Here is a 71782-nt window from a genome sequence, read left to right on the forward strand (position 1 = left end):
CTTAAGGTTTCCTTTTCCACTTATGGTTCTGTTTTCTGGGCCCATGACGTTTTGACCGTACAGTCATACCTCAGATTACAGATGCTTCAGGTTGCATTTTTTTCGGGTTACAGACCCACAGAAACAGGAAGTACCGGAATGGGTTACTTCCGGGTTTCGGTAGTTGCACTAAATCAAAGGCCTGGAAACGATGCCTTATGAGGAACGGCTAAGGGAGCTGGGCATGTTTAGCCTGGAGAAGAGGAGGTTAAGGGGTGATATGATAGCCATGTTCAAATATATAAAAGGATGTCACATAGAGGAGGGAGAAAGGTTGTTTTCTGCTGCTCCAGAGAAGCGGACACGGAGCAATGGATCCAAACTACAAGAAAGAAGATTCCACCTAAGCATTAGGAAGAACCTCCTGACAGTAAGAGCTGTTCGACAGTGGAATTTGCTGCCAAAGAGTGTGGTGGAGTCTCCTTCTTTGGAGGTCTTTAAGCAGAGGCTTGACAACCATATGTCAGGAGTGCTCTGATGGTGTTTCCTGCTTGGCAGGGGGTTGGACTCGATGGCCCTTGAGGTCTCTTCCAACTCTATGATTCTGTGATTCTAAATTGCACTTTGCGCATGAGCAGAAACGCTGAATCGCAAGCTGTGCGTGCGCAGACGCGCTGCTATGGGTTGCGAACATGCATCCCACTCGGAGCGTCCACTGTACAACGAAGAGCAGTTTCTAACTTAAAACAGAAAGCAATAGAATGATCTAGAACAGCCTTCCTGTGCACAGAATACATTTTATTTTATAATAAATTAAACTTTCACCCAGACTTTTTAAAAAACCAATCATGCCAATGTGGAAATATGGCAAACTGAATTTGATGATGAAGGGGGTGGGGAGAGAAGCCAAACTTTACAGCTTCATTCATTTCAAACTCCCACTCCAAGTATCTTTTGCCAGGGAAGCGTAAAGCAGCTGCCTTAGATACTGGGGGGGGGGGGATGGGGAGTGGGACCAAGATATTGGAGAACAGAGTTGTGCATACCCCTGTCCTTAGGTGTGGTGGAAGACAGTGACCCAATGCCAGTGATGAAGTAAGATTCAGCTGGGAGTCCAGTCAGCTTCTGGTTTGGGATGAGGACACCGCCTTGTTCTTTTCTTCAGGCACAAAAAAAGCTGGTCCTTTTCACTCACAGAGCCAGAGGCCGATGAGACTTGAAGTCCAACAACTTACAGAGGGCCACAGCGCCCCCCCCCCATTCCTGTATCTCTGCTCTATAGCACAGTTTCTGATTTCAGAACCATCATGGCTTTCTCCTGTGAACTACTGGAAATGGCAACCTTTTGTGAAAGTTGTGCATCTCTTTGGCTCTCAGAAGAGCTGCACTTGAGCATGTTCCAAATATCCATTCTTCCAGTTTCACTCACGAAGCAGTAGAGAATTGGGTCAGCTATACAGTTCAGACTCGTCAGTGCAGTTGTAATCCTGTAAGGTATAAACATCCTCTCGGCAGCGTCACAGCCACAGCCACAGTCACACTCACATGGCTCAACGATACTGCGAATGAACAGAACGACATGATATGGAGTGAAGCACAAAAAGAAAGTGACGACGATGCTCAGCAATAAGTGGTTGATTTTCCTCTTGTCCCTGTTTCGGGTTGCTTGATTGTTCTTCACGGCTCGGTATATTTTCTGGTAGCAGAAGACCATGATGGCCAGTGGGATTGCATACCCCACAACCACACGGTAAAAGTTCAGTTGGGCCTGCCAGTTTACTAGAGGGTATGTATCATAACAAAATGTATGGTTTGTGGATACAAAAGTTTCATTAAATATGTCTTCGTTCTTTAAAACCTGATAGTTTGACATGATTTCGAAGGCCCAGACAAAGATAGAGGCAAGCAAGGCAAATCTTCTTGTACGCAAATAATGGAACCTCAGTGGGTAGACTACAGCTAAGTATCTATCAATGGAAATGCAGGTGAGAAATGCTGAGCTGGTGTAATAATTCAAGTACTTAAGGAAAACAGAAAAAGTGCAAAGTTGCTGGGAAAGGTCCCAGTTATCCTCATTCTGAGCATAATAAATCCATAGAGGCAGGGTCAAAGTGTACAGCAGGTCAGCTAAAGCTAAACTTAAAAGATAGATGCCCAACTCATTTTTTTGCTTTATTTGGCTGTAGGATATATAAAGGGATGCAGAGTTGGCAGGAATACTGATAATAATCAAAATGCTGTAGAGAACAGGAAACAAATGTTGATCTAGTTCATAAGTTATAAGACAGGTTGTTGCATTGCATAATGATTTATTACAGGCCATTCTTTCCATTAAGACCAGTTCACTCCAGATGGAAGGGATATGATGCCAAAAATTACTAGTTGTCCCAATCCAATTTTGGGTCACAGAAGAGCAGATAATAGGTTCTTATTGTCAACCTTCACCAAAATGCAATTCACTGCGTTTTGTTTTTGTTTCTTTGCTGCAAAGGAGAGAAAGAAAAGATGCAATTAGATGGTTTGTTTAGTTACTCTGATCGAGGCAATTGTCAATAACGCTCAAAGCAAAAAACAGTAGTAAAAGGATGGAGATGATTAAGGGTACTGCTGTACATCTGTCATTTTGGGTGGCTTTAGGGTCTCTTTCCCTCTTTTAAAATTCTGAAAGGAAGGAAAACTGAGCAATGAAGGACCATCTAGAAGGAATGGCTCATGTCCAGAACAGTCTCTGAGGGAGAAAAGAACACAGCACAGATTAGAATAGCTACAAAGAAATATAAAAAGGTAACCAATGTAGTTAAATTGCAGGATCACTTGCTGAAAGAAGAAAAATAAAAAGACCACAAACTGTAGTGAACTCTGATAAGGTAAGCAAAGGAAGAATGTGTGAAGCAAATTCCGAAAAGCAGAAAAGCAAACATTTATTTAAATGCACCATTAGCAAGAATCCACCCAATGAGATGGAACAAGGTCTAGGCCACGGGTGTCAAACACAAGGCCCGCAGGCTGAATCCGGCCCGCCAGACCTCGTCATGTGGCCCGTGTAGCCACTGGCGGCCACCAGCCTTCACCTTTTATTCTCGCTTTTTTTCTCTCACTACTGCCTCTCTTTTAAGCGCTGCCCATGTGATTTTTAATACCGGCTCGCCAGTCTCCGCCCACGGGGGCCTCCTTGGACCGGGGGGCGACGGGGGCGGGGCTGGGAGCGCCTGGGGCTCCGGGGCCGCGGCTCCGCTCCGGCAGTAGGAGAGAGGGGAGCGGAGGCGACGGAGCTGCTCCCCGGGACTTCCATCCGCTTGCGCCGAGCTCCTCGTCCAGCAGCTCCGGAGTTCTGCTGCGGCTCGGAGGGAATTGAAACACGGGTGGGTGGGAAAGGGGTTGCAGGAGGACCGACCCCAGGGGCAGTGCGCGACCCAACCCCAGTTTGCTTACTACGGGGCGGGTGGGAAAAGGGTAGGAGAGGGATGGCTGCGCCCTCGGAGCATTTCTGGCCCTGCGGGAGGAGCTGTGGAGCGGCCGGTGGATGGACGCGTGGTGGGACGTGGGAGAGGCCGAGAGGGGACTTCTACCATGGATGCTTCCGTGGAGATTGCTGCATCGCAGGGGGGTTGGACTAAAGGACCTTTGGGGGGTCCCGTCTGACTACAATTCTGTGGTTCTCCTCACTGAGGAAGTGCGGCAGGGTCGGGAGGAGGGCGCGGTGCCTGAGAGAGAGGGGAGGGAAAGAAAGAGAGAGAGAGAGAAAGAGAGAAGAAAGAAAGAAAGAAAGAAAGAAAGAAAGAAAGAAAGAAAGAAAGAAAGAAAGAAAGAAACTTCAATCACTTTAAGGGGGGGGGGACGTCTGGAGGAGCCAGGAAGTGAGAGACTTGCTCACCCTGAAGAGCAGCGCACAGGCGATGGTGGTGATGGGTCTTGCTTGGCTTTCTACCAGCTTGGACGTGAGGGGTTTTTGCAGGTGGGTTGACACCAAAATATGAGGCAGAGCAGGTTGGCGTGGAGAGGAACAGAGACTTTAAAGAGGGTGATCTGGAGAAGAGAGCTGTGTGTCTAGTGAGGGGTTGGGGGGGTGAAGGATCCAAGGCAAGTTCAGGGTTGCCACTCCTTCTTTCCCTCCCCCTTGGCAAGAGGTGTAAGCAGAAATCCAGCAATCAAAGGAATAGGGAGAATGGCACCCTGCTGGATTTCGTGCTGTTAAAAGGGTGCAGAGCAGGCGCCAAGGAAAAGGTGGCAACCTTTGGGAAGTGGACTGGGGGGAGCGCAGGAAAAAAGGGATGGTTGGGGAGGAAGGGTGCCTGTGGGAGTAGAATCGAGGACTGCTCACTTGCTCTTTTAAAAACCGGGATTGGGGGGCAAAATCTATGGGACGAAGAGAAGTTATGAGGGGCTGGTAGAGAATTGCACCTGAGGTTGGATTCTGGGGGCAGGGGGTATGGAGAAACCGGAGCGAAAAACTGGGAGAAGATGGTGTGGGGGGGCCCGGCTGCACCGGGCGCAACATCTGGGGGTTAGGGTTAGGGTGCGCAAATCCATGGGTTAGGGTGCGCAAATCCACGGGTTAGGGGGTGCAAATTACTTGCCTTGCCCCAGGTGCTGACAACCCACGCTACGCCACTGGTGTGGGACAAGCTGTGTGGGTTGCAGAGAGATAATTGGGAGTGTTGGTGGGGGGAATTGAAGGGAGCTCAGGGGAGAAGCTGAATGGCAGCAAAGTGATGAGACATTAACAAAGCAAGGAGGGTCTTGTATTTGTGGAGGAGTAAAACAGCTGACGAACGTGTGTGAAAAGCCGAATGCCCTGGGAGGAATGGAGACAAAGAAAAGCTGAGCTTCTGTTAACGAAACGCAGCAAATTAGCAACAGTTAAAATCGTGGTTGTGTAACTATTGTCCCTAAAATATCACAAAACACGTTCAAACAATCAAGCTGTGCCATCAAGTTATTAAAGTGACTTCATCTCAAGCATCAACGTTTATTTTCTCTCCCACCCACCCACCCAAAATGGCCCTATCACCAGCTAATTTGTCCAGAAATAAATCAGTGGCCACAGTTATTCCAATCAGGTGGTGAGACACAGATCATGAAAGGCACAAATTCTGTTCCTTATAGCCTCCATCGTCCTATGTCCATCTTCAAACTAGAGGTGGAATCATCTTACGCAGGATATTTTAGAGTTCACCGCCTACTCATGTCCTCATATCACTAAATGTTTAATTGAATATGGAGTTTCTATCAGTATGTATTTCTGAAAATGGGGGAAATGTCTACTTATTAATCTCTTCTCCCCTCCTGAGAAATTTGCAGTTGGAAACATACAGAATTATTTTGTGTGCATAAGCCAATGAGTGCCTCTCATGTAATGTGTCTATAGCCAGTTTTTCTCATCTGTGCATTTTGTTGCTATAAACAGACATGGTGCTGTTTTAATTCTGTGCATTATTGTTTCTTTTAGGGTCCAGTGAGGACCTGGATAGCTGAGTTGTGAAAAAAGAAAAAAGCTCAACAACTTCAATCCTTAGAAAAGGTCAACAATTTTGGTCGGCCCTCACGCATGTTCACTTCATCAAATCTGGCCCTCTTTGAAAAAAGTTTGGGCACCCCTGGTCTAGACAAAGAAAAAAATGTGGGGGGATTAAAATACTTGAGGGAGGACAGAGAGGTCACAGTGAAGGTAGATAAATTCTTTGCATTGGTCTTTACTGTGGAATCATAGAATTGTAGAGTTGGGACCCAAGTCCAACCTCTGCAATGCAGGAATCTCAAGTGAAACATCCATGACAGATGGCCATTTAACCTCTGCTAAAAACCTCCAAGGAAGGAGAGTCCGTAACCTCCTGAGGGAGATTGTTTCCATGTCGAACAGCTCTTGCTGTCAGAAAGTTTTCCCTGATGTTTATTTGGAATCTCCTTTGTTGTAACTTGAAGCCGTTGGTTTAAGTCCTACCCTTCAGAGCAGGAGAAAACAAGCTTGTTTCCTCTACCATGTGGCGGCTCTTCAGATATTTGAAGATGAACATCATATCTCCTCTTTTCCAAGCTAAACATACCCAGCTCCTTCAACCATAAAGCTTGATTTCCAGACCCTTGATTATCTTGGTTGCCCTCCTCGGCACACATTCTAGCTTGTCAACATCCTTCCTAAATTGTGGTGCCCAGACTTGGACACAATATTCCAGGTGTGGTCTGACCAAGGCAGAATAGAGTGGGACTATTATTTCCCTTGATATGGACACTATAGTTCAGTATAAGGCAAGTTTGTGTCTTCCTATATAACACAACATTTGGTTCAGATGACATTCATTCAAGAGTTCACCAAAAATACACTAAAAAGAAGTCCGGAATATGAAACAACATGTCTTAGTATGAATGAGTGAGTGAGTGAGTGAGGGCACTCTACTCCTCTCTAGTCATTCTGCAGCTGTGTTGCACTGAGGTAAAGCCATAGTTTGGCCCAGCATATTGTCCAAACCCAAGTTCATATGTGGTTTGCCCAGATAAGCTCATACCTTAGATCTGGGCAAACCACGAGCCACTGATTGTTTGGAATTGGGCTGGGGGAGAAATTTGCACTTGCTGGTGAACCAAGCTAATTCACGCTTCCGAAATAGGCACATGGGCAAAACACAGCCATCCTTCAAAATTCACACTTCTCTGTATTTTACAATGTAGTTTTCCAGCCAAGTAATGTTTACTAAATGAAATGCATTTCAGTAAGGTGTGCATAAACATGCATATATGCCTGAAAACAGCATACAGAAATGAATTATAGAACAGGAAAACGCTTCGGAGAAATGTGTTTATTAGGCAAAATTGCAAGCAAAAATTTGTATTAGGAGAAATTCTTACTAAAATGCTGCTGAATTTTCATGAGGATAGAAATGCAGAGAACTAAATTTAAGAGGGGGTGGTGGAATGAGGAACTGAGAGACACTTAAGTTGACAGATTTGCCCATCTCTAGACTGGAGATTGCTAAACCACAATCTAAGGTTTGTACGACATGCTAAGCCAAAGAAGTCTGTGTGAGAGAGATGCAGGGCTGGAGCAATGGTGCACACTACACACTAGTAATGTGAGACATTAATGGGAGTGGATATATGTCATTTGATCAGCGTTGTAGACCCTAGCCAATAAGTGCTTTGACCTTCAAGAATCCACACTGCACAGTTGCTAAAATAAATGTAGTAGCAGGAGGGTGGGTGGGGGAGGAAGGTCACTTTCCAAGCTAATCTGTATGGATTTGTGTTTGGGAAAAAATAACTGTAGGAAGAGAATTATGACTATTATATTTATTTATATTCTGCCTTTTCTCCAGCCTGAGACTCAAGGTGACTTACACAGATGAAACAGAACAAGCTAAAAACACAGAAAAGACTATCATTAAAATGAAGTTAAACTTCCGGATTCCAGCAAAAGCCAGTAAGGGAAAACAATATTGGGAAGAAACTGAAGCTGCACCACAGGCCCTCACCTTCTTCCCGCATGTTCCCAGGGGCTTGTGTGGCCCAAATCCGATTCCAGGGATAAGGACAAAAGCATGGCAAGCCCCTGAATTCCTTTAACGGAATTCCCTTGCAGCAGCAGCATTGGAGGGGCAGGCCCAGCCAATCCTTACCCCTCCACCAACCAATTTTTTAACCAATGCCTAACCGCAACCTTACAAGTTGTGACGATTTGCTACGCAGTAGGCAAAAACCAAATGGTACCAGCCAATAAACCAATTGGACAAAATTCCTACCAGGGCCCTGCCCCAATGGCAGAAGACCCCATGACAGGCATAGCAAGAGAGACCTAAAATGAGACCTAAGATTAAGGAGGGTGGGCAGGTGATCCGGTGCACGCAGCGATAGAGAAAGTGCGAAGCTGCGTGCCCAGCTTAAAAAACATCTGTTCCCTTCCCCAAATTGGCAACATCAAAATTGCCCCAGCAACTCAAGAGACCAATCACTGCCAGAGACCATCTATCCTTACCCGCCCAGCAACACTTGTGAAGTTGTTTTCCAGGACACACACACACACACACACACACACACACACACACACTATTGCATGCTTCTGAAGCAGGGGGTATTAGTTAACTGGCCATTACAGAGAGCAGCTCTAACAGTGGTGTAACATGGGTTGTCAGTGCCCAGGACCACATGGAGGGGTGGGAGGGAAACAGATCAAGTACTCGTGCACTTTCAACTGCCTAATGGCATCCGCATCACCCAGGAGATCACAGCCACAGAAATAAGAAAAGAAGAGTCATTCTGTTGTCTGGAAAGGTCACTTCCTGGTTCGTATGGAGAAGCCATTTTCAAAGGAGCCCAGCAATGAAAACCCACAGCTTTATTGAGGTGGCACCAGCTGTTGAAATTTTTGTGCCCCTAACAATTTTGCACCTGGGGCAACCACCCCTGTGCTATGCCACTGAATTCTAAACAGGTGTACTTAAAAGAAAATCCCACTAAGTGTGTTTAAGACTTCAGTCATAAAATTGAGCTCAGAATAGGGGTACGTTTGCTGAAGAACACAAGGAGAGCCTCCTTGTTCATGCCAATGGCCCATCGAGTTCAACATCCTTTTCTCACAGTGGTAGATCCGATGCTTATGGGAGCCCTGAAAGCAGGGCCTGAGTGCAACAAGACTTTACTCACTTGTGATTCCCATCAACTGGTATTCGAAGGAGGATGGATATGCCCATCAATGATAGCCTTATCCTCCATGAATCTGTCAAATCCATAAACTCATATACTCAGAATTGTAGAGGTGGAAAGGACCATAAGGGTCATCTAGTCCAACCCCCTACAATGCAGGATTTTTTTGTCCAACACGGGGCTCAAACCCACGACCCTGAGATTAAGGGTCTCTTTTTATGCTCTGTGGGGCATACCTCTCCTGGTATGCCCCACAGAGGAACTTACGGTCTTCAAATAAAAACATCTTGAAGGTCCCAGGCCACAGAGAGGTTAGGCTGGCCAAAACTAGAGCCAAGGCTTTTTCAGCTGCGGCTCCAACCTGGTGGAACGCTCTGTCACAAGAGACAAGGGCCCGGCAGGACTTGACATCTTTCCGCAGGGCCTGCAAGACAGAGCTGTTCCACCAGGCCTTTGGTCAGGGCGCAGCCCGACTCCCTCCTTTGGCAATCTTTACAAAACTTTAGTTTATGGTTGCCATCAATTTTGATTTTAATTAATTTTTATAATGTTTTTATAATGTTGCACTGTTTTAGTGTTGTTAGCCGCCCTGAGCCTGGCTTTGGCTGGGGAGGGCGGGATATAAATAAAAATTATTATTATTTATTATTATTAATTTTCAAACAATTAACATATGTACTTCAATAAATAATAATTTTGTCTTTGCTTGACTTCCCACCCCATTTTCCTTGGTGTTTTAATTTATCCCTCTCTGCTGCACATTGCATGAGATTAAGAGTCTCGTGCTCTACTGACTGAGCTATCTTCTTTGAAAGCTGTCCGTGTTGATGGCTATCACTCTATTGCAGAATACCTGGAACTCAGAGAACATTCAGCAACATTTCCTGTCTATAGAAGCGGCCCCCCCCTCTGCCAATATGGTGGTATTTGCATGGACTCAGAGATAAGGGGGACGATCAAGACCTGACGAACTCTTGTTGCACTTTTGTGTGAATGCACGCTTGCATGCACACACTAAGGACAACGGTGTTTTCTGAAAGAGAGGACGGAGATTTACCAGGGACAGATTCCAGAAAGGGGAAAAAGAAGAAGAAGAAGAGTTTGGGTTTGATATCTCGCTTTATCACTACCTGAAGGAGTCTCAGCATTCTCCTTTCCCTTCCTCCCCCACAACTAACACTCTGTGAGGTGAGTGGAGCTGAAAGACTTCAGAGAAGTGTGACTGGTCCAAGGTCACCCAGCAGCTGCATGTGGAGGAGCGGGGACACGAACCCGGTTCGCCAGATTACAAGTCCACCGCTCTTAACCAATACACCACACTGGCAATTGGACAACTGAAGCACATGGCCGCAACCTTTTACAATGCTGTTCTTTATTAATCACCCCCTTAGATGCTAGCTGCCCTCCACTGGCATCCGAAACAGTTTAGTGGAGGGATCCAACAATTTATTTATTTTTTATTTCGTAAAATTTATATACTTCTTGATTGTAAAAAGGACTGTGGAGCAGGTGTTCACCCACCCACATCAACACAGGGCACAGGGAGGGGGGAAAAAGAAAAGAAAGCCAAAGGTGCGCCTTGTGTTACATTCACTGCCAGCCGCCGGCCAATCTATCCATACAATGCTCCAAAGCCTGGGCCAGAAAAACATTACCGATCTGTTTCTTTGTTTGTACATAGTTTTTAGAAGTTACAGGTCAATGTATTTTGAAACAGTTTATGTCATTGTCTGTCAAGAGGGAACCTCTTGTGTCACCCTTTGTTTGATGACATAGATGCCAAATCCCTGGGGTGCTGGGTGACCAAATACCCGCAAAATTCCCCATGAAAGTGCCGGGCACCCATAAATTTCAGTGCCAGGGCCATGCACGCTGTATGGCACCCACAGTCCCAGGCCCAAAGTGGCACTGCTGTTTGATGATCTCGAACAGATCTCATAGTTTCAGCCTTTATACCTAGCCTGAAACCTGTATTTCTAATTAAAACCACTCAGCAGACCATATTTCGTACCAATATAAGAGAGTCTGTTAGTATTTTATAAGAATTAGGACTTACCTTACTTCAATTGTGACCCTGCTCTGCTGCTTTGTTTTTGTTACTTTAGACACTTCACCTCAGAAGACAATGTGCTCTGATGAGAACCATTTCTCATGCAGAGACAGGAAATTGCTACAGTCTGCTTTGAGAGGTTAGGAAAAAGAGGAAACAACTTTGCAGTTGCTGGTGGTGATGGGAGGAAACCATGGTTTCTTTTCTGCCCACATGATCTGGAGCTTAAATCTTTTCACACTAATACTATTTGTACAGAGAAAGGGGCCATAAGATTCACCAAGTCTTTACCTTACCAAAGAGGGAACACTAAAAGGATTACTATAGGGTTGGAGAGTCAGTCTGGATGATATTTGTGGGTCTCTTCAAGGCCTGTGATGTTCTCTGTAAGAGGTAAAAACCTGCAAGAGAAAATCTGCTGAACCAGCCAGAGCAGTCTCTCTCTTAGGTGCTCTCACCAACAAGAGTGAGTTACGTTGCCATAGTGACAACTAAGTGATGGTCCTGTCCAGGAAGAGGACACATATTTCCTCACCTCCGTCATTTTAGGAAAACCATAACAGACCAAGGGGATATCTCTGTGTGAGAGAGTTTGGACTGATGCTGTAATCTGGAGAGACAGAGACATGTGTTTGTGCTTCCTTGGAAGCCTAATGGGGAAGTAAAGACACCATAGTTTCCACTGATCATCATTCCAAGGAAACCGAACCCTGGGAAAGCACAGGTACTCCTGGAGTCACTGTGGATGTGTAATATAGACTGGGATGTGTAATATAATTTATTATTTGTACTCCACCCATCTGGCTGAGTTTTCTCAGCCACTCTGGGTGGCTTCCAACAAAGATTAAAAATACATTAAAATGTCACACATTAAAAACTTCCCTGAACAGGGCTGCCTTCAGATGTCTTCTAAATGTCAGGTAGTTGTTTACCTCTTTGACATCTGATGGGAGGGCGTTCCACAGGGCGGGCACCACTACCGAGAAGGCCCTCTGCCTGGTTCCCTGTAGCTTTGCTTCTCGCAAACAGCCAGGGAACAGCCAGAAAGCCCTCGGCGCTGGATCTCAGTGTCCGGGCAGAACGATGGGGGTGGAGACGCTCCTTCGGGTATACTGGGCCGAGGCCATTTAGGGCTTTAAAGGTCAACACCAACATTTAGAATTGTGCTTGGAAACGTACTGGGAGCCAATGTAGGTCTTTCAAGACCGGTGTTATGTGGTCTTGGAAGCCGCCCCCAGTCACCAGTCTAGCTGCCACATTCTGGATTAGTTGTAGTTTCTGGGTCACCTTCAAGGTTATCCCCATGTAAAGCGCATTGCAGTAGTCCAAGTGGGAGATACGTAACTAGAACATGCACCACTCTGGCGAGACAGTCTGCGGGCAGGTACACTCTCAGCCTGTGTACCAGATGGAGCTGGTAGACAGCTGCCCTGGATACAGAATTGACCTGTGCCTCCATCGACAGCTGTGAGTCCAAAATGACACTGCAACAATATTCTAGGTTTCACTTACTTAGGGAGGAAACATTGCACAGCTTAGGCTCTGCAATGAGATTTATCATAGATTTATATACATATATGAAACCCCTTTATTGCCACTGATTTTCACTTGACAATAAGTTTACTCTCAATTTTTTAACAAATCTGTTTCTCAGAAGAGCTTTTTTCATAGCTGGCTGACAAATGAACATATCCTCCTTGACCACAATCCAAGACAGACCTGGGTGTGTTTAATACCATTAGAATCAATAGATGGCATTCACCTACATTTTTTTGTGCCAGTGCAAGGGAATTTCCCTCCTCTCCTCTGCCCCACACCATCTCCAAATGTGCTCTGGAGGGCAAATTTAGGGGGTGCATAGGAAGAAAGAGAGAGGGAGATAGTTTCCTTGCACAAGGAAAGAAACTTTGAGTTGACAATCTGATTAAGATAATTGCATCTTCTGCTTCTTTAACAGCGTCTTGGTTTGTGGATTTGGGCAGAAGTGTCTCATTTCTGCTTAACAAAATTCCTCCGAACATTTCATGTTGCATGAAAGCAGAAGCTGCTATTTAACATATTTTCCATTACATCTGGCTTTGGAAATGAGAAATGAAACTCTGAATCAAAAAGGTCTTTCAGTGGCACAGGATATTGCAGGGGAGGGTTTCTGTTCCATTTGCTGCACCCCTCCCAATTTTTCCTTTATTGGAGGTTTTAAAGCAGAGGTTGGATGGTCTTCTGATACTGTCAGAGTTGCCTCTAGGTCCCAGCTCACAGAGGACCAACGCTAGTCAGTAATAACGTATAAAAGTCTTTATTGAAGATTAGTTTCCATTTCCAAACCGCAGCGTGCAACTCTACGTCTTAGAACCTAGACCGGCGAAGCTCCATCTGAGTCTCCGCCTCCTAGACACCAGTTTAAGACTCTAGCCTTACTCCACCTCTTCCGTTGTTCTTTCCTCCTCTGGGTCCTTCTGCCCCCTGGGGTTTCCTCCTTTCTGGACTCTTCTGACGCTGACCCCCCTGAGTCTTGCCCCTCCTTCCGGCGGGCTTTAGGACCTGGCTGCCTATCCGGGCTACCTGCTATGCCGCTCGCCTGTACATTTGAACTTGGCGCGCGCGCCCAGCCGGTAACTTTCCTCTTGACCGTTTCCCCGCTCTCCGATGGAGGCGTGGTCAATCCTGACTCATCTCCTCTCGCTGGTGGTGAGAACACTGGTCCCGATGCCTGGGACTCCTCCCCCCCACTGCGCTCTGGTGGGGAAGCTGGTCCTGATTTCCAACTGCTGCTCTGGGAGTCCCCGCTGGCCCCTTCCTTCTGGGGTTTCCCCCTTGGCACCCCCCTTGCCCTGGCCATCGGCGCTCCCTTCTGTGAATCTTCCGATTCACTGGAGAGGCTCATGGAATCCCTCTGACCACTGTCACCGCCTACGCTCCCCTCGGATTCCTCCCCCTCGCTCTCCATTTCCTCCCTCTCCTGTGCCTCTGCTCCTGAGCCCCTGACAGATACGAATGCTTTAGTTGAGATTCCTGCATTGCAGGGGGTTGTACTAGATTACCCTTGAAGTTCCCCCCAACTCATTCCATGATTCTGCTACTTAGGCCTGCCTGACTCATCCTTGATTTGCAAGATACAAGATACAATTTGCTGTAGTAGATTAGAAGCAATTATCTACCCAGTTTTGACACATTGTCAATGTATGACTTCAAGTAAACTCATCGACCCATTTGCCTTGGTAAAAGCGGAAGCTTGATTTGTACATTAGTCAACATCTTTGTCTGTCTAATCAATGAATCTGTCTAATGAGGATAAGGAAAAGCATTGAAAAGCGAGCACAGCCTCTGGGCAAAAGTATTGATACTGGGATGGAGACCAAAAAGGATTACCAATCTTACAAAGACAGGCTTGGAGACAGAGCCTAGGAGGGGCGAAAGAACAGAACAAAGTGCAGGGCAGGGAGAAGGCCAAAGCTCTCAATTTTGGTTTCTCTCTATTTCTCATTTTTCTCCTCTTAAGCTTAGCTCTCCACATTTCCACACTCAATTCAGGGTCTTTCTCTCTCTCCTAATTTACACATTTTCTATGTGGGTTGGCCTAATACACATGTTTTCACAAAGCATATTTTCTCTGATGTTTATATTTTTCTTACTTGAATGCATTTTTCTATGTTACTTTCATAGGGACATAGGAAGCTGCTGTATACAGACTCAAACCCATTGCTACATCTAGCTTACTATTGTCTACACTGACTGCCAACAGATCTCCAGGGTTACAGGAATGGATCTCTTCCAGCCCTACCTGGAGACACCAGGGATTGAACCTGGGATCTTCTACATGAAAGGCAGATGCTCTGCCACTGAGCTATGGCCCTTCCCAAGAGCTATTCCACTCACCTTGCCAATTTTCAGAAATATATGCATTTTTATGCACTTTTTACATTTGCTTATTCATTTTTGTGCATATTACTTGGCTGGAAAACTGCACTGCAAAATTCAGAGAAGTGTGAATCTTGAAGGATGGCTGGGTTTCAGTTTGGACATTTTGGAAAGTACAAATTAGGTAGATTCACATTAAAATGCAAACTGAATCAAATTTCCAATCTTCTGGAGAACACCATGTTGGCTATCCCAGACTTGTGCAAAATTCACAGAGTAATGCATACCGATAAATTGATCACCCTGCGATGATTCAAACACAATAGTTCCCAGTCTCACTTTCCCAAGAGATACTCAACTTTTGATTGGCATATATGTTGCAAGCCACGTATGATTCATGACTCCATGTGTGCAATCCTAAGTATTTATACTATATATTTAGCATCACAATGACACTTAGCTGACTGTACACATCTGTAATTTAAAATAATGAGCTTAGGCTTCAACATTCAACAGCTGGAATGTACATCAATTAGCAGAAGCATTGCATAAAAACAAAACAAAAACAAACCATCAAGCCTTGATCTGTTATGTTTGAATTGATTTTTGCCTGAATACAAAACAACGAATGAATCAACAAACACTGTAGCGGTGAACTCAGAGCAGAGTCAATACATTTATACCATAACACATCAATAATGTGAATATAGTACATTATGATTGTTGCAAATTCCCATGCCATGGAGAAACCTGGTTGGCTTATGGAGTACATGTTTGCATATTCACATAGCTAATGAAAAGAAACCAGGTTGCATCAGATTAACCAAATCTTGATGTTTAAGCTCACAATGAATATGGTTCTACTTTTCTGTGCTGGCTCCATGTTTTGGGAATCTCTAGCGCAAGATGCTTGGTGGGTGTGTTGAATTTTTCAATTCTCAAATTATGAACATGTGGGGTACCAAGAGGTTGTAACATTACTTGGGAACTCAAAATATATTTGGGTTAAATTCACATGATTTAGTTTGCATGGTAAATAAAATGTGTGTAACATTGCATAGAAACCATTAAAAAATTGCAGTTATATTACAGTATATATATTTATTTTATCTACATAGTACTGTATACATATTTTATATTTCCTGACACTTTCAGAAGGTAAAACTAAAATTCTTTGGTTTTCCCAGTTTATAGACCAGTGGGATCGGTTGAGACCTTTAGAACAGTAGTATACACTTGTTCAAACTAGTAATATTTTTTGGGAGGGGGGATTCCCATCATCTCCCTAAAAGAGAAAACAGGCTTACTTCCAAGTAAATGTGCACAGGATCAGGCTATAATCCTATGCACACTTCCTTAGAGAGCAAGCCCCACTGAACTCAAGCCTTCTTTTAACGTTACCAGGACTAGGGCTAGGGAGACCTGAGCTGAAATCACACAGGCCATGAAGCTCAAGTCCTTTCTCAGGCTAGTTAGCCTTATCCTACCTCACAGAATTGTTGGGAGAAGATTGGAGGACAGTGGTGGTAGGTGTGTGTGCGCGTGCAGAAAAGAACCCGGAGCTTCTTATTTGCATTTCAGTCATTCATTTTATTTACAGATAGGTAGCGTGTTGGTCTGCCATAGTCAAAACAAAAAAAAATTCCTTCCAGTAGCACCTTAAAGACCAACTAAGTTAGTTCTTGGTATGAGCTTTCGTGTGCATGTATCTGTATCGTGTGCATGTATCTGAAGAAGTGTGCATGCACACGAAAGCTCATACCAAGAACTAACTTAGTTGGTCTTTAAGGTGCTACTGGAAGGAATTTTTTTTATTCATTTTATTGCCATTTATACTGATGTAGTTTCAAACGGGATGAGGGGCGTCGCGTGTTGAGATTCCGGCATTGCAGGGAATCTTGCAACTCCGCAATTCTAGAATTCACTGCCCCAACTCCCCATCTCGTCCTCACAACAACCCTGCGAGGTAGGTGGAAGCTGACAGGTTCTTTGAGAAAGGGTGAACACTACACGAGGGTAAGCAAAGATAAATCTCCGTGGGCTGCTAGGTAGCCAAAAAAGAGCCTACAGCGCTCAAGCCTCCTCCTTGCAGCAAACCCCCCTCCCCAAAAAACTTCAAAAGCCACCCAGCATCGACGAGACAGTCCTCGTCACGTGACTGCAATGACGCGGCGGGAACGTCATCGGAGGTGACGGCGGGCAGCCGCGGCGGCCGAGAATGGGATTCCGCGGAATGCGCGAAAATCCTCCCTTCTCTTTTCGCAGAACTGCAACAACGGCGGCGCAGCCGAAGTCAGGTGACCTCGCGCCACGTGACCGTGCTCGGGTGTGGGGGAGTGGAGGCCTCGCGCCGCGGCTGACAGGATTTATGACAGGAGCCGGGAGGCGGCAGAGCAGCGCTGAGGCGACGCGGCTGCTCCTTCGTGCCGAAGCTGGAAGCGCGGCAGCCTCATTCGTACATTCACCCGGTGAGGCTCGTCCCGTCCCGCCCTGTCCCCGGCTCAGCGCAGCGTGCGAGGATGACCTGGCGGCTGTGGGGCTTCGCGCTGCTGGGCTGCAGCCTGGCCTCGGCCAGCGGCGTTTACCGGCTGGACGACGCGCTGGGGCTCGCCTCGGAGTTCGACGGCATCGGCGCCCTCAGCGGAGGCGGGGTAGGTTGAGCGGCCGCTACCCCCGGGGGCAGGTGGGGAGGTGTCTGTAGGCGCCTCACCCCGGTCCATGAGGGTCCGCGCGCGGGAAATGCTTGTGTGTGTTGAGAATCCTATAGAACTGCAGAGTTGGAAGGGACCCCCAAGGGTCATCCCGCACAATATAATAATAATAATAATAATAATAATAATAATAATAATAATAAATAAATAAAATAATTAATAATTATAATTAATTTAGTTATACCCCGCCCAGCTGGCTGAGTTTTCCCTGGACGGCTTCCAACAGAATACAGTGGTACCTTGGGTTACATACGCTTCAGGTTACAGACTCCGCTAACCCAGAAATAGTGCTTCAGGTTAAGAACTTTGCTTCAGGATGAGAACAGAAATCGTGCTCCGGCGGTGTGGCAGCAGCAGGAGGCCCCATTAGCCAAAGTGGTGCTTCAGGTTAAGAACAGTTTCAGGTTAAGTACGGACCTCCGGAACGAATTAAGTGCTTAACCCGAGGTACCACTGTATTAAAATACAATAATCTATTAAACATCAAAAGCTTCCCTAAACAGGGCTGCCCTGTTAACTAATTAACAGAGGTGTACTTAGGGGGTTGGTGAAACTGGCCTCTGGTTCGGGGTGCAAGCCCAGGTGTGTGTGTGTGTGTGTGTGTGTGTGTGCAGCAAACATCTATCAGATTATGGAGTGTATGATTTTTACATTTTACAGTATAGAGATATAAACAGTAACTCCAGAATTTTTCTTTTTTTCTCTTCTAGGCTACTTCCCGGCTTTTGGTGAATTACCCAGAACCTTATCGCTCACAGATTTTGGATTATCTTTTTAAGGTAAGTGCGACATTGCTGTTCCTGTAGATTTTGACCTAGGGCAGTCATTGAATCAACCTCTTTTTGACCTTTTTTTGTTTCTTTTAAGAAATGTTTTAGCCGTCCAGCCTTGTTAGCTATCCTAGGGTGTGTTGCATTATAAAACATCAAACATCACATAAAAATAGTCGAACCAGAGCACATAAAATGCATCATCAAAATTCCATATAGGTGTTTCTATCCTGGGTGTCAACTGACTTTCTCGACCTCTCCAAGTTGTTGAAACAAATATGTCTTTAGTTGGCACTAAAAAGAAAGTATGGCGGATCTCAGCCATACTTGTGAGGAAGGGTGTTTCATCACTGACGTGGCACTTAGTGCTCTGGCAGCTACATTCTGGACTGCCTTCAGGAGCTGCTCCATCTGTTAATGTGCTGACAGGTATTCTTTACTGTACTTAGATTTTTATAAAACCTGTATGCAGTGCTTGATATCATGACCCAAACCTTATCAGTGCATTAATATCAACTTACATTTTTTTTTGCCATGGTGTATGCTTGATGTTTGCTTTATACATCTGGCAAATAAGATGTAAGAATTTGAGCGAGGATGTTTTTATTATTCTCTCCCCCCCCCCCCCGCCGCTTACTGTCGTGTTTATTGGCATTGATAATACTAGTCAAATAGCTTGTGGAAGCTTAGTGGCTGCTTAACTGTGACAAAGTGCTGTAAATTCATGTTGCAGTTGGGCTTGTAAATATTCTCAAGACAGGATCATCAGCGAAGCCTCAAACTCTCACTCCATGAAACTAAGATGTACTGCTTTTCATTTCAACATTAAGAATGTTGGCAAAAGACTGCAGTTCAGAATAGAATGTGAGAAATGTACTTACAGAAACAGCCTGGGTATTTGGGCAATGCAGAAGTGGTGAAGGAATATGGTGAGCAGCACAGTGCTGGGGCTTTTTCAGAGCAAGAATAATGTCTTCTTCTGGAGTGCTTAGGAAATTTATGGTCTTTCCTGGTAAATGAAATGGTAAATGATAACGAGGCTTTCAAGATTATTTGTGCTGCTTGTGACAAAATGGTGTTGAGGAATATGATAAGCTTTTTATTTCTTTTCAGGCAAAATTCTTATTAGTTCAATTTATTGCTTGCCTTTCATCAACAGGTTCCAGGGTGCGCTTCAACAACTTAAAATACTATATTAAAAATAGTTTAACACCAATTGCAGTCAAAAGAACAGAGTGAATCCTAAAGATGTACGTCAAAGGCCATGGTGAAGATGTGCATCTTCACCATGCATGAGAAACTGTATAATAAAGGTGCCAACTGCACCTCTATGGGGAGGGAATTCCACAAATTAGGGACTACTACAAATAATGTCTTCTCCTAGGCTGCCCTCGCACAACCTATACATATCCTCCATGATCATATTTTTTTTCAGTTTCAAAGTTTATTGATCGGAACAGAAAATAACAAGAATAGTTAAACAGTTTAGGGGAAAAACCTTAGTTCAAACTATTCCCAATAATGGTACAATCTAATCAAAGTACCAGAAAAAAGTTAATAAGATAATATTTTAAAATTCAACTAAGTGTTTCAATATATGTATTTTGCTACAATATGGCTATTTTTTTTTTTGCTTATTGATCCATTACTGGTGCTGGCTGGCTTCTTTGAGGGCTAACAGGATTTAACTGGAGCCAGGTCTCAGCCCTGCAAAGCATGAAGCAGCGTTGCAGGGGGTTGGACTACAGGACCCTTGAGATTCCTTTCAACTCTACTGTTCTACGATTCTATGTTTGTGCTTCTGTGAATATTTTTTTTAACAATTATTTTTGTATTTGGGATTACTGTTCTTTGAGGGAATCTAATAAGCTGCAAAATAATTGACCTTGCAGAAGAAACTTCCTTGCAATATGCAAAATTTTGCATAACAATAGAAAATATATACATAAATATAAAGAAAGATGGAATGAGATAAAATGAGCAACAAAAGTATTCTTCTGCTTTTGTTAATAAGCAATGCAATGATCCTGGCAAGGGCTCAGGGTAGTCTTGTGGGGTTCCTTTCAGCCTGAAGAAAGTACTGTGTGTTTCATAGCCTGTTTCCCGTTCCACTTAATTGTAGGAAGGTACAGTACATACAGCCAATATCACTGCCATGTTCTTTTCTCTTACTGGGATACAACTGTACGTGTCCCTGTAAAACAATTGCAGAAGAGCCACAGGGCTCATTTTTGCAGCACACAGATAGGGGAAAGGCTGATGAAAGGTGAAGGCATAATAGGCTTCTGTACCAAGCTGCTTTGTAAAGATGTATTAAAATCCCTTTCCCTCGTGCTGGTGTTGCTGGGCGACTAGTTCCATTAGCACTGCAGAACTGGTCCTCTGTGGGATATTGACTGCCAGTGTCTCAAAGGCTCTGAAGCCTGACTTATGTGCAGTGTATGCTTGCACAGCCACTGTTTTGGCATATCATGTGCAAACACAATCTTTGTTTTCAATCAAAGAGGTAATGATTGTTGAGCATCATAGTAGGTGATAAGTCAGTACCACAGTCTTGACTGCAAATTATGTCCTATTTACATGATGCACTGTGATCCATGAATAGCATAAATGTTAACACTGCTTCCTCTTCTTTTTCCCTTGAAGCCAAATTTTGCTGCTGCTTTACAAATCCTCAAAGTAGAGATTGGCGGAGATGCACAGTCCACAGGTATGAGCTGTTGAGGAAAGAGATTTAACCACAAAGCATTGTAATAATGCTGCAATTATGGGTTAGTTAGTTCTAAACATTGTCAACCAAGTTGCTCACCACGAGCTTTGCATGATATACTGATTGTGCCTCTTTACTAGGTTGTGGAAAACTGATTCTGTTATGGTTGGAACAAAATACTCAATAGTGGAGATTTTTCTCAAGCCCCTTGATGGGGATATAATTGCCCTTCCCCAGAGTTATGTTGATAATTTGATAAGCAGGGTGGGTGTAGTACCCCCACAGCTGATCTGTGTACCTGTGTGTTTGGGGTGTGTGAGAGTGTGTGGATTCACATGAACAAGCAGGCAGAGGGCCCTCTTGGTAGTGGCACCCACCCTGTGGAACACCCTCCCATCAGATGTCAAACAGATAAATAACTACTTGACTTTTAGAAGACATCTGAAGGCAGGGAAATTTTTAATGGTTGATGCTTTATTGCATTTTTAATATTTTGTTAGGAGCCACCCCTAGTGGCTGGGGCGACCCAGTCAGATGGATGGCACATTATTACTATTATCATTAATATTATTAAGATTGTTGTGTGTATGACTTTTTGTTTTTGCAGGGTAGAGGGAACTGTTGTCTAGTGGGTTCCATATTAAGTTTGCGAATATCTCCTGAAAATGGGGTGTCCTCTTGCTATAAGCATCTTTACTTTGCCGTAAATCCATTGATTTCATTAGCACTTATTTCCACGTAAGCTTATCAAGGTGCTGTTAAATGGGTTGTTGAACCACAATGCCTGTCAGCCCCTGGAAGCATGGCCAATGGCCAGGGATGGTGGGAGTTGTAGTTCAGCAGCATCTAGAGGGCCAAAGGTGACCCACACCTACAATGAGAGACAAGGGTGAGATCAGCATGTTCAGGGGACCTTCATTGTGGTGGGAGATGCTGAGGTGACCTGTGAGTTTGTTTATTTGTTTGTTCCTAGAAAAGAGGTGGGAAGCTGAGAGGTGTTGTGTGGGGAGGTGTGTTAAGAGAAAAGGATACCTTCACCTTCCAGTTACTGTACTGGTATCAACAAAGATCAGTGTTTTATTGAGTTGTATTTATGGTTTTATTGCATATTTTGGTTTTTTTATTTGCTGTATACTGCTTAGAGGTATTTTATATATTAGGTGGCATAGATATGGTCGTAATAATATTATTATTGCTATATATGTAGCTGGAGGATGTTGAGGTTGACAGATGTAGCTATTAAGAATAGTTCTTGTTTTTGTCCATGGAGTTTTCTTGGCAGGGATACTGGATAGTTAGAATGGTGTTATTATTGTTCCATATTACATGAAGTTCTCAATCTAATGCAACTGGACATAGATCATAAACAGATAACAATTCGCCTTGTAAATGAGGCATGCATATCCTGGGCTGGCAAAGCACTGCATAAGCTGGATGGTACAGCTGATTTATATTTAGAACATTTAATTAGCATTGTTTTTCATTAGCATTATTTCAATGCAGAGTCATGAGCGGGTGAATGCCAAACGTCAGCTTATTATATCTTTGGACTTTATCAAAAATGGTTTCTATGGTTTATGAAGAACCCCACAACATAACAGGGTGCCATCTGGGCACCACATTTCATCTACATTTCAGATTTTAGTATTTTTTGTCATCCTGTTTCATGTGCTTGTGATTCTCCAGCAGATAAGCCTCAGAATAACCTGACTTAAAGTATAGGTTTCCACTCAGTAAGTTCTTACAACCTGTGATTACAGGATAGGCATTGGAATGTCTATAGAAGATCAGGTTTCTTAATGTAGGTGTATAAGTACAGAGAACTGCATTTGTTGTTAATCTCCTTCCCTTGATGCTATCCAGGGTGCTAAAATTGGTGTAAGAATAACATTGCATGTCCAATTTCATGATATACATATAGTTTACACGTGTTGAGAAATGTATTAGATTGATGTAGCAAAGGATGTGTAACACACTGCTCAGCTACAATTTTGTTTTCCTTCTGTAGATGGAACTGAACCATCCCACATGCACTATGAAGATGATGAAAATTATTTCCGGGGCTATGAATGGTGGCTGATGAAAGAAGCTAAAAAGAGAAACCCTAATATTAAATTGATCGGTAAGACCTGCAGACCTGTAAGGTGTGACGTTTTGTCCTTCTTACCCTGTAATTTGAGAGTACCTTTGTGATTCATTTTAAACCATTCTGTTCCAATGTAACGTGCAGCATGCTTTAAATAATATTGATTTACTCAGCTTGGAGTGTGTGTGTTGTGTGTGTGAGAGAGGCTGGGTTTGCACAACTTTGCAAGCCGAAACTGTGGCTTACCAGGACCATATGAATTTGCAAGCTCTCAGAGGGGAGCTGATGCTTTTCAGGCCTATGCTGTCCTGAAGTTAGCCAGTGTTTGTCATTCAAACCCAGGCTGGTGGTTATTCTCTTTACTCACTAGCTATGAGCTGCTACCAAGAAAAAAAACCATAGGTAGTGGCGGGGGTGGGGGGTGGGGGTGGGGGGGTGGAGAGAAAAGAAGGCATCCTCTGCTGTTGTTACTGCTTATATAGGAATGAGTTGGTGGGCAGATGGAGTGATTTTGACCTGTCAGGCTTTATTTATTAATTCCTTTAAAAAAGAAAGAAGCCTTTTACATAATGATTAAACTGTAAACATTTTGCTTCTCCCCAAATACCCCCCTTCACTAAAAATGTGGTTTCGGTCAGCACCCCATGATTAACACACACTTAAGGGATTTTGTAGTTTGAATTCCCCGCACCATTTCCAGATCATTTCTGTTATATAAATGTATAATAAAATGCTCTTAAATTTGAACCGGAAGATTTGGGGATGTATTGTGATGGGAGCATAGGGTTAAGAGAACATTATGATTTTCATATAAAAACTCCAATATACCACATGCTTTGATACCAAAATTACCATTGCAATTGATAAGGAAACCTTATTGAATAAATTCAGCCTGTTTGTGAAAATACAATATGCAGGAACCTGTAACACTTCTGGAAAATTAAATTGTGATGTTGGTTGGAGACTGAGGTGAAGCCACAGGAACAAGCAGTGCATTGTATAGTCTCTTGTAGGGTGTCCCAAAGAAAATCAGCATAACCTGGAAGGGCTGACAACAAATGAGGAAGACTAGATGCCTGGAGCTGTTGTTTTGATAGCCTTCTACTCATAATGTCACAAATGCCTTCCCATGACAGAGTTAGGCAACACATATTTCCCATGCATTGTAGTATCTTCCTCTTTTAGGAGTGCCCGTTGCAACGGCATGCTGCCTCACCTTCCTGTTTTGACATTTCTTTGTCCACACAATCAACATGTCATTTCCTGAGTGCTTGATTTGTTTTTCCCACTCTGTAGATGTTTCATGGAAAATACATTGGTTCTGAGAATGTGCACACTCAGAATATGAAGGAAGCCCAGGACCAGCCCGAAGCAGTGCTGGTCACCTGACTGTAATTGTTCCTTCTGATAACTCCATGAGGTGTACCACTGGGTGAAAAGCACTGTTCTGTGGCATACAGTAAAGGAGGGCCTGATAGCAAAAAGAGTGCAGTTTGGACTGGCTGAGCCTTTGAGTGTTTGTTGGTTGCACTGTTTCTCCGCAGGCACTTAAGCCCACAGCTTTGCCGGAGGAAGAGAGGGAAGGCCCAGTAGCAGGGGGTATTGTTTGTCGGCACACATTTCTGGAGAGAATGAAAAGAGAATTTATAGTTATATTTGTGGGGTACCGTGGAAATACTGAATCAAAACGTACCAACGAAAGAAAATTGATGTTTAGTGCTGCCTGATCGACAAACCATGGTTTGGTTAGTTACCTGGGCATGTGTGCTTCTCTTCTCCCGTCTACCTCATCTCTCATGTGGACATGCCCTAAGAGCCAATTGTTATTAACAATAGTGCAGATACAGTGGTACCTCTGGATGCAAATGGGATCCGTACCGGAGTCCCGTTTGCATGCAGAAGCGAACGCAACCCATGTCCACGCGTCTGCACGTGTGCAGGTTGCGATTTGCTGCTTCCGCTTATGCGCATGACGTCATTTTTGACCGTCTGTGCATGTGCGAGTGGCGAAACCCGGAAGTCATGCACTCCGTTAGTTCCGGGTCGCCGCACTGTGCATCCCGAAAATACTTATCCCGAAGCTACTTCAGCCCAAGGTATGACTGTATTCTAGTTAGCCCAAACCAGTTTCCCTACCTGCTTCTAGCCATGATTGTTGGACTGGGCTTGGCATTAACATCTCCATAAATATAACTTGCTTTTTAATCTCCTTGGTTGCCAGCCAGCCAGCAGGCTAAACTCAGGGGGCTGGTACTGGTGTACAAAGCCTTACATAGATTGGGGCACGGATACCTAGCCGATAATTTCACCCCTTTACACCCAGTTGAGCACTGCACTCTGCAGGAGAGGGCCTGCCTCAGACATCATCTCATCAGGAGGTCCATTTTGTGCTGTTGTTTGCATCCGTGGGCTTTGTGAGACAATGGAGGAGTGAGATCAAGCTGTTGGACTGTTGCAGCGCCTGCTGTACAATGCTGGACTAATGCCTTTTGTTTGGAGGCATCTACCCTTTGGAACTCCTACCAGCTATATATCAAGCAGACGCTGCTGTCTTTTTGGCACCTGTTGAAGACCTCCCTTTTCCTGCAGGCATTCTAAGTGGAGATGATGATGATGATAATAATAACAAAAATTATTATTATTATTAATTTCTACCCCACGCATCTGGCTGGGTTTCCCCAGCCACTCTGGGCAGCTTTCAACAGAACATTAAAAACAGAATAAAACTTCAAACATTAAAAACTTCCCTGAACAGGGCTGCCTTTGAAAAGTTGGATAGTTGCTTATTTCCTTGACATCTTCTGGGAGGGCGTTCCACAGAGCGGGCACCACTACTGAGAAGACCCTCTGCCTGGTTCCCTGTAACATCACTTCTTGAATGAGGGAACTGCCAGAAGGCCCTCGGCGCTGGACCTCAGTGTCTGGGCTGAACGTTGGGGATGGAGATTCTCCTTCAGAGATCTTTGTCCCAATCTCTCTCTGTTTTGAATGTTTTTATTAATGCAGTCATTGATCGTTAATTGCTTGGGGGTGGTTCATGGGGAGCTATTCATAAAGGAAATACAGTGGTACCTCAGGTTACAGACGCTTCAGGTTAGATACGCTTCAGACTCCGCTAACCCAGAAATAGTACCTCGGGTTAAGAACTTTGCTTCAGGATGAGAACAAAAATTGTGCTCCGGCGGCGCAGCAGCAGGAGGAGGCCCCATTAGCTAAAGTGGTGCTTTAGGTTAAGAACAGTTTCAGGTTAAGAACGGACCTCTGCAACGAATTAAGTACTTAACACGAGGTACCACTGTAAAATAATAAATAATGACAGCAAGCTCTGAAATTGAAAATTTAGGGGCGAAGTGCCTCTTCAAGATGGTAGGTATTATACTCCCATGGCCAAAGAAGTAGGAAGCTTTCTTTATAATTTCTAAAAACCAGAACTGAGTGGTGCCTCACTGGTTTCAAGAGCAAAGAAATGTGTGGATTGTTCTGTAGTGTGAGCACACCCACAATGCCTCTCCTGCAGGGTAGGTTGAAGTTTGAACTGTCCTGTTTTGAGAATAGAGGCTGTGTGCTAAGCTTTTCTGTTGTATTAATTTTATGCTTGTTTTCCCCCTTCTCTTTACAGGGTTGCCCTGGGCTTTTCCAGGATGGGTTGGGAGGGGTGAGAACTGGCCCTATGATTATCCGGATGTCACTGCTTATTATATTGTGTCCTGGATTATAGGCGCTAAAAGATTTCATGATTTGGACATTGACTACATCGGGGTTAGTAAAGGAATTCCTCTTTAAATACTTTTGAACATGATTCATGTTAGAGATTCCAAAGTCATCTAATACAAGTCTGCTTCAACCATTTTCCTGAAAAAAATCCACTGGGTTACTTCACACCCCTCCCCTCAATTATTAATATACTGTAATGATTAGGAAACATTGGTGCGCACACTTTAGGCTTATGGGATTTGCCTTGTTTTTTTGTCCTAGAACCTCAAGATCCACCAGTCAGAGCCTGGTACAAAAGACATACGTTTCCTTTGTGTACACATTTATACACAAACACACCCATCCTTTTCCCTACCTGTAACATTTGGAGAAGGTGCTGCAATTAAACAATTCTGAGCCCAGGCATTTGTTTTTACTACCAGAACTGCATTGAACTTATGTTCCTTCCCTCCACCCCACCCCAATTTTCAGTCCTCCTTCTCCTGCTTTCCTCATTTCAGTTGTTGTTGTTGTTGTTGAACAGTTGGTAGTCAGAATTTGTTGCTCATTTACTTTTAATCACCCAGAGATTTACTAGTAGAGATTGCAGATCTTCCTTTAGGCCATCCACCACTGCCTGCCTTTCGTATCTGTGTGCATTATTACCACACGTTGGGCCAGGACAGAGAGCGTAGCTTCCAGTGCAGATCCTTAAGTCTGGACAGTTTCTTCTGCAGTATATCATACCTAATACCTAGAGAAACCAGAGGCTTCATAAGTACTAGGAGCAAAACCTTAACCTGGTTCATGTGTAGCGCCTTTTGCCCTTCACGCTTAAGGTCAGCAAGCTCAGGCAGGGCATGCCAGGAATTGGATTTGAGTGTGTCTTCTCTTACCTTTGTATCACTTCTATTTTTTTTATTTTGGTATTTTTAGATCTGGAATGAACGGTCTTTTAGCAGCAAATATATCAAGGTAGGTCAACTGATCAATTGACATCCATTTTTTAAATAATGCATTCTTAGCATGTATAACATCGAACTTCTAGCAGAATTCATCTAAGTTGTTGTACTAGTGCAACAGGATCTCTCCCTATGCATCCTCTCCCAATTTTGCTTGGACACATCAGAACAGCACAGCTGGTGTGTCTGTGTGTGCGTCTATGTGCGGAGAAGAGGGCAGAATGTCTGCACTGAAGCTTACCTACAGTTCTAGCCTTTTTTGTTTTTGTTCTGTTGCTAACGAGTGGCAAAGCTTCCTAAGGCAGTTTTAATGGATAAAGATGCATAGAAAATGGCTGCAATCCAAACATGCCCAGCTGATGCCTCTCAAATGCTTTGGACTACAATTCCCATAATCCCTGGCTGCTGGCCATGTTGATTGGAGCTGATGGGAATTGTACTCCAATACATCGAGAGGATGTCCTCTTGGGGAACACTGGGCTAGAGGGTCTCTAGATTCTCAGTGTTGGTTTTATTTTTTCTTCAGTGTCTGGCTGATACTATTGTTAACCATAGTCTTCAGTTAACCATAGTCTCCCATTCCCCCTGAACTGGGAAACAAGCCACGGTTTCATGGAAATAAGCCATGAAACCATGGTTTAAACCTTCTACTTGCTCAGCCATTGCATACAATGCATAGTGTTTATTGACTAAGAGTGTCTTGCTATGCACGACAAATTTAAATGAACCCCATTTTTGAAGACATGAAATGCTACTACTGTTATAATGTAGAAGGGATATGTTAAAAGTGTATATTTTGTGTGGATATCTGATAGAAAGGGACTGCAGTGAAAGCTGTAAGTGACTGAATGCACACATGCCCGACCTGAACTGCGCTAGGAAAACTAGCATGGTTTAATTTGTCATTTACAGATGTGTCTCTTAAGCTAACTTGTCTCACTGCTACAGATGTATCTTTTAGTGAACATTCCTCCATTTCTGTGAAGTAAGGTTTGTCAGCAGCATTAATAGGCCAAGAACTGAAAGGTGGGAGGAACCACTTACTCTCCAGACATTGTGGACTATAAATCCCATCAGTTCTGACCATGACCCAATGCCCGTCCTAGCTGGGACTGATGGGAGCTGGAGTCCAAGAGTATCTGGAGGGCCACTGGCTGCCCATCCTTGTTTTATATCCGACATAGTGCCCTCCAAGACAACCCCATGTCTACTCAAAAATAAGTTCCATTGACTTCAGTGGAGCTTATTCCCTGGGAAGTATATAGGATGACAGTCTTATAGCAATGAAAAATGTTTTCTCTTTCTGATGTTATCAACTTACCCTCTTTTTAAAAACATTCATGTGATGCACTTTAGTTAAAGTTCAATTACAGTCAGTTACTAAGATGTGGTGGTATTATTAGTCCGCTTTATTAAATGTATGATAATGGACATAATTCATGGGAAGTCTTATCTGTATGAGACAGAAATATTTCTTGAAGATTATCAGCTTTTCTGTATGTGTAGAGTGGTTTATGTTGTATGAATGATTTCTCCATTGCATAAAAAGGGGAGATTGCAAGATTAACAATGATGGAAATAATAGGGGTTTAAAAATGGAATTTTTTACTGATTCAGGCCAGATCATCTTCTCCCTCCCCTCCCCTTGGGAAGACCAAATTTGGCAGGTGGGGGGGGGGCTGCTCACCTCTCAGTCACCTGACATCACAATGATGTCAGCTACCCCTTCCACTCTGCACCATTTGGAATCATACAATGCAGGCAAATTCACAGCCCACGAAGTACCTTTCAAAGCACTACTCAAGACCTGACAATTGACTGATTGTCTGGTCTTGTGAAGTCTATTGCAAAGCATTCTGCAAGACCCCATGACGGAGCGCTTTGTAGATGGTTTTGCAGACACCACATATTGGCAGCCCCTGCAAACCTATTTCAGCTGAGCAAGGTGTTTCCTTTCATCTGTGGGGCAGGTAGATGTGGCCAAATGGGGAGACCTGGTGGGCCTAATCACGTCTGTGGGTTGGAGGTTTCGCACCCCTGTTTTAAAACATGGTATTAGAAGCTGGCTGCTAAGTGAATGTAGGATGGAGTTCTCAAACACTTAATTGACTTCTGAGCTCAGTGTATCACGCCTGTTTAATGATAAGAATGGAGAGCTGCCAAGGATTTTCAAATTTCCAGCGTTTCTGCTTTCTCTATCATTAACAATTCAGTTATTTTATTTTAGAATTCTTACATTATTTAAATGGGATAATGAGGTGCCTTAATGGGTGAGATTCAACAAATGAGTCCCGCCTATTTGTGCAATGGGGTTTCCCTGCTCTCTGTGCATGTCCTGAAATTGGCTTGGGAGAACATCCAGAACAGTGTGTTGGAGGTGGCTGGTGTATCACCAGATGTACAGGAGTTAGCTGTGCCTGATAGGTGGCTAGGAAAGTGAATCTGTACACCTGCCAAGGCACTCCCTTCAAGTTGCAGCCCTGGAAGTCCTTGTTTTAACAACAGGTTCCAGGATTAAGAACCGGTAATACATGAATAACTTGGGGAACTGGGAGCTTTGGACACAATTTAAAGCAGTAGTTATCCAAATGTTGAAAATACATTTCATGTACATATCAGAAAGGGGCCAGGAAGAGAGAAAGCTCTCAGGTAAGGGTGTTCAGGATTCCATTTGAGAGCTGTGACACTTGGGCAGATTAACTGTGTGTGTAGAAGCCCAGCTCTTCCATCATTTCACAGCCCTCGCACTTTAATTTGATCTTTTAAGATAATGTCACACTCTCTCCATTGATGAAAGCTGTGTTATCTGTCAAGTAATGCTATCTGTTATCAAGGTACTCCGCAAAACCATGGACAGAGTGGGTTTAAGGAAGGTTGGCATCATTGCTGCGGATGGTGAATGGGACATTGCAAATGAAATGCTAGTCGATCCCTATCTTAATGACTCGGTTGAGATAGTAGGGTAAGTGTGGAAGCCTTGGGTAAAAATAATAATTATTTTATTATTTATACCCCACCTATCTGGTGATGGTGATTCCTTTGTGCCTTTGATCACAGTTCCATATGAACTGAAGAAAGTTTGGATCCACGTTTGACCATTAACTGAAGGAAATTTGGATCCAAGCTTGGCCATTTCTGCATCTCATACTTGAGCATAAAGTCCTTACTGCATGGGGCTATGCTGCCCCTTTTGCCACCTCTGCTCCTGTGCTTGACGTTGTGCATTTAGTGCAACCTGTCTAGTGTCTCTCTGCTGCTGCTTATTTTGGTGTCTGCATCCTTTTTTATATATCTTCTACAGTCTTTTCAGTGGTGGTAGTGTGGTTTTGGAATACTCTCATTGTAGAAATCCTTCAGGCTCTGACCTTTCTTTTCTCTGAGCTGAAAACTTCACTTTCAACATAGTTTTAATATTTAAAGCAGTAATATTTTACTGTTTTGTTGCTGTATTGTTACTCTTTTTTCAGATTTCCTGATTTTTAATTTCATTTGTAGATGTACTTTTAATGTGTGACTTTCCCTTGTTACATATGTGTTCCATATTTTTCTTCTGGATGCTCTATGGGAGGAGGAGCAGGGTATCCATTTCCTACATTTATTTCTTAATCAAATTTGTACCCAGCCCTTCCTCCTCAAGAAACCTAGGAACCTAGCAAACAACATGCTGTGAAACACTTTAAAAACACCTTTAAAGAACTCCCATTCAAAGCTGAACTCAAAGGCATTTTGAAAGAGGAAGGTCTTCAGTAGGTGCTGAAAAAGACAACACCTGTTTAATATTCAAATTCATGTCATATACAGAAAATTTATGGCCATTTGGACATTACTAGTGACAGTCTACGCTTAAGATGCCTTTCCAACATGGAAATCCTCGTTTTAAAAAAGGATCGCCCAATATATTGACACATGTTCAGACACTGTCGCCCTTGGGTTTGTGATATTTGCTACGTTTGTAAAATAAGCTTATGGAAGTGCCATCATTCCTTCTGTTTCTGATATTCGGGTATGAACACAATTGTTAGGTAGCCTAAACAACCCAACCCACGCATAAGAGAGAGGTATCAGCAGGTTTGTGGAGGAACACTATAATCTGCCGAAATAGTAAGCAAGAACCTTAAGGAATACGTGGGGGATAACCCCACAAAGCAGCACAGTGGCAGTGGTGGAGCCAGCTGCTCGGGCACCCAGAGCAGCGCACATGCTGTGCACCCGAGAGTAGGGCGATTGTGCTCAGGGCATTGCGGCCCGGCCAGGGTGTGTGTGTGATTGGCACAGCCGTGATCGCCCCTGCCTCCCTGCCCCCCCACGCCCCTGCACAGTGACCACTGAGCATGCTCTGTACCCACGGAATACTGGCTGGAATACACAACAATATTTTGCGGCAGCTCTTACTTTTGCATTTTTAAAAGCCATGTATATCTTGGGAGGAAATTCGAGAAATAAAAGTTCCTCTTCTGATGTACCCCTTAAGTAGGGGGCAAGCACTATTCTGAACGCGCTCACTAGGGGGCAAGCATCATTGAACTAAGTGAGGCTACATAGGGCTGGATCATAAATCTGTTTTGTGAAGGCTAATTAACCAGTAAGCAAAAGCTACCCCTTTTAGCCAAATAAAAGAGTTATTTTAATTAGGGGATATTTATAGTAGTTTGGAAGAGGCTGGCTCCTCCTAATGGTGTCTTCATGCACCTGAATTTTGAAGATGATGAGGATAATAATAATAATAATAATAATAATAGTAATAATAATAATAATAGTAAATATACCATCCTTCATCTGTAGATCTCAGGGAGGTTCACAACAAATTTGGGTCACTAATCAGGGCCATTGGTTTTCATATTACCTGTTCTGCAGAGTTGTCTAATGTTACTAAATTGCCACAGCAACAATTAACTCTCTGCTGACTAATTTAAAAGCAATTCAGCTGGTAGTCACATTTGACCCAATTGTGGATTCATTCAACAGGATTAATAATCTAGTTAGGTACACACACACACAGTCAGCCCTCAGAAGAACTTAAGGATTTTCAAAATGATAACTTGCCATGGAATAACTTTTCTGCTTGAAAAATGGTAGTCAGGCATCATAGGCAAGAGCACCTCAAGGCTTATACTAGGATGTGATTAGTGGCAGGCACTGTGTGTGGAATGATGCTGCTCACCTGACTTTGTTCTAGCTGAGTCACAGCTGCCTAAAGGGACAAGAAGGGGTGTTGTGGTGTTGAGGTTGGTGTGGTGCAAATGTGGTGGCGGAACCAGGCTAGTGCTCTTGCTCACATGTTTGCAATGCACTGATCTTTCCTCTGCCTCTCCATTCCAGTATGCAACAGCAACTCAGCTGGAGGGAGGTCAGGTGAGCAGCGCAGCCTCAACCCACAGCCTGCTGCTGGGTGGTGGAAAAGATTGCCATGGATCATGTCTTGCTTTTCTGAAAATGCTCACTTAGGCCTCAGAGTAACCTCGTAGCTATGCAGATAGGCTTCCAAAAACTAGTCTCATGCAAAGTCCTCCTAACCTTGTTATTGAACAGGTTGTATATTGAAGCTTGTTCACGATAGGTAAACTGATACTATAACCATTTTTAAAAATCACATGCCTACTCCTAGGACCTTTGCTGTTAATTGTACGAGGAAATCAGGATTCTTAAATGCACCAGATTTTAGTGTCTTGCCTGTAGTTTCATGGTCTGGCTCAGTAAACTCCACCTGCGTTTTGTTTTACATTGAGACAAACTCTGAAAACTCCCAGTATCTTTCCTTTACAAAAGGCGTCAGTGGGGAGCCGTGATCTGGATTGTGATGAGGAGCAAGGGGCGGGGGGATGGTTAAGCCGTTACATAAGTACATGACAGTGGGCAAGCTGGTTGAAAAAATACACTCTTGACTTCCCTGTTATGTACATAGTGTAGGAAGCTGCTTATAATGAGTCAGACCATTGGTCCATCTAGCTGAGTGTTGTCTATGCTGACTGACAGCAGCTCTGCATGGTTTCTGGCAACTTCCCTCCTAGCCTTACCTGGAGATGCTGAAGATTCATCCTGGGACCATCTGCATGCAAATCGGGTGCTCTAGCCACTGAGCCTTTCCCCCTCCCTTCAGATTCTTCTGTTGCTGTTCAGAGAGACAACCTAGTGGTGTTTGAAAATAGAAATGTCCTCTGTTTGCCACCGCAGTGATGTTGCCTTGGGAGCCAAGTCTGTGTCTTGCTGCAAGTTCACCATGGAGTGAATGAATGAGTTGTGAATGAATGAGTTGTGAATGAATGAATGAGAATTGAAAATGGGTTTGGGCTTTAGTCGGGAGAGAATTTGCTTTTGTCCCCAAAACCATTGCAGTAACTGGCTTAAGCATAGAGGGCTCTGGTTGGGCTCCATAGAGTTTGTTCAGGAGGTTAGCAACTTGAATTTTAGAAATTCTGCTTGTGATAGTCACTTCTAGCATAAATGTTTGTGTGTGCAGTAGGTGTTGAATTGGCCCTGTGTGTCCAGGAGACATCCCTATTGATCTTTTCTCTACTCTATAACTTTACTTGCTTGCAGGAAATAAAAATAAAGTTTCTTCCCAATTTGGAAGGAAGAGATGGAGGTGTCCTGGCTTGCCCAGCCTCTGCACCCATTGGTAGTTGCTTGGTTAGAGTACCAGCGAGGTGCAGAGGAAGAGCAATACTTTGCATAACCCCAGCTCTAAACTTTTGGAGGTGGAACTTGTTTTAATGTTCCCACTTCTCCCCCTTACTCCAAACAAAAAAGTTCAGAGGAGCAGATTTTCTTCTGACTTCTGACCATGTGCTGCATTTCAGAGAAGCTGTTGGACCCTGTCCTTTGGAGGAGTGGGGTCCTGCCAACAACAAATGCTTAGCTCCGCTGGTAAGGCCAGCCAAAATGTATTGACCCCTGACAAAGTTAGGTGTGAATTTGAATGCTTTGTCTTGGTCCAACTGGAGGTTGGTTCCATTTACAATATTGGGAGTAATCTAATATTTAGGAACTTCTATGAGGTGCCATCCAAATATGTACTAATCCTACTTTTGCAGAAAACTAGTTGTATTTGTGGAAGGAAGTAGATAACAATGAATGCTCTTGAGATGGTTGGAAGGTGCCTTGTATGCCTCCTTCCCTCAACTCTGCTTTCCTTTGGACCATATCAGTGAGACCGAGAAGGGGATATTTGTCATCTGGGTAGCCCAGGTGCACTGTATGCACACTGCCCAAGCTTGCATCCCAGGAGGTCACTTTGGTTCTGCTAATGCAGCGGTTGACTTCACCCCTGGAGGTGCACTCCATTGTCTTTCAAGACAGACAGATGCCAGCAACCATAGTAGCTCTTTTGTATAACAGCTAAGTTATTTTGAAGACCTTTTGTTTCAATGAGGTGTATGGGTCTATTGCAGGTGTTGTTGTTTTAAGCTGCAAATCTTTTGAAAGAGGTATCAGTGTCTTTGCTGCAGCAGAATAACATCGCCACTTTGTTTCCCCTTGCATGTGTTCACGGGATGTCGTAGTTAGTCACTGAGCCTCTTGGGCTTGCTGATCAGCGGTTCAAATCCCCGCGATGGGGTGAGCTCCCATTGCTCTGTCACAGCTTCTGTCAACCTAGGAGTTCAAAAGCACACTAGTAGCTGCAGCTACTAGTAGGTACTGCTGCAGCGGGAAGGTAAACAGCGTTTCCATGCACTCTGGCTTCCATCACTGTTCCGTTGCGTCAGAAGCGGTTTAGTCATGCTGGCCACATGACTCGGAAAGCTGTCTGTGAACAAACGCCGGCTCCCTTGGCCTGAAGGGGAATACTCCATAGCCACCTCATAGTCACCTTTGACTGGACTTAACCATCCAGGGGTCCTTTACCTTTACCATGTTGGTCACCTGGGCTGTACATAAGGATCTCCCGTGAGCTTTGTTTAATAGTGATATCTTACAGTCTGTTTATACCAATTCAATCCATCTTTGGTGAAGTTCTTGTCTGCAGTTTTTGAAACTCTACCATTTGTGCAGATGTCTCTCAGTGAGGTGAGGTACAGGTGATAAAATCTTGGCGCAGAATAATAAAGCTGTAATTTGTGCCTTCTCCCACTGCTTGCTGATTCTTCTTAAAACCCAGCTTAAAGTAACATTGGCACACACATTCAAGCTTACATTTTAGAAGCTGCCCATATCCTGTGTCAGGGCTATTGCACAGAGAGACGGTTGACTTTGTTGATTATGTCTATCAATGGATGTGAATGAGAGCAGGGTCCTTTCTCTTGCTTCCCAAGATCAAATCTGAGAGCAGACTTTCAATTCCTGTTTAATACCTAGCCTTCACCAGAGTGAAGCACATAATATGCCTGCTGTGTACCAAAAGAAGCACAGCAGCCTTGATTTTTGGAAAACGCTGTGTGTGGGAATACTACCTTTTCATCTCTTTATTTTCCAAGCTTTTAAGATACACTTTGGATAAACAAGAGCTGCAGCGGGTGAGGATCATAGCCAGCGATAACCTCTGGGAGCCAATTTCCTTTTTCATGCTGGTTGACTCTGAGCTACGTGAAGCAGTCGATATCATTGGGTAGGACATCTCTTCAAAGCTGATTTTTTCCACCCATAATCCCTTCTGAAAAATTCTGGCAAATGATGGGAAACAGCAACTTTGGAAAAACTTTCTGGAATATCAGCATAGCAGTTACAAAATTTTGGCCACGTGCCTCTTTAGCAGCAATCCTGTATGCCAAGGGGAGCATGCGTTGTGCCCATCAGATGTTGGAATGCAACTCTCACCAGCCTCAGCCAACTTGGCGGTGGTCATGGCTCATGGGAGCTGTAGTCTCAATAGCATCTGCAGGGCAGCATGTTGGCTACCCCTGCCATACACATGGATCTGGGAGGATGACCCATTGTTGCAAAGATGGACTGACCTCTGATTAGACATCCATAGGATACTTTCAGGGATACTGAACTATACACACACGTTGATGTAATTGGAACATGACAACCCTCTCCTTTTTCCTTTGCTCTGGGAAAAGGGGAGAGGAGAATTTGAGCAGAGAAGTGCCTCATTTCTTCAAATCATGCCACCCACTTCCCCAAGCTGTTCCCCCTCCTTCCAAGATTCCAAATATGCTTGTAAGTCTAGATATACATTTGGTACTCTGGTGAAGAAAGTCTTTGCTCAAAATCACATCCTCCCAAAGCTGTTTTGTTTGGACAGTAGGGAGACCTGTCAGGCTCTACTTTCAGGCAATTGACTGTAATTCATCGCGGTAGGTCTCCTTAGTTCTGGTTGTTCCCTTTTGGTAGACTGAATGGTTGCCATGTAGATCTGATTTTATCAGCCTGACCAATCCATGTGGTAACATTAGCTCTTCAGTGAGTAAAATTTGCCTTGTGTATCTTTTTGAAACTGGTGATTGTGGAGATGGACTATATTCAGTTAAGATCTGAATCGTTTGTGTGTGTTGTGGGAGGTAAATTGGTGTGATTTAGGTTAAAACGATAAGATAACTCTAGTTCAAGATTTCAGAAGATAGAAAGTTCTTAGGGGTAGCTGCATGTTTCAGTACTTCCATGTTTCAAAATCAACTTGGCATGCCCAGAGTGAGGCAGGATTCCTGTTTTGAGAAACAAGAACCCCAAGCCCTGCTGTGTGGCACTATAGTCCTTAAGGTCTTTGACTTTGGGTCAAGAATGGTGGCTGAGAGTTAGTAAACCCATGCAGTTTAAATTCTGCCTCTGCTGTGAGCCCACCAGAGGCCGAGAGAGAGAGAATGGAGACAGTGATAATGACTTATTTTGCAGGGTTTTTGCAAAGATGGATGAGAAAGTATACAAAGCTCTTTTGAGTGTCCAGAGTGCTATGTAGATGCTAAGTATTTATTTTTTTCCCCTTCCAAGTTTTGAGATGTAAATTATTATTATTCAGTCTATTAGCCACCCTTCACCAGCAGGTCCCAGAGCTGGTTACTGCAGTTTAAAATTCAGTATTCAGAATAGTTAAATGGCAGTCTTTGGCAGAAATTAATAAATCCCTGACACTTTCAGGTTCAAGTATTTTGTTCTTCTGGGTCATGGACTTAACTGTGTATTGCATCCAAATGGATGATGCAGCCTGGCCCTCACCAACCCTGTGCCTTACAGACATCATGGACTGCAGTTTCCATCACCCCTGACTGTTGGGCATTCTAAGTGGCACAGATAGGAGCTGGATTTCACAATGTCTGCAAGGCAGCAGGTTAAGAGATGGCACATGCAAACACACAGGAAAAAGACACCCAATTTCACTGGGTGATCAGTGATTTGTTAAATGTATTCTAGAGGTGTTTGGATCCTAATCTCTCCTCCATGGAGAAAGGACTGATAAGAAGAACTACTGCAAAAGAAACTACAGTTTTCTGAAAGTTTAAACTTACTGCAATCAAGTGTGTTTAGAGTCCTTGCTTTGAGTTAAAATGCACTTTGCCTTGCTTTTTGTTTTTCAATATCCAGGGCTCATTACCCAGGAACGAAAACGGTGCGTAGTGCGTTGCACACAAAGAAGAAACTCTGGGCTTCAGAAGACTATAGCACTTTCAATGATGAAGTGGGGGCAGGTTGCTGGGCTCGAATCCTGAACCAAAATTTTGTGAATGGGAACATGACATCGTACGTCTTGACTTTCAAAGAATTATAGATATGTGTGTGTGTGTGTGTGTGTCTGCCTGTCTGTCTCTATCTATCTATCTATCTATCTATCTATCTAGCAAGGTAGAATATAACCTTGTCTAATTACCAGTAATTGGAAATGCTAGTTGCCAGGTTTGCATTTTTCAGCTAATGAAATCCCCGTGGACTTGAAACTTGTATTTCTTGACAGTCTGGTTCACTTTTATCCACAACAGAAGACGTAGGCTCAAACACTTGATATTGTGGCCCAGATAAGTCTTAATTTCCCTCTTCACATGTTACCTCCAGTTATTGATGATGATCTGCATGATGACCTCTTGTTGGGAGAAAGACGGAGGGGAAATATGTCCCTGTTAATTCTCCTCAGTCTCTCAGCGGCTTTCAGTACCATCAACCATAGTATCCTTCTGGAGCGGCTGTCTGAGTTGGGGGTGGGTGGCACCCACTTTGCAGTTGGTCGGGTCCTGCTTGGATGGTCATTTCCAGAAGGTGATGCTTGGGGAGTGCTGTTCGGCCTTGTAGAGTCTTCACTGTGGGGGTTCAATTTGATCCTCCTTGCTGTTTAACAAGTAATCTGGAATTTTGGAGTACGTTGTCAGCAATATACTGATGACATACGTTGAGCTACAGCCCTTTCTCATAGACAAATATATTCCCGGTATATTTATTGGTCTAACCATAGCATGCTAGACCAATTCTTTACATGATTCTCTTTATTAATTCCTGTCTTCTTTATCTCTATATCACACAGCACTATTGCTTGGAATTTGGTGGCTAGTTACTATGAAGATTTACCTTTTGGCCGGTGTGGTTTAATGACAGCGCAGGAACCATGGAGCGGGCATTACACTGTGAACCCCCCCATATGGATAACAGGTATTTTTTTCAGACAGAGCTTTTTGAAATGAGATGTATGTTTTTCAATTGTGGCTTTTCTAAGCTATTAAGGCCGCAGCACACTTCATTGGGCATACAAACTATTTAACCCAGCAGGGCTAACTTCTGCATAGATATGCATGGGATTGCACCACAAATGTATTTTGAATTGCTGCTCTGTGATGCAATTTTTCAAATTTATTGGACAGCCTTTGTAGTAGTGATGTTCTTGGCAAGTTAACTAAGAGCTGGAAGGGAAAGGTTGTGGTGTATTTGGAAATTAACTTGTTTGGGCGCAATAAGGGCCAGCTCAAGGCACGATCAGCATGATAAAAAATGCCACGTATTCATGCTATACACACATACATGCACATGTATTTACAGAGTAGCCCTAACTGTGGCTCAGAAGCCCTATTTAATTTAACAAGGTTTACTCCCAGGTAAGTGGAGTTAGGATTGCAAATTTTAGTAAGATTCCATGTTTCCCCCAGGGGGGCAGAACTAAGCAAATTCTCTCTCTGTGTGTTTGTGTATGTATATATATGTACATAGGGCCAGCTCTAGACATTTTGCTTTCTGTGGTGCAGCAGCAAATGATGCATTTTCTATCCCTAAAGTACATAGTACCCAAGGCCAACAATGTTATTTTGGTATCTGGGGCAGAAAATACTGCAAGCTCCTCTCCTGTCTTGTAAAAAAAAAATCAACAATAAATACACAAATATTTCCTGCAATGATTTCATGTCATCCCAAATTGGCTGCCAGAGATGGCTGCATCACTCTGCCTAATGTTAGGGCCAGTCCCCACCTCTCTGCATCAACCTGTGTGTGTAGAGCTGGAGTCCCCAACATGGTGTCTATGAGCACCACAGTGCCCTCAGATACATCTATGGCACCTTCCTTGGGCCTCTGACCCTCCTGATTTTTATCTTAGTTTTGGAATTGGGGGATGTTTTGAGGGGGCAGGGGACAGTCTACTTTTTTCATTGTTTTCTTTCCCCCCCGCTGATGTCAGTTCTGTAAAAGCAAAAACCCTCAATGCAGTTTACAAAAAAGATAAAACTGTAGTAAAGTTATTAATAGAAAGAAAAAAACAACAACTTTCTTCTCTCCTTTTTCTGTTTTGACACAGCACACACTACCCATTTCACACAACCAGGCTGGTACTACCTGCAAACCGATGGGCATCTGGAAAAAGGTGGCAGCTACGTGGCTCTGACTGATAGGCAAGGCAATCTCACGATCATCATTGAAACCATGGTAATGCTTTCTTAACGCACTCTGCCAATGTCTACCTAGCTCAGAACTGTATTCCAGCTATTTAAAACAATGGTGTTTTAAAGGTACCTGTGCTGTATGCTGGTCTGCCATGGTCCGTTAGATGGAACTGTGATTGGGAAGGGCCATCTATAAATCTCACCTCGTCTATGAATTCAGAAGCTGGCCTTAGATAACCTTCTGTCTCATAATCTCTGCCCCCATGCCTGCATTACAGGAGCTGTTTGTAGTGACCTATTTTATAGAATTGTGGAAAGGCAAGGTAAAATTGGTGAACCTGCAGCCCTCCAGATGTTGTTGAACCACAACTCCCATCATCCCTGGCCATCATCCATGATGGTGGGGGTGCTGATGGGAGTTGTGGTTCAACCGCACTGGGAGGGCCTACTTCTTTCTCCCATCCCTGTTGTAAGGGTTCCTGGAATGACATACTTGAAGTGCTTTGAACACTGGTGACACAGTCATTCAAAGTATGACAGTCATACCACTATTGAGGTTCATGGCACTTAACAAGGAATGTGAGGACCACAAAACAAGGTGCTTACAAAAGTTTATTTTTCTGCAGCTGCTGCTGGCTTGTTATTGCATGATCTTGAATGGAGTTTGTTCAGTGTGATCTATGACCTGCTTCAGTTGCTAGCAATGCAAAGTTAGGTCATGTTTGTGCCAAAGTTTGAGACTTCTCAATGGAAGTTGCATGCAAGGAGCTTCCCGATTGACTTAGGGCATCAATGAATGTTAGCCTAATTCCTAGGATCACCCCCCACTCCAAAAAAAGAAAGAAACACAACTTAGCACTTTGTTGCTGTGGGCAACAAACTGTGCACAGTTCCCAGTCTGGTCCTTCAGAGCAGTCCTGTTCTGATCCAGGGTTGATTTGATGTGGATTCAGGTCCTGGACTGAATTGGGGTCCTTGCACAGTCTTTAATTGGGGTTTAAAATCTTAATTAAGCTTGGGGTTGGAATGTGGGATGGAGTGGGGGAAGAAGACACATGCAGGCAACTGACTGTCCCCTTTTGACCTCCCTATTGCTCCCCTCTTAACAGCCCCAAAGTGATCCAGGGTTGCCTTAACCCATTTTGGCTCAATTTTGGGTAAACCCAAATTGGCCCCGTTCAGGACCTGGAATTCAGCCAGAGTCAGCACATAGCTCCTAAGCAACACATAGAGTTCTAGTTGTATTGTTAATACAGTGGTACCTCTGAATGCGAACGGGATCCATTCTGGAGCCCTGTTCGCATCCAGAGCAGAATGCACCCCGCGTCTGCGTGTGCGCGGGTCGCAATTCACTGCTTCTGCGCATGCGCGTGACGTCATTTTGAGCGTGTGCGCGAGTGGCGAAACCCGGAAGGAACGCGTTCTGTTACTTCTTGGTCGCGCGGAGCGTAACCTGAAAACGCTCAACCTGAAGCAACTTTAACCCAAGGTATGACTGTGATTCTTTTGAGTATTAGTTTCAGATAATATATTGTCTTGAGTTGAGATGGTGGTTGATGTGAGTTCCTTGCTGTTCATTTTCAGACTCACGACCACTCCAAGTGCATCAGGCCACCACTATTTCCCTACTCTGTGTCACCACAGAAAGCAACTTTCCATCTCAAAGGATCCTTTGTAAGTAAATGTCATACACTTAATTTGCTGCCTCTCACTTCTGTGTTCTGCCACTAATGTGTGCAATATACGTGCAGTAGGACATATGAAGAAAGCAGAATCTTGGAATAATAGTGTGTGTGGTACGTATTTGCTATTTTGAAGTGTCTATAGCTAGACACCATATATAAATAATCCTACTTGTTTTATACTCAGCCAATCACAGCTTTGGATCACTCATTAGTAGGTCTGTTCTGTATGATGCATTTTGTGTGTGTGTGTTAGGGCACCTACCCTTCCACTGAATGTCAGACAGCTGCTGTCTCTATTGTCTTTTTGGCAGCAGCTGAAGACCTTTCTTTTTCAGCAGAGATTTGACTCGTACCAGATTTGAAATTGTTTTTAATATATGATGTTGTTTGTATATATTTTATTGTTAAATTGCTCTGAGATGTTTAATAAAAAATGGTTTTAAAAAGGGTGGACTTTGCTGCCACAGACTTACAAATTTATACATTCTTATTGAGTTGCCCACACAGCAGTTGTATATGAATGAATTAATATTAAAACAGTAGGCAGCTAGGTATTCTAGATCCATGGTGTTTGGTTATTGACACCAGCCCATGATCTTTATGCGGGGCCTTACATCTGCCAGGAGGAAGACTTCTACTTTGCTCTGGCATTGGGAACCTCTTTGACTGTAGCTTCCATAAGCCTAATCCAGCATGGCCAATGATTTGTAGTTCAACAAAATCTGGAGGGCCACATTTGCCCCATTCCTGATTAAGCTGGAATCTACACACGTATAAAATCCATTGTGAAAATGCTTTAAAAAAAATGTTTTGAAAAATACATTGAATTTGGTATAGCTCACTGTTGCCATCCAGTGTCACCTCTGTATATTGCACTTTACAACACATTCAGAAACCTACAGGGTTTTATAAGAAGACTCATGAAAGTTTTCTCCCCCTTCCTCAGAGCAAGCTGAAATCTCTTCACATGTGGTATTCTAAACTTGAATTTAATTCTCCCAACTCCACATTGTTCCAGTCTCTTGGACCCATAAATGTAAGTGTGCCTTAATTTATTTACGTGGTCACCTTACCCCATAAATGTCAGTTCGATTGCTTTGATCTGCTGAACTGGCACTGATTCTTGCCTATCCAGACATGTAGAATGTTGATATGTCTTTTATCATTGACTGTAAATATTTTTTTAATGTTTTCAATGGTTGTTTTGTAAACCGCTTTGAGGTTTTATTGCCATCAAGCGGTATATAAATCTTATAAAATTAATTGATTAATTTATAGCAAAATACTGCAGTCTTCAAGAAGAAAAAAAAATCCATGTTGCTTGTGATCTTTTCTCCAGGCCTATAAATAAAGGCCTGATAAGTCCTCAACATGCTAAATATTGATTCTGTTTACTGCATAAACTCACTACTGTCCCAGGCCTGAAATGTACAGTGGTGCCCCGCAAGACGAACGCCTCGCAAGATGGAAAACCCGCTAGGTTTTCCGTTTTGGAGGTGCTTCGCAAAACGAATTTCCCTATGGGCTTGCTTCGCAAGACGAAAATGTCTTGCGAGTTCCTGCGGGTTTTCCCCCCTTCCCCCCCTTTTCCTAAGCCGCTAAGCCGCTTATCAGCTGATCCGCTGATAAGCCGCTTAACAGCTGATCGCATAAAGCCGCTAAACCGCTAATAGCGCTAATCTGCTAAGCTGTCAATGGGCTTGCTTCACAAGACGAAAAAACCGCTATACGAAGAGCCTCACGGAACTGATTAATTTCGTCTTGCGAGGCACCACTGTAATGCATCACCGTACTTACCTATAATGCCTTGTATTGTTGCAGTAAAATGTCACATCCAGAGGTTGTGGCTAAAGCTTAGTCAACCTTGTAGTGATAATCTGAAGCAGGACCATTTTGTTGCCTTGCCAGTCCTAGGCTTGTACCCAAGATGAAAGATTTCACCTGTATTCCCTGCCTCTAGTCAGCCACTTGTGCATCATCTCTCTCTCTCTCATTTTTATTAAATTTTCATCTAATGACTTCCCTTCTTCTCTTTCCATGATTCATTTTGCCTATCTTACATCCCTGCATATTTTACAATAACCATTCCAATCGGTTTTCCACTATTACGTCCATCAATATTATGTTGCCAGTGTTTTGAGCTGTACACAGTTATTTTCCATATACTCAATAAACATTTTCAAATCTTCTTTTAATGTATGTTCTTCTTGCTCTCTTATTCTATATGCCAAATCTGTCTGCAAGCTGTGCATATTCTGTCAACTTAAGTTGCCAATCCCCTTTAGATGGGACCTCGCTCACTTTCCATTTTGGAGCTAACACAACATGGGCTGCAGTTGTTGCATACATAAATAACCTTTTCTGATACCTGAGGATTTCAGTCTGGGTTATCCCCAGCAGAAAGGACTTTTTTTTTGGGGGGGGGGGGAAAGTAATTTTAAACATTTTTTTCAGTTCATTATAAATATTTCCCCAAAATTCTTTTACCTTTTTACATGTCCACCACATGTGAAAGAATGTTCCCTTCACCTCTTTACACTTCCAGTACCAATCTTGTAAATCTTGGCCAGCCTAGGTAAAGGTAAAGGGAGCCCTGACCATTAGGTCCAGTCGTGACCAACTCTGGGGTTGTGGCGCTCATCTCGTTTTATTGGCCGAGGGAGCCGGTGTACAGCTTCCGGTTCATGTGGCCAGCATGACTAAGCCGCTTCTGATGAACCAGAGCAGCACGGAAATGCCATTTACCTTCCTGCCGGAGCGGTACCTATTTATCTACATGCACTTTGACGTGCTTTCGAACTGCTAGGTTGGCAGGAGCTGGGACCGAGCAATGGGAGCTCACCCCGTCGCGGGGATGCAAACCTCCGACCTTCTGATCAGCAAGTCCTAGGCTCTGTCTTTTAACCCACTGTGCCACCTGCGTCCCATCTTGGCCAGCCTACTTGGAGTTAAATGCCATCTATGAATCATTTTCAAATAGTTCTCTTTCAAAGAATAACATGCTATAAATTTCAAGTCACTTTTCCAAAGTTTCTTGTGCATCCTTTCTCCACGCAGGTTTCCGAAGGCGTGTTGACACTAAATCTGGGTCTGGATGAGGTCTATACTTTGACAACCTTGACAGCAGGCTTTGAGAAGCCTTTCCCGGATCCCCCTGCATCCCAGCCATTTCCTTCCGATTACAAGGATGATTTCAATATCCGTAAGTAACACTTGGAAGTCATTTTTTGGGTTTCGGAGGTGGGATAGGACATTATCTGGTGGCCCCAGGCTACCACAGGATCCTTATCAATAGTATTAATTCTCAAGCATATGTGATTAGAAGCCTGCATTAACACAAATGTTTGACCTGGGGAGTATCCAGCATACTGTATACTCAGTGGACATTCATGTTTCTTTTTGAGGAGCTTCAGCTTCAGGAAAGACTTCTGATCCCCAAAGGCGGGGGTGTTAGAACCTCAGGTCTGGGGGCCAACTGCAACCCACAGCCCTGGCTCCTCTGTCTGGCCCTCTCAATTCTCCGCAGACACACACCTTCCTGGCTCTGTTCGGACCCTGAGCATTTCTTCCTGGCTGTGATGTGTCTGATAAAGCCTCTTGCTTGACAGGGTTGAGGATGGAGGGGAAAGTGTGAGTGTGTGTAGAAGGTAGTCTACTTTGCAAATGTAACGTTTCCATGTGTGGCCCCGCATGCCGCTGCCACGTGGTCCTTGGAAGGTAGGCCAGAAAAAGGATGTGGCTCCCAAGTTGTAGAAGTTTCCCTAGCTGCAAGGTCAAAAACAGCCATCCGTTTTGAGATTTGCATCCAGCGCCGGAACTGCTTGCAGGTTAGGATTGAGGATCCTCCATGGGCTTCAATTCCTGAGAGGCTTTCAGGTGTCCTCTTCAACTTGGATGACCCTAATGAAACACTCAGTTTGTTACCAAATTGGGGGGATGTCAGCTCTGTGCCAGGTTCTGCCTGCTGCGTCCCTGGTGTTGCAGTGGTACTGAGAGAAGCTGTCACATCTTCTTTTGTAGTGCAGGCGGGTGAAATAACAAGCTTTCTGTTCTCCCAACAGGCAACCCGCCTTTCAGTGAGGCCCCAAACTTTGCCGATCAAACTGGGGTGTTTGAGTACTTTGTAAACGTTTCTGATCCTGGGGAGCATGTCTTCACCCTCCGACAGGTGGTGACACAGAGGCCTATAACCTGGGTTACTGAATCAGAGCATCCCATCAGCATTATTGGCAACTATAAATGGTATGTAATTAAACGCAGTGCAACCCGCTGAATTTCCAGCTTGGTGCAAAGTTGCAGTGGAATCCAGTAATTGCACTGATTTTGTTAGCTGCGGTATGCAGATTTGAACATCAGTGAATGCAAAAGGGCATCCCTCACCCATGAATTGCAAAATGTCTTTCTTTGCTGGGTTTTTGTGGTTGCATAAACCAGGTGCTGCATGGCGACGTACAGTATTTAATGTGATTCAAGGCTGCCACCTGCTGTTCTCCTAGCATAACTACGTGAAAAGAATCTGATGGAAATCAAGGTGTTGCAGAAAGTGATTGTATGAGCATGCATGGTTGAACGTAAAAAGAAAACAGCCTTAGATTGTGTGTTTGGAAATCGGAGTGTTACAGGATTGTGAATGAACTATGGTTCTGAGTATTACTTAGTACTCATTTTATCTCTTAAGTACTGGAGCTCTGTGCTTATAAACGTGCTGCAGTCCCTGCAGTTTAGTTTTTCTTATCAATTTGGTTTTTTGCTCTATAATAAAGATGCTGGGTTGTATTCAGTGACGTCACTGCACGATTGGAACAACTACCGCTCACACAACAGAACTTCTCTTTCCTCCCCATTTGCCCCTCACCGTAATAATAATGTAATTGGATACAACAGGTCTTTTTCAGGGGGTAATCAGAGGTATGCAGTACTGGCACCCCCCCTTGGTAAAAAGTGTGGCACTTATTGTAACAGCTTCGTGGTGAGTACCAGCACCTATTTTTCCACGGGGGGAAAAGCACTGGCTACAACTCCATTTGAGGGTGGCTTACATATAAAAACAAAAAGCAGTTGGCTAGGTGCCTCTATTCCTTTCCTATCTTCTTCCTCCACTCCCTGGGATTCTGTTATTTGCCCTGCACAGTCGTTTTGCTGCTCCTGCTCCCATGGAGTTATGCCAGGCTAGCAAAGAAACACAGTGGTGCATATCACTTCTGGCAGGGATGGCACAGCTGGGATAGCAGAGGAATGGACAGTTGTACTGGGTGCCTCCTTGGGTGTGGTTGCTGTTCACCTTAAGCAGTTGCATCTATGCAGCTCTTGGAAAATGATGTGTGTGTGTGGAGGGGGGGGGGGAATAGTCAACCTCTGTTGTGCCAGAGTACTGATCCAGATTCCACCTCTCCCGCCAGCTGCAGTGTATAAATACAAAACAAGTTCAGGAACAACTGTATTATAATTATTACAATATGTTTATTTATTGATACTCTGCCTTTTTCCCTGACACAGATTTGTGCATACATGTCCTTAAATATGTTTACACTTAGAAGTGGTTGGAATTTTTCTTGTTGTTGGAAGACTAATGCCAAAACTGACACTTTTCCAGCGCTGAGAACTGCATTTGTCTTTTTGCAGGGTAAACCTAACGATAACTTGCGACATTTACATAGAATCAAATTATGGAGGTGCATTCATTGCGGGAAGAGTGAACAAAGGTGGGATATACACCAAAGCCGCTAAAGGCATTTTCTTCTGGGTATTTCCTGACGGTACATACCGAGTTACAGGTGATCTCGGTGAGTATCCTTTAAAATGGATTTTGCATGCTTAATTAAATAGTTGCAGCTTATCCTGCAGTAGGTTATGCAGAATGGCATTTCTAAGGGTTTGAGGCTTGCACGGCAAATCCATTATGCAATAGTTCCCTTACTTGTAATTGCTGTTTTCTGTTGGGTGTCTTCCTCCACCCCTCATTTGATTTTGATTTCAAACCAAGGTGCCTTGCTAGCTTATCAGATAATAATGATAACTGGCACAGAGCAATCAAAGAGAAACTTTTTCAACCAAAAACTGTTCTGAATGGTTCTTATTTGCAGCGTTAAATGCTCAAATGTAGAAGGAGGGCCAGCTGCTTTAGAATATTGAAAGTGTTTCTAAGTCGTTTAATATTTTTTGAAAAAATCCCTAAGTAGCATACAAAACAGACAAAAATAATAATAACACACTATCAAAAAAAACCCAGGAACTTGGTAAGAACAGGGTCCAATCTGGTCAGGAAGGCATCTGCCTCCCAGTTTTTTCTTAAGAACTCAGGTGTGAAATTGCTGATCTTTGAACAAATATTATTATTATTATTATTGCATTAAAACATTTATAAACCTGCTTAATCTCTCAAACAGTATACAAAAATACCAACCTTCAAACAGTAAAAACACATGCAAAAATAAAAAGCAGTAGAATAGTATTATAAAAGTGGATAAAAAACAGAAATTCGGTAATAAATAAGGTGTAGCCTTAGGGGTCAGGGAGCACCTGGGCAAAAATATGTCCTTAGGAGATACCTGAAGCAACTGATGGCTGATGCTTCATGCATGGCAGAGGAAAGGGCACAGTGTAGGCGCAAATTTCAGGCCACCACGCTGTGATAGTCTGTTGGGTGCGCTGCTGTGAGTAAAATATCCAGGCACCTTTTGCTTGATCAAATGGATGACTTTAGAGTCCATGGCCTACAAGGCCTTTGTACAAAGGTGTTGTTTTTTTAAAAACAAACAAGCAAACACCACAATCTTAGATCTAGGCTCTAGAGGTTTGAAAGCTTGAAGGCATGTGCATAGGCTCTCAAATAGTGTGCATGTTCGGAATGGCAAATAATGTAGCTGCTCTAAAGAAGATCCATTTTTGTGTAATGGCCAGGAGTTCTTGTGATTGTAAACGCTGTGGCAATATGCTAAAAACAATGAATTCTGTTTTCCCACTGCTTACTAAATTAGTCATGGAATCTTAAGAGTTTTAGAGCTGGAAGGGATCCCAACCTCCTGCAATGCAGGAATCTCAGCTAAAGCATCCATGACAGAACCATCTAACTTCCGATTGGAAACCTCCAAGGAAGGGGAGTCCACAACCTCCCGAAGGTGACAATTCATCAGTTTGTCCCATGTAGTCGATAGCCATTCACTGATGGAAGAAGGAAAATTAATCTCGCCTCTTTTCCATTTAACAGCAATCCAAATGAGCTACTGTTTCGAGTAATGAACAATAATTACTTAATCTTCAGGTAGACTATTATATCTAACATAACAGGACAGAATAAGCACTGGGCCTAAAGGAAAATCATTTGCTGTCATGCTTCCAATTTTATTTGCAACAGAGTTCCAATGCAGTGGTACTTTGAGTTACAAATGCCTCAGGTTACAAACATTTCAGGTTACAAACTCCGCTAACCTGGAAGAGTTACCTCGTGTTGAGAACTTTGCCCCGGGATGAGAACGAAAATCGTGTGCCGGTGGCACAGCGGCAGCAAGAGGCCCCATTAGCGAAAGTGGTGCTTCAGATTAAGAACAGTTTCAGGTTAAGAACGGACCTCTGGAACGAATTAAGTTCGTAACTAGAGGTACCACTGTAATGTATAATTTTAGGGCATGTCCCAAATAAAGAAAATGTTCTGAAGCAGCTTCTTCTTCTTCTTCTTCTTCTTCTTCTTCTTCTTCTTCTTCCTCTTCTTCTTCTTCTTCATGCAGGTGGGGAAGAGGTCTTGATGAAAGGACTGTCTGGTGTGCGAGCCAAGGCATGGCATACCCTCACTCTGATTCTTACGGTAAGCACCAAACCTGGAGCATAAAATAAGATTCATTTTGACTGATAGCAAGGGGTGGCATTTAAACTGTTTAGAGTTCTAAAATAGCTATAAGCCTAAAATAGCTGTAATTTAATTTGCTATGAGAAGTATTAACCCTGATAAATATTGATGACCTGCTAATACCACTTGTCCGTCATAAACAATGAAAATGCTGCAGTGCGGAGTGTTTTAGTTCAGGGTTTCAGCCAGCCAAACCTCTTTTCAGGGTATTCCATTCCATAGCCACTAAGCAGGCTTTGTCCTCCCTGGACTGTTTTGCTCCACCCCTACTCCCTCTGCAGAAACCTTAGTGTACCCTGAAGCATCTCTCATCTTGTATGTAGATGATGGTGTTTTGGGTATATAAGGATCCACACTTGGAAAACCTGCTTTGCTATCAGTATATAGGATTTTCCTATATATACACTAGTCTCTTGCAGCAAAAACAATGAAAGGCAGAACATATCCACCATGGGTAGTAGCCATTGATAGCCATATCCTCCATGAATTTGTCTGGTCCTCTTTCTCAAGCCATCCAAGTTGGTGACCATCACTAGAAGAAGAAGAAGAGTTTGGGTTTGATACCCCGCCTTTCACTCCCTTTAAGTAGTCTCAAAGCGGCTAACATTCTCCTTTCCCTTCCTCCCCCACAACAAACACTCTGTGAGGTGAGTGGGGCTGAGAGACTTCAGAGAAGTGTGACTAGCCCAAGGTCACCCAGCAGCTGCATGTGGAGGAGCAGAGATGCGAACCCGGTTCCCCAGATTAGGAGACTACCGCTCTGAACCACTACACCACACTGGCTCACTACTGATTGTGGGAGCAAATTCCTTAGCTTAACTAAAACTGAATGGGCATTGGGAAACACACTTGGATGTCTTTCACTTCAACTCACCTTGCAAAGCAGTTTCCAGATAGCTTTGCAGCCCTCGTTCTTGACCAGTTTACCGAAATCCACATCAGACCCTGTACATTAATGTTCTCCCCTTACTTTTGACAGGGCACCAATGCGTCTGGCATGTTAAATGGCAATCCTCTCTGGGCAAACGTCACCATAACGGATCCTGGAAATGGATGGGCAGCTATTGGGACTCACACTTATGAATTTACACAATTCGACAACTTTCGTGTTCAGGCCAACTGAGACGCCCATCATACTTCAGCAAGCCAATTCTTGACTCCTTTTAACTTGAGCCAGTTTCAACCCCTTTGCTGTTGTCATTTTGTAATTGACATTGGTACGAATTTTTTGTTTCGTTTCCCCTGCAGCTTTGGGGAACGAATTCAGCTTTCTTCCAAAGTTGAAATGCGTTTGTGTCATCCTAATTAGGGTTTTCTCAGAATTCAGTTTTCTCTCTTGGCAGAAAGAATTAGTTTCAGAAAGTCTCCCTCTGTCCCCTCGCCCCCTTTTCTTTTACAAAGTATAAATGGAACTGGAGCAGAGTCCTTGTTGTTTCATTGGTGGGAATTGTGACTGTTTAGCCTCATTTTAAGAAATGTGCAACAGAGACCTCAGAAAACTGCTGTTTTCAACTGTTTCAAAAGCTATGAAGTCCATTTCTTTTCAGAAGTGCCTGGTGTATGTGGCTGTTATGAAGTGCTGTGAACTGAAAGATCCTTTTGCCTCTTTCGTACTTTATCAGAGGTGATGGAATAAGGGACTCAATGGATTTAAATCCCTCTTTCCAGGAAATGAAAGGTTTCACTTCTCCTCTTCTAAAGTCTTAATTCATATATCTGTTTTTAATGAAAAGCCAGCTGCTAGCTGGCTACCTTATGAAGTGCCTTATTTTAAACTACCTCTGCTAATGGCAGTGTAGCAAATATGTCGATGGTGCCTGTCACTGTTCAAAGGTTTGATAACCCCACAACTTGCCTCGCCTCTTTGAGCTTCTCTTCTAAGCTTGTCTGCCTCTTTTGGTAAATGGAAGGGGGAAAGAATCTGCAAAAGTAATATGGATGAAAAAATCAAGGGAGAATGTTTATTCCCAACCTCACGATCCTAAGAGCCAATTTGCACAAGTCAGTTTGAGAGCACTTGAAGTTGCCAAGCTTTCAGCCATGCACCATTTGTGGGAATCGCAACCTCCATATGGGTCAAGTTAAATATGTGTCCTGCAAGGAGAAAATAGCTCGTCCAAACAATACCTTTGCATGAGTCCAGTTGCAACTTCACTAGTGACCAGAGAAATCACTGTGAACTGTCCTTGAGACATGTAATGCTTGTACTGACTGCTAATCTATGGTAGCAAATTTCAGGCTTGCAGGATATAGTAGAGCTATGAGGTTCACCAGCTAGACATGGGTGCAAAGTAAGGAAGGTGATTGTGGAGACAGAGACAGGGTTTTTTGTCAGCCGGAACTCAATTCAGACCAAATTCAAAAGTGCAGATAAAGATGTTCATTATAGCATTTCCTTCTTGATGGACTTTGACCATAAGCAATGAAGATATAAGGTCATGACTGACTGACTGCATTTATTCCAAAGATTTCTCCCCCTTTTTGTGCTAGGGCAGATAATTTCTATTTTTGCATTGTGTACTAAATGTAGCATAATCACAATATTTGTTTCTTGTTAATTTATTAGACTTTAAAGTTGCTGGGTTGTGAATGTTCTCAACAGGTTAATGTTTGCTGAATGTTTGGACTTCTCGTGATTCTTAACAAGAATTGCCTTGATGTTACAGCGAAAAGCTGGCATATGGTGGCTGACTACCACAAAGCCTAATGTTTCAAACTGGAAAAATAAATGCTGCTTTAAAACCTTTATATGTCTACGGTACTGCTTTAAAAATTGTCGCTTTTTCTAAAGGTTCAGAGGTAAGCTTTCCTCTTTTGTAGAGTCTGATCTCTAACCCAAAGAGTTGTATTTTCACAGCCTCCTTCACTAAATAGGAATATACGCTGAAGGGTTTCACCACATGTGTGGTCTGCATTTTACAATGACTGAGCAATAAATCATATATTGGCAACACAATTAAAATAAAAACAAAATCAGTTGGAAATATAGGAACACTTTGAAGAATATCCAGATTCTTGTCCACAAGAGGGTAAGGTAAAGGTAAAGGTACCCCTGCCCGTACGGGCCAGTCTTGACAGACTCTGGGGTTGTGCGCCCATCTCACTCAAGAGGCCAGGGGCCAGCGCTGTCCGAAGACACTTCCGGGTCACGTGGCCAGTGTGACATCGCTGCTCTGGCGAGCCAGAGCTGCACACGGAAACGCCGTTTACCTTCCCGCCAGTAAGCGGTCCCTATTTATCTACTTGCACCCGGGGGTGCTTTCAAACTGCTAGGTTGGCAGGCGCTGGGACTGAGCGACGGGAGCGCACCCCGCCGCAGGGATTCAAACCGCCGACCTTTCGATCGGCAAGCCCTAGGCGCTGAGGCTTTAACCCACAGCGCCACCCGCCTCCCTAGTCCACAAGAGGGAGCCCCACCCAAATCTACTGGGTCTTCAGGTCTAGCCTTAGAAATTGCATTATTTGGATAAAGCATACACTGATTAACATTTTGGCAAAATCTCCTAAGCAGTTTACACACACACATACAAAAAAATGCAAACAAAAATCAAGATAACAACAAACATAGTAGGATGTTACAAACAGAAATCAAAATACAAGAGGTACATTAGAAAAATGTCTTAATTTAAAATAACATTCAGCAGCTGCACAGAATAAAAGTGGGAAGTCCGTATCACCTGTTTTTCATCTTGTATTTGTTCAGTGTAGGTGTAGGTAAATCTGTGTAGCAGATAGCATTTTTATGGAACAAAATTTATGTACCACTTGATTATAAGAGAAACTATGAGTGGTTTACAAAAATACAAAATGAAACATTACAATTACCTACAAACACTTAAATCGAGTACGTAGAAGCATTCAAAATATGATTGAAATAAAGAGGAGCTAAAAAGAGATAAAACACATGTAATTTCTCCAAGTCTAGGTAAGCTTGCCTAAACAAAAATGCTTTAAGTTGGTACCAAAAAAAGAGTACAGTGAAAGTGCTTGCCTGATATCAATACACAGAGAGTTGCAAACTGTAGGTGCTGCCACACTAAAAGATTGATTTATGAGGAACCTGTAGCACTGCCAGTTCTGGAGACTCAGGTGGTTGACAGGTTTAAGGCGATCCCGCATGTCAATGAGTCTTAGGCTGTTAAGGGCTTTATATGCTAATATAACCTTGAACTTGGCAAATGGACAACCAGTGGAAACTCTGAGCAAAGGTGTTACATGCTAACAAGGTCTCACTGCTGTCATCAACAGTGCAGCAGCACTCAGCACTAACCACATTTTCTAGATCCTGTGCAGGGAAAGCCCCACATACCATGTGTTGCAGTTATCTAGTCTTAAAGTCGCCAGTGCCTGAACTGCGGTCAGGCTCTCTTGGTCTCGGAATGGCTGTAGCCGTTGCACCATTTGCAGCAGGTAGAAGGTGCTACTGGTCATTGAGGCTTCCTGGGCTTCCAGCGACAGAGCTGGATCAAGAAACACACCCAAACTCTGCACTTGCCTCTGTAGGGGGGATGCAGCCTTTTCCAGGGCACTGCTAGTCCAGTCTTCATAAGGTAATAATCCAACCATGGTAAGGAAGCGCCTTGCACCCCTATCTTCCTTCCATCTTTCATATCACTTGCGGTAAATACAACATCAAGAGTGAGCCCTGATTGATTCGTTGGACCATTAGAGAATTATGGAATTGGTTTGGGTGGCCTCTGTTCAAATTAGAACTGGGCTAACAAATCCAGCCAGCTCTTTTTTGACCACTTGCAAGAGGAAAATAAACCCCCCTGATTTCTTTCTCTTTTTTATTTAAAGCTGTGTTCCACTCAGAACCATGTGGTTGGCAGGAAACAGAGCACCTTGCAATGCTTTCTGGTTGCCTCGGGGGCAATGGGACGTGGCACGCTTTTGATGGGGAGTACAAAACCCTCAGCCACCACAACACAAAAGTGAAGTATGAGATGTCTCCTTCCCTCAACAAACTGGGAACTTTTTATCTTCCCACAACCCTCACAAGAAAGCAGCAGAAAATCTATTCCTGATTTCACAGGGAGTGGGAGAGCAGCCCAGCTTTAATTGAAATTCCTGTTTGCCCATGACGTTCACTGGGTGACCTTGGGTCATTCAGTTAATCTAACCTACTTTACAGGGTTCTCAAGATAAACTGGACTTTATCCCTACGGATGGCACACCCTGAGTCTCTTGGAGGAAGGACGAGATGTGCAGATGTAGTCATTCTTAGAGCCTACAGCCTCACCTTTCATAAGTGCTCAGTCCAACATCGAGTGCCCTTGGGAAGGAAACAGACTGCCAAAATGTTAAATATCCCAAAGATTTGTAATTAGCCGTTGCAATCCCAACAGCCCAGATGGTTCTGCAATACTGGGAGCATATTTCAGTATTGCTTGGTGAAATATGGAGCAAGGTTGTATTACAATGTTTGGGTTTGCCGGAATGGAGGAAGGAAGTGAAAATGATAAATCCCAGGAAACCTTGCTTAACGTCTATTCGGAACAGATGTACACAGAGAACTGCAACGATGTAGCTACTCTGCATTATGCTGGTAGACAGCAATGCATTGTTCACTGTTAAGTATATCAGGAGAATAGAAAAGGCAAGCTCAAGTTAAATTGTGAATGTGGAAAAACAACAACACCTTGATCGTGTGTTAAGTTTTCAGTAACTTGAAGCAATGGCTTTAAGGCAGCATGAGTGGGGATTAGTCCTCCCCCCTCCCTGCAACAATGGGTAGAAATAAATAATAATAAATGACTAAAGAAATGCAGAACACACCCAATAGTTCCACAGCTGTATTATGCTTTTTGGGTCGGGAGAGAGAGTAAAATAAAGAAAATATTCAAATGCAAAATGGGAAGTTTCCTTAGTTCTGCTTTTGGAGCTGGCTAAATTCTGCTCTGTTATAAGACAGCTGCTACCTTGCTCTTTAACACACGCAAGCACATCACAGGAGGAGAGATGGAGAAGAGAGAGGGGGAGAGAACGAAAACCTTGAAGGGGTATATGAGCGGGGGTGGAGGGGTGGGCAGAGTGAGCAGAGGAAATCGCAGCACCTCAACGTTCGAAACAAGAAGACGAATTTGAGATTTGTGCTCTCCAGCTGCTTCTACTAAGTCTCTCTGTGTTGCACAGTCTGCCACACGTTCTTCCAACAAGAGAAGCTCTCGTTGGCAGTCCCAGCTGCAGGCTCCTCTCAAGTTAAATCCCTCCCAGACTCGCAATTTCAACCACATGAGGCATGCCCTAAGAAACGGGAGAAGGAAGAGGAGGAGGAGGGTAGGGGAGAGGGACATTGTCCAGAGCTTCACCATTTTCTTTCAATTTTCATTTCTTTCCCTTCTTCCTTCCTGCCCCAACCTCTCTCCCATATCACTGTCCTTGTCTGGCCACCCCCTTTATTTTCATCAAATTGGCACCCCTGCTGGTTTCCACAAGTGGGGAGAGTGATGTTGTGCTCAGGTTCTGCTTCTGGGTTTCCTGTGGGTATCTGGCTGGCTGCTGTGAAAACAGAGTGGTGGTTGGGATGAGTCCTTGGCCTGATCCAGCAGGGCTCTGCTTACATACTTAGGAGTTGGAATCTAACAGTACCTGGAGCCTCCCCATGTGCTGGCTCCAGGGGTAACCCGTGAAATGCGGTCCAAGATCGGTCCAGGATCTGAAGGTTCTGCTTGGAGTCAGTCCGACAGGGCCAAGGCAGGACATGAGGCAGGAAACCAGGCAAGGACAGGTGCAGGATCTCAGGCAGTATCTAACGTACAGCAATGTTGCTCCTGCAACCTGGGGCGGGGTCCGACAGCCTATTATTTTTGTCGGGGTAGTGGCTGATCCTGATCCCCCAGCGACTCGCCTCCCTGTTTTGCCCAAAGGCGAGCACTCCTCCTGCGAGTCCTCAGGTCTCTCCTTCTCTCAGACCTTAGTCTCTGCAACTCGGGAGGTGTCGGTGGATTACTAGATCCAGGGGCCACCTCAGCCTCCCCTGACCAAACTGGTAGTGGAGCAGCTGTAAGTGATGGCCCACTGAAGGCAACAAGGTAATCCCTGCATCTGGAGCCAGGGCAGGCTCAGGCCCCTGACTCGGCCCAGCTGGTGTTTGTTGCAGGGGAACCTGTGCAGACTGGGACTCTTCAGGATCAGGCCCCAGACTTGGTTCAGATGATGCCTGAGGCAAAGGATCCGGTGCAGACTGAGTCTCCGCTGGTTCCAAGCCCGAGTCCCAGGCCATCAAACCCCAGCCCTATCTTAATGGTGTGTTGCTTTTGTCTCTGTGCTGCATAGCAGGGCACTCTGAATTTTGTTGGAACACCAGAATTGGGCAGCAAGGCTGTGTGAATGTGTGTGCAACTTTTTCTCTACAGGCCATTTTCCTGATCAAATAGTGGCAGGGGGCATTTATCTCCTGCATCACACATACTTTTGGCCCTTAAATTCCTCTTGGCTTGAGAAATTTCCCTTTTGAGGAAACACTCCTCCCCCAGTCTCATTACCACATCGTGCTTCTGAAGGTTGAGCAACCCAGATGGCTGACTGATCTTCAAACAATGCCACCAATTGCATTGAGGAATATGTTGCAGGTCTCAACCTCATATTCCACTGGAGGTCAATCTTGGTGATCCCAAGCAGCTGTCCATATGAAATGCTTTTGCATACAAAATGGAAAATAACCATCTTGTGGGTTTCTGGAAATGTTCTACAACATAGCAAATGAGTGGACCTGAGGGGTAGCTCTGGCATTTCCCTGCCCTGAGACATATGTGAACCAATCTTCAGATTCAACTATTAACAGTGCTGTCTTCTCCAAAGAATCAAGTGTGTTGAGGTATCAATCACTGGGTTCTTCGTAAGCCCCTTTCATATCTGGCTTCTGTGTATTATCTCTGCTTTTCCACCATTGCAATCTTTCACAAGCTCCTAGCACAGCATGTTTAACAGAGCTTGGTCCAGAAAGGGTGCTGCATTTCGTTTTTCATTACAAAGATGGATTGCAGCAATTCTCTGCTGTCCAGCCTCCCTGATGAGGCCTTTCAGCATCCACAGATGCTCCTGCTGCAGGCTACTTAGTCTTATTAGGTCGTCTCAAAAGCAAGCTACTTTTGAGAAGTTATCTGGCGTCATGCGAGGCAAGCCTGTCTTTTGAGCAACGGGTTTCATTTAATGCCACGCATTAACTCGGCATGTCCATTCTGGATAGATTTCCTTTTACCCTTGCTGTTACTGTGGTGAGCAAGCTATCTATTAAAGTGGGTGAGGGTCAAGGTGTGTGGCGGCATTCCATGCCAAGAAAACCCAACATTGGACCATTAATGTGAAAACGTAAACAGAAGAAGAGCCTGCTGGATCATGCCAATGGTCCATCTCATTCACCACCCTGTTCTTACAACAGCCAACCAGTTGCCTTTGTGAAACCGACACGCAGGACCTGAGCAACAAAGCATTTGCCCCTGCTGTGGTTTCCAGTGACTGGTATTCAGGAGACTACTGTCTCTGGCTGTGGATGTAGAGCATAGCTTTCATGGCTAGTAGATTTGCACCCCCCTGTTGATGTTTTATCATTGCTGGGTCTGCTGCCTTGGGCTCCTTCAGGGGGAAGGGTAGAATATAAATCAAATTAATAAATGGCATGGGGTGATGGGAATGGTAGCCCCCAACAACCTCTGGTAGGAGCCAGTTTGGGGGAAAGCTGCAGAATGCTGATGTGGCAAATAAATAAATGACAAGTAAGTGCCAAGTTGCAAAGTCAAATGCGGCCATCTTCTTTCCGTAAGGTCAAATTATTTCTCTCATTTCTGAGTTTTCATCTGATGTAGGTCAAATTGATGCTCCCTGGGGATGGGGGGGGGGGAGGAGGAAATTGCTTAAAACTTTCTAATTTGCACTGTCAGAAACAATACGTGGAGCAAAAGAAAGCCATCCTTCTAAATTTCCACTTCTCCAAATTCTGCGTTGCAGTTCTCCAGCCAAGGAATTGTGCACAAAACTGCACGTCCTAGGGCAAAGTGGGGGGAAATTGACATATTAGGGAAAATAACATACAAAATTGCATTCTGTTAGGGAAAACTGCATTGCCAAAATATGTACGCAAAGGTGTGTGTATATGAGGAGATATGTGCATTCAAATGCTGATCAAATGTGGATAAAATTGCACATGAATGGGGAAATGCGGAGAACTGAACTCAGTTTTGGAAAAATGGGAAACTGGGAAACTGAACTGACCATTTCACTCATCTCTATTGCTTCCTGTGTACTGTAATATCAGATTCCGGTGGATTGGATGTGGTTCAGTGATACTGAATGTGGCTGGATCTTGATTCCACCTCACTGATAAATAGAAATAAACACATCAGGATGACAGGTGGAAAGTAACTTAATGGTGGCATTTCCCTGCACAATCTGCACGTACAACCACAATCATCATCTTCTCCTCCTCCTCCTCCTCCTCCTCCTTCCTACTATTACTACTACTACTACTACTACTACTACTACTACTACTACTACTACTGAATTTATATACTGCCCTATACCAGGAGGCAAATGAACCAGTGTGGTGCAGCAGTAAGTGTGTTCAATAGGCTGAGATGTGGGGAAATGAGACTCAAATCCTACTCAGCCACAATAAACTGAAATTTACAGATTTAACCATTTCTAGTCATGGACAAGTCCCTCTAGGGATGTTCAGTCATTGGCCCTCCAAATGTATGAATTTCAGATGAGTCCCACTCCCCTTTGTATGTATTTATAACATCAGCATGGATGGCTAACAAGTGACTAGCATCTTCTCTCTCAGTCTAATACCTCACGTGATTTCTTGAGAGTTTAAAAGGCGGCCAGGAGTCCTTGGAGGAAGGGTGGGATGCTGAGGGTTACTAAACAAAAGGGGAGCTCCAAAACACAGGCCTTTCCCAACATCATGTGAACTCTTTATGCAACAAACCCCTCTCTCCATCAGAGCAAGCTGCTATTTTCATTTGCCTCTTGATATATCATTTCCTCAATGTGAAATAATTCTGAGCTACCCTCCTTCCCTTCCCAGCAGTTGCCCTCTCTGTCTCTCTCCCCCTTCACCTCCCAAGGAAAGCTTAAGTGAGACATGCCACTTGTCTTCCTCAAAATGGCTGCTCTGTGGTAACAAGTACTTTCTTACAGGAAGACAAGCTTTTCATTCATTTGATTCATTCCTCTCAAAGTTACTTTCAAGGGAGCTATTCTGAATGAAGTCCCAAATAGCCAAAGTGGTGTTTAAGTGACCATGCTTTATTACACCACAAAGTCCTGCGTCATACTAAATTTATGGCTATATCATTTGCGTTCATGAAACTTATCTCACTACTTGGCTGGTCTCTGCAAGTCAGCGCTTGCTGAGAGAAGAAAAATCCTTACCACTGAAGCAACACTGGTGTGTGTGTGTGTGTGTGTGTGTGTGTGTGTGTGTGTGTGTGGTGTGTGTGGTTACACACAAACACACCTATAGGCACACATAAAGCAGAGGAATAATAATAATAATAGTTTAATAATAATAATAATAATAATAATAATAATAATAATAATATACCCTGCCCAGCTGGGCAGCTCCCAACAGAATATAATAATAAAAAAGCGATAAAACATCAAACATTAAAAACTTCCCTAAACAGGGCAACCTTCAGATGTCTTCTAAAAGTCAGATAATTGTTTATTTCCTTGAGATCTGATGGGAGGGCGTGCCTGCCAAACAGGGTGCCCATTTTATAGCTAATTTAAAATGTAACATAGACACAAATACAAATAGTATTTAACTGCTTAGATTCCAAGTCTTAAATCATTTTGCTTCCATGATATGTGGAAAAAATGAACAGGCTCCATTCTCTGAATTTGGGACCTATTCAATGGTTGGTAGGCATGTGTAGGGGAGTGGATGTGGAAAATGAAGGTTCATGACACTTCTATTTTTTATTTTTTTTTATCTGAGAGATGAAGGAGACAATTCCATGAGCCTTTAAACACAGAACCTCTCAGGTAGAAAGGTATGTGTTCATTTGAGGACAGCCCAACACATTTTGCTGCCTGAGATGAAGCAGCAAATTGCTCTCTCCACCCATCACAGTGCATAATCCCCAAGGCCGATCAGGATATTTGGGCACCCGAGGCAGAAAAGGATGTAGTTCAGTTATGGGGCATCCTCTTTGCAAGCAGATAATCCTAGTTCAATCTCTGGCAATTCCAGGTTGGGCAGGGAAATCTGGAATTCTGTAGTGCTGTTGCACAATGCTGAGCTGGGCAGACCATTGGTCTGAATCAGTATAAGCAGTGATTTTTTTTCTTGAAAAAGAGGTGCCAGAACTCACCATGAACACCTCCCTTGTTCTCTTATAATGACAATGGCGCCCACCTGAGAGGTGTCAGAACTGAGTTCCAGCAAGTTCCGGCTGAAAAAAAGTTCTTCTAAAATTCCACAGGCAACTCCTCCCTTCTCTGGTATTAAAAACACAGCAATAATAAATTATATGACTAATCATTTGCTACGCTTTTATGGCACCTCAAATCAGCAGCCTCTCTTGTATTTGTGTGTGGCCTTTAGTTAGAGAAAGAAAGAGAATAACACCTTCAAACTTTCTTTGGCTGACGGGGTAGGTAAATAATATCACTTATGCAACAGAAACTGTTAAGCATCTATTATGTAACTGTGTATGAGCAAAGATATCACCAAACCACACAAACACACAGGCCTTCTTTTGACACATTGATTCACGTGGTCTGTTTTTATGGCAGTTAATGAATGCATGTCATATCACAGGTGGTTTATCATGACACCTTGCTAGGAGTCGCCCTCTTCCCTTCTGAGACACTTCTAAGCCTCAGCTATAAACAGATAAGCAGTTCACTGAGTGAGACTGACCCCTTCTTTGAAAACTGTTCCAAGGCTGCCGATGGTGCTACCTCAGTCTAAGAAAAAACAAACAAAACAAAAAATGTTCCCTTCCAAACTTATTACAGCAGGTCTGATCTGTACGTTTAAAGAAAGAAATATATAGATCTATCGCAAAGATCAGTCTGCAGAATGGAAAATAGAAGCTTGACATGAATTTTTATGATCTCCTTCTTACCGAAAACTTTTTGACAAGTCTACACAAGAGCACAACATACCTCTAGATGGCAGTGGTACTATGGCTAAGGAAGCATGTAGCATCTTTTGAGCTTTTTCTGCCTTCCTCTCAGGCATGGGAAAGCAATTTTATTGATGGCTGCTTTGAGATGTCATGTTTTTGTCAGTGGCCTTACTGCCCACCGTAGTCTAGCATTTTGGAGCTAAATGTCAGTCTGAAATGGTTGACAAGAAGGAGGAGGCCTGGTGGTAACTGTAGACCAGGATGGGGAACACTTGGTCCCCAAAATGTTGCTGAACTACATTGCCCATCAGCCCCAGGAATGGCCACTGTAGTTCAGCCATATCTGGACAGCCAAAGCTTTTCCCCACCTGCATTATGGTCAATACATTATGGGGATCAAGAGTCTGTCAGGACTTATGCAAAACCAGTACCATAAGTACATGCTGAAGTCTCATTCATTCCTATACAGAATGCTCAACAACATTTTGTGTCTGTATTTGAACCTCTTGAAATACGGCAATGCTACTTATGTGATATAATTTCTGGAGTGAATAAAGTTTGCCTACCTTTTGGAAAAACAAGAATTTTCTTCTTAATTCAAAAAAGAAAAGAATAAAGGATTAAGATAAAGAGGGCACTCATGGACTGAAAGAAAGGTATTTCCGGTCTCTCAATGGTTATCATTTTTTTCGAATGGCTCTGGCATCAAGAAAACTAGTTGTTACCTCGTCAAGTCACCAACAGGATAAGGGTTACTAATACTGACTTAGGCAGACTACTGGACTGCATCTTGTGCTCCCTTTGCCTTCTGCGTGTATTTAGAAAGATCCAAGAAAGGTAGGAAACATACATTTATATAATTAACATCTATTATTAGGACAGAGGTAGCGAATGTGGTGCCCTAGAGATGTTATTGGACTTTCATCAGCCTCAGCCAGCATAGCCAATAGTTAGGGGTGATGGACCAGTCAGGAAGTTGTAGCTCAACAACTTTTGGAGAGCATGTCCGTGTAAGATACTGCAGTGCAAGTGATGCTAAGGGTTTATAAATGCCAACGTTTTCCAAATAACTTGCAGGGCTGCCAGGTGATTTTCTTGTTGTTGATAAAATTGATTGAGACATTTGCATATTTCCCAAGCCTGGCATCAGAGATCAGTGTCCTTGGGTAGCTGCTAAGGCTTCAGCAGCGTGGCAAGGCCCCCCTACGACCAGCTGTTCTTTCCTGCCATTTTGTTTTCAGCCACTTGTTCAGGACAAATGAGAGGGTGGTGGTGGAGGTAGAAGAGGAGGAACTCCATCAAAACCATCTTGCCTTACCTTGGAGCCAATTCTCATTCTAAATCAACCTCAATAAAGGTCGCTGTCAGGGGTTCAGAAGGAGAGACACAGGAGGGGGAGCAAATGGAGAGTGAGGAGGAGGAGTACGAGGGGGGCGCAGGCAGTGACAGTGACCAGAGTTATTCCACAAGCCTCTCTAGCGAATCGGAGGACTCACAGAAGGGAGCGCCGGTGGCCAGAGCGAAGGGGGGTCCAGGGGGGAAGCCCCAGGAGGAAGGGGCCAGCGGGGAGTCCTTGAGCAGCAGCTGGAGATCAGGACCAGTGTCTCCACCAGAGCGCAGTGGGGAGGGGGAGTCCCAGGAGTCGGGACCAGTGTCCTCACCACCAGAGGGAGGAGAGGAGTCAGGTTTGGCAACACCCACATCAGGAAGCGGGGAAACGGTCAGAAGGAAAGTCACCGGCTGGGCGCGCGCGCCAAGTTCAAATGTACAGGAGCGCGGCACAGCGGGGAGCCCGGGAAGGGAGCCAGGTCCTAAAGCCCGCCGGAGGGAGGGGCAAGACTCAGGAGGCTCAGCGTCAGAGGAGTCCAGGAAGGAGGGAACCCCAGAGGGCAGAAGGACCCAGCGCAGGAAAGAGCAGCGCAAGAGGTGGAGCCGGGCTAGAATCTTAAACTGGTGTGGGTGGAGCAGTGAGTCAGAGGGGACTTAGCCGGTCTAGCGTCGAGACGTGGGTCTGCGCGCCCAGAGCTTGGAAATGGAAACTAAACTTTTAATAAAGACTTTTGTATATAACATCCACTGGGCGTTGGTCCTCTGTGAGCTGGGACCTAGCGGCAGTCCTGACAGTCGCTTTTTAGGTATAAAAGGAAATGTAAGATACATGATTATTTAATTTGAAAAGGCCACCATTCTCTGTTAGAATTTTTTTAAAAAATATCTTATTGCCATAACAAAAATGAGGGAAAGCCTCAAAACCTAAACAAATGTACTCTCAATTCACAGCTCCACTGGTTCCAAGCTGCCTTCAGTGGCTGAAAATGACTCTTACCGATCAGTCCATGAAAGCTGTAGTTGGTGAATCTAAATTAAGCCAATTAAGACCTCCAGTCCTAATTATTCACTCTTTGTCCAGTTCTGCTAATACAGGCAATAACCATGTCAAGCATCACCTTTGTGTGAGGCCTGTATGGTCTGCCTCAGCTCTGGATCCTTTGAGTTTTATCCAACTAAGTTATATGCAGAGTACATATACACTACATATACACTACATACACTCCAACATTCTGGGAGGGTGAATCGGGACACGACCTCCCCCCGCACCATTCTGCCACCCACCACCCTTATAAGTTGCCATTGGCTCCCCCCCTCCCGATGGCTTCAAAGTGGGTAAACCAGTTCTCTCAGTACAACCGAGACCTGGTGATTCTCTTGATCTTCATGACCCCCTCTCCTGGGGATTAAATATAATTTCATTTCATCAACTTGTGGAGTCTGAGAATTTCTTTCAGTACTTTTGAGAAAACTGTCGGATGGCTGGAGGAACAAATGCAGGAATTAGGCTTGCTTCTAAAACCATCAGTGCCAGATTAAGGTGTAAGCTAAACAAGCTATAGCTTAGGGCCCCACTCTCTTTGGGGCCCCCCAAACAATTAAAGGCAAAAAACCCTGGATGTACATTTCCAAAATATAAGATAAAGAACAAATAAAATAAAACCTACATACAGCAACAGTGTTTTGTGTTGTGTAGGCTCCTATTTGTTATGTGCAAATGGCTTTAGATACCTATTAGGTCCATAAATTACCACATAGCATATATTCAACAAAAAAACCAGCGACAATTTGTTGTTGACAAAGGACAGCTGGACATATAAAGGGCCCAATTACCTTCAGTAGCTTAGGGACTCATCAAACCCAAACCAGGCCCTGAAAACTATCCAGGAAGAAAACAAAGCTAAAGGTAAATTTCATGTGCAAAGATTCGCTAGTGTTTGTGGCAACTTTTGACTAAAGAAATCTCAAGGTTTTCTTTCTCCCCTTGCCACCCCCTGAGTTGTTGTGAGATGTTATGTGTTACATTACAAGGCTGAAGCACAAAGGAATATCAGATCTGGAAACAGACAAAAGAAGATGGGCTGGGCTGAAGAGGAGATGGCATTGTTTAATCACTTCAGAGAGATTCAGATGTTTGAAAAGCCTACTCTGAAAGCTTCAAAACGAATTTTTGCTTAGTCTAAAAGAAGCCAGAATAAACATTTTCTTTTCTCCGTCTTTGTTCAAGATATGTATCCCAACAAAGGCACTATAAAATGATGATTATTTGTAGCCTCCAATTTAAAATGTGAATGAATGCACAAACCGCGTTCTCATCTGTACCAGATCTGAATTATCAGAATCAATTCATGTGTTCCTTCCTTAATTTGTTTCAGTGGGTAGATTTATTTTATTTTATTTTTTAAAAAAAGCTAAGGCTACTGTGATGTGAGAAATCCATAAAAAAAACCCCTCATTCTTCCATTCCCCAAGTAGAGAGACGTCAAACAGGCCACTTCTTTATGTTGATGGAGAACCAGATGTCATGTAACCAATTATTAAGAGGATGATGGCAATGGCTGAGTACACAGCATATATTTAAAGCACATCCCCCTGTAAAGAAACCTGGGAACTGTAGTTTGTTAAAGCTGCTGGGAATTATGGGTTTGTGAGGGGAAGCTGCAGTTTCCAGCATTTGGGGAGAGAGGGGAAATGTACCTGATAGTGCGTACACAGCTGAGGCCTTCCTTTAAAGCTAGAAAGACAAAACTTATGTTTCCAAGATTTTAAAGAGGAGAATTAATTCAGTTTCTGCTGTATACCATCTTGTAAATTATTTTAATGAAGAAATATTCCAACTATTTTATGCCTCTGCTGTGTTGGAAAAATCTGCATGTGACTCTTCTCTACTCTTTTGCCTGATGTTGCACGAGAAAGAAAATACAGTGGTACCTCGGGTTAAGTACTTAATTCGTTCTGAAGGTCTGTACTTAACCTGAAACTGTTCTTAACCTGAAGCACCACTTTAGCTAATGGGGCCTCCTGCTGCTGCTGCGCCACCAGAGCACGATTTCTGTTCTCATCCTGAAGCAAATTTCTTAACCTGAAGCACTATTTCTGGGTTAGCAGAGTCTGTAACCTGAAGCGTATGTAACCTGAAGCGTATGTAACCTGAGGTACCACTGTAATAATAATGGTTCACTTTATCCATAAGAAAGAAAGTCTTCAATGAAGGGAGGTTTGTTTTCGCTAACCCAGGAGAAGGTGCTCCCACCGTCAGAAAAGGATGGGGACAAGCCTGGAATACAGGAGACTGAGAGGAGATAAGATAGCCATCTTCAAAGATCTAAAGGACTGCCACATGAAAGAAGAAACAAGCTTGCTTTCCCCTGCTCTGGAGAGTAGGAGTCAAACCAATGGCTTCAAGCTACAAGAAAGAACATTCCAACTAAACACCAGGGAGAACTTTCTGACAGTAAGAGCTGTTTGACAATGGAGCAGACTCCCTCAGGAGGTGGTGGACTTTCCTTCCTTGGAGGTTTTTAAGCAGCGGTTGGATGGCCATCTGTCATGGATGCTTTAGCTGAGATTCCTGCATTGCAGGTGGTTGGACTCGATGACCCTTGGGCTCCTTTCCAGCTCTACATTTCTATGACAAGCTGTGGCCCTCCAGATGCTGTTGGATTCCAGCTGCCATCAGCATGGCCAGGAGAGACAGGGGTTGTAATGTTTTCTGGGTTTCCTACAGACATCTGGTTTGCCACTGTGAGACTAGGATGCTGGACTATATGGGCCATTGGCTTGATCTAGCTGGCTCTTCTTATGTAACCCAACAATGTCTGGAGGGCCACAGCTTCCCCACTTCTACCATAAGAGTAGTTCAGCAGATCAATAGGTCACTTAAGATGCCCCTCCTCCCTGTTCATATTTCAGTAGTAAACTGGAAGCAAGAGGAGTGTTCCAACAAAAGATGGGTGTTTTCATGAATGGGTCAATGTATTCTGCTGGCCGTGGTGGAGGTATCCCTGCATGAGCTAAGTGTGTTGTGAAATCTCTTAACAGATAACAGAGGATCCTGGGCGAACTCTGTTTGTATGGGGAGCAGGCTAATGGAGGCTACCACCAGCTCTGCTGAGATGCCAGGCTACTCCCTGCAGTGACTGTCCCCTGGAAGGATTACAGAACACGGGTTTAACCCTTCCTTCTCACACTGCAGTCCTGAAAAAGATCACTCCCGTGCAGCAAATAGGAATAATAACAAACTTCTTCTAGTGTTATTTGCTATAGATAGAAGAACATTTTTGTAGGATCACAGCAGGGGACGGAATGGTTAAACCTCGCTTCTCTGCATGCTGTGATTGCAATCCTGATTGCTCCCCCCACCATGTCTGCTTTTTGCTTCAAGAGACACGTTTAAGATCTTTAGATCAGAGAGTTTAACACCAGACCCTGAATGTGCACTGGGCAAGCAGTTAACAGATCCATTTTAAAGACAGTGGAGACTGAGACTGATGTTAGTCTTTAAACACTCTTGAAACCCATGATAGAGAACTCATATCCATGAAGATAACCTATATCTTATTCCAATAGCAGAATCAAAAGCAAGTGTATCAATGGCAAAAAGCCCTTTCTATTATTATTATTATTATTATTATTATTATTATTATTATTATTAATTTCACAAGCATCGGCAGACCAAGGAAACAACAAATGCAAATAGGCATGTAAAAATGTTGAAGGTATGTGTTTTTGTGAATGTTTTTGAACTCCCTCCCCACAAATGACAGCTTTCAGAGAAAAACTGAATTTCATGAAGCTTCTTGAAACATTAAGAACAGCCCATCTTGCAAAAGCTTTGAGTATATTTATTTACTGAATTATAAAGCTCTCCTCAATTGTTTGCTTGTTTTCCAGAGCCATTTGTCTTCTGTTGCTTAATACCCTTCCCATCTCGGTAAATATCCTTTCACCTTCCTTTCCTGTTTGTTCTCTTATTTTCTTTAATTGATCATACCTATTCTTTGGGAAGCATGTTAGATAACCATTCGCCATCTCTCTCCCTCTCTCTCGTGCACAAAACCTGCTCTAACTTTTTGCGACTTGTTGGCTTTGAGTACAAAAGTGCCTGGAAAGCAAAAAATCCCATTAAGGTGGGAAGCACTGAAATATGATCATTAAATCTTGATGGGGGTTTTCCTTTTGCATTGCAAGACCAATTGCTTACGGGAACAGCTTAGGTGAGAGACGAATATGCAATAAGGTAGAAGAGATCCCAAGGCGTCCTAGGACCTGTAGAGAAGAATGCTTATTTAGAAGCATTTCCAAGGCAAGTGAAAAACAGCTCACTCTTTGTAAGCAGGATAACACCAGGATACCACTCCTGATTATAGTGGGTTATTTTTTTTCTGTGTAGTCAGCACCATTAGGCAGCCTGGCAGCGGGTGCTTGTGAGGTTTTTAGGCCATCTGAGATGCACTGGGTGAATTATTTAGTGGAGGAATTTGCTTAAGGAAGAACTGAGGCGACTGAACTGCGAAAGAGCCCATACCCTGCACAAGAGTGGTGAAAATAGAAATAGTTATCTGCACTGGTAAGGTAAAAGGTAAAGGTAAAGTACCCCTGGACGGTTAAGTCCAGTCAAAGGTGACTATGGGGTTGTGGAGTTCATTTCACTTTCAGGCTGAGGGAGCTGGTGTTTGTCCACAGACAGCTTTCCGGGTCATGTGGCCAGCATGACTAAACTGCTTCTGACGCAATGGAACACCATGATGGAAGCCAGAGCACACAGAAACGCTCTTTACCTTCCTGCTACAGCGGTACCTATTTATCTACTTGCACTGGTGTGCTTTTGAACTGCTAGGTTGGCAGAAGCTGGGACAGAGCAATGGGAGCTCACCCCGTCGTGGGAATTCGAACCACCAACCTTCTGATCAGCAAGCCCAAGAGGCTCAGTGGTTTAGACCACAGCGCCACCCATGTCCTGTACTGGTAATACTTCCATTCTCCCACCAGGATCGCTCCCTGAGCTCCCCCACCCCAACATGCATTGCAGAAACCTTATTTATACAGTTTCATTCCACCTTTTCTCCAAGGAGTTTAGAAGGTTCTCCTTGCCGCTCCAGCCATTTCACCATCACAATAGCAACAACACCATCACAGTGTTACATATGTATGTCTGAACCCACATGCATGTCTGAGTGCCATGTTTTATTTATTTACCCCACCTTCTTCTCTGAGGAGCTCAAGATGGTGTACATGGTCCCTTGTCCTCCTCATTTAATCCCTACACTGAGAGGAAGTGCCTGGCCCAAGTTCACCCAGCAAGCTTCATGCCTGAGTGGGGATTTGAACCCTGGCCTCCCAGGTCCTAGTCTGACACTTTAACCACTACGCCACACTGTCTCCACCCTCCCCTGGTGAAGAAGTTGAAGAAGATGACCTGATGAAGAGAGAAAAGAAGAGGAGAAATCAGCATAGATTACTGCAACATGTTATATGTGGGACAACCTCTGAAGACGGTTTGGAAACTGGCCTCTGAAGATGGTTGGGAAACTGGAGAGCCAGTGTGGTGTAGTGGTTAAGAGCGGTAGACTTGTAATCTGGTGAACCGGGTTCGTGTCTTTGTTCCTCCACATGCAGCTGCTGGGTGACCTTGGGCCAGTCACACTTAGACTTCAGAGTCAGCCTCACTCACCTCACAGACTGTTTGTTGTGGAGGAGGAAGGGGAAGGAGAATGTTAGCTGCTTTGAGACTCCTTCGGGTAGTGATAAAGCAGGATATCAAATCCAAATTCCTCCTCCTCCTCCTCTTTTTCTTCATCTGTTCAGTGGCCAGGTTGCTCATTGGGGCAAGACGATTTGAGCATATTACCCAGATCCTGGCCTGATTGCACTAGGGCCGCTGACAAAGTCTGGACCCAATTGAAAGTATTGGTTTTGACCTATAAATCCTTAAATGGCTCAGGACTGAATATCTCAAGGACATCCTCTCCCCACATGAACTGACCCAGATTTTGTGATTGTCATTTAAGGCCCTTCTTCATGTGCATCCTCCACAAGAGGTCTGCAGGGTGACAACATGAGAACGGACCTTTTCTGTGGTGGCTCCCTGTCTGTGGAAAGCTCTCCCCAGGGAGTCTTGCCTTAGTTACATATGTATCTTCAGGCGTCAGGCAAAACCATTCCTGTTCTCCAAGGTGGTTGGCTAATGAAACAATCTATGGCCCTTTCAACATTGTGTTTATTGCAATGTTTAGGTGCTTTTGTGTTTTTTATATTGCAAACTGACCTGTGATCCTCGGATGAAGGAAAATGGACTCTGATTAGTTTGTAAGAAACTATCGCATAAATAGCCTACCCTCATCATAACTGCACAATAAAGAAATATTGCATATAGACTTAACAATTCCTATAAATGTCAAGGGGAAAGTCAGAAGCAAATTCCCACTCAGTGGGGCTGCACTCTGAGAAGCCGCTCCAGCAGACTGAGGGGGCTTTTGGCAATGCGAAAGGGATGCGGGTGGCACTGTGGGTTAAACCACAGAGCCTAGGACTTGCTGATCAGAAGGTCGGCGGTTTGAATCTCTGCGACAGGGTGAGCTCCCGTTGCTCGGTCCCTGCTCCTGCCAACCTAGCAGTTCAAAAGCATGTCAAAGTGCAAGTAGATAAATAGGTACTGCTCCAGCAGGAAGGTAAACGGTGTTTCCGTGTGCTGCTCTGGTTTGCCAGAAGCGGCTTAGTCATTCTGGCCACATGACCCGGAAGCTGTACACCGGCTCCCTCGGCCAGTAAAGCGAGATGAGCGTGCAACTCCAGAGTTGGTCACAACTGGACCTAATGGTCAGGCGTCCCTTTACCTTTACCTATAGCTGGGGGGGGGGGTAGCTGGGGTCTTTGCCCTGGGTGAAGCCTCCAGAGAGGTCCCATTGAGGCTCCCAGACTCTGTGTATGCAAATGCACCTGGCAGGTGCCAGACTGGGTCTTTGACCTGGGTAAAATAAAGCCTAGTTTTGCCCCTGCCTTTTGGAATAGGATAGGATGAGGATGGTAGGTTTACACTGGTTGGGCTGGTGGGAACCAGAGACCCTCTTCTTGCAGAAGTGGAAGCATTTTTGTTTTGTTTTCTGGATCCCACCCAGCAAATTCTTCGCCATTTGTTTCATTCCGAGATTAGACGGAACAGGAAAAACAAACAACCCCCTCAATATTTGTAGCAATATTACCACTTGTGGGTGTATTCTTATATTATAGCAATCTCCCTATGGTTCAGAGCGAATGGAAGGAATGTTTTAGTGTTGTGTTTTGCACCTGAACAAATTAGTGAAATAAACCATCTCTGGAGTGTTTTGAAATGGCCTTGAAGATACTTTATTAAAAGCGATAAATCAAGTACTGTGATGGAAATGATTTAATTGCATCAGACCGAGATGTTGTCTCCCCACCCCCCTTCTCTCTTTTGAAATGTCTCCCCATACATTAATGACTTTGAAACAAAGAACTGGATTTAATAGTTTGCAGCAATTTAATCTAGCACAAAATATTGTGGGAGAGTTTACTGAAATGAGCTTTAGTTTATCATTATATAAGACTACTTTTTTATGGGTTTTGCAGTAAAGAGGGTTTTAACTCATTTGATGCAACAACTCTCTTTCCTTCCTCCCCCGATCCAGTTATGTTTATAAATAT

The 71782-nt window shown here is 43.8% G+C and overlaps 2 protein-coding genes across 6 annotated transcripts in view; one reads left to right on the top strand and one right to left on the bottom strand.

The window, feature by feature from the left end:
- GPR65 (G protein-coupled receptor 65) overlaps positions 1-10788 on the bottom strand; it is an 11661-nt gene extending 873 nt beyond the window's left edge. The window contains exons 1-2 of one of the 3 annotated variants that reach the window (XR_014563650.1): positions 10670-10786; positions 996-2462 (exon numbers count right to left, since the gene is read on the bottom strand). Coding sequence is in view for 2 of the 3 variants with exons in the window: in XM_083737557.1 (XP_083593683.1) it covers positions 1256-2311 (1056 nt within the window). In the remaining variant the exon portion in view is untranslated. Of the gene's footprint in view, positions 1-759; positions 2463-10669 lie in introns of those variants that run through there. The other 2 variants (XM_083737557.1, XM_083737556.1) reach the window with 2 other exon arrangements.
- Positions 10789-16714: 5926 nt separating this feature from the next.
- Positions 16715-52452, top strand: GALC (galactosylceramidase). 3 transcript variants are annotated; one of them, XM_083734238.1, is made up of 17 exons: positions 16715-16818; positions 17943-18011; positions 20649-20712; positions 22721-22834; positions 26418-26557; positions 27428-27466; positions 35865-35995; positions 37909-38064; positions 38837-38961; positions 40094-40221; positions 41763-41852; positions 42810-42899; positions 44921-45065; positions 45925-46105; positions 47486-47646; positions 49588-49664; positions 50686-52452. In XM_083734238.1, exons 4-17 carry the CDS (start codon positions 22741-22743, stop codon positions 50827-50829), a joined length of 1701 nt encoding a protein of 566 aa, XP_083590364.1. In that variant the 5' UTR covers positions 16715-16818; positions 17943-18011; positions 20649-20712; positions 22721-22740; the 3' UTR covers positions 50830-52452. The 3 variants fall into 3 exon arrangements, with proteins under 3 accessions (XP_083590364.1, XP_083590363.1, XP_083590362.1); XM_083734237.1 differs by lacking the exon at positions 35865-35995 and adding an exon at positions 30288-30415 and having other exon boundaries at positions 16716-17172; XM_083734236.1 differs by having other exon boundaries at positions 16716-17172.
- The last annotated feature ends 19330 nt before the right edge of the window (positions 52453-71782 follow it).

The sequence above is a fragment of the Podarcis gaigeae genome, assembly GCF_964106915.1.
Source record: "Podarcis gaigeae genome assembly, chromosome: 1".
NCBI lineage: Eukaryota > Metazoa > Chordata > Lepidosauria > Squamata > Lacertidae > Podarcis > Podarcis gaigeae.

What these genes read in the sequence shown, in the direction of transcription:
- GALC (XM_083734236.1), top strand. Translation starts at nt 17,041, where the DNA reads ATGACCTGGCGGCTGTGGGGCTTCGCGCTGCTGGGCTGCAGCCTGGCC. An exon ending in CCCTAATATTAAATTGATCG is followed by an intron (nt 22,835 to 26,417) that starts GTAAGACCTGCA and finishes TTCTCTTTACAG; the next exon opens with GGTTGCCCTGGGCTTTTCCA. An exon ending in ATTATTGGCAACTATAAATG is followed by an intron (nt 46,106 to 47,485) that starts GTATGTAATTAA and finishes GTCTTTTTGCAG; the next exon opens with GGTAAACCTAACGATAACTT.